The sequence below is a fragment of the Myotis lucifugus genome, unplaced genomic scaffold, assembly GCF_000147115.1.
Source record: "Myotis lucifugus unplaced genomic scaffold, Myoluc2.0 scaffold_78, whole genome shotgun sequence".
In the NCBI taxonomy this organism is placed as follows: Eukaryota; Metazoa; Chordata; class Mammalia; order Chiroptera; family Vespertilionidae; genus Myotis; species Myotis lucifugus.
In genome coordinates, this window is record NW_005871126.1 from 3742849 (window position 1) to 3814937 (window position 72089).

Consider the following 72089-nt stretch of genomic DNA (forward strand, 5'->3'; position numbering starts at 1 on the left):
TTCTGGAAAAAAAAGTGATTTGTATAGTGCACCAAATATCCTAGAGACTTAGGTAACAGAAAACCGTTTTGCATTATTGGTTGTGTTTTTTAGTTTCTAATGACTGAGAAAACCTTTAAAGCACTTAACCTATTTGAATTTCTAATTCCATTCCATTCCATTCTCTTATTGCCAAATTCTGAAGTGAATTCAATAAAAAATTTAGAAATTTCAGGAAGAATTACATCCAGTGTGCTTTTAAAAATCCTATTCTCAATTCCTAAATGAAGTGTATTTTTCCTATGTCACTAGTTCATTCATTTATTCAATACTGAGTTTGTCCAATGTGTAAGGTAACGTATAAGATAGTATAAACTGATAAGAGAGTCTTTATCATCAAGGTCTCCACTAGCACAGCAGATAGTACTATAGGGATGCTGTGAGGGTGAGATCCAGGGAGAGCTGGCTAGAGGTGGCTGAACTAGACTGTCAAGAAGGAGTAGTACTATGAAGCTGTACAAAAGAATGATCTCTTACCTTTGGGACAGCATAGATGAACCTGGAAAATATTATGCTAAGTGAAATAAGCCAATCTGAGAAAGTCAAATATCACATGATTTCACTTATTTGTGAAATCTAATGAACAGAATGAATTGACCAACAAAATAAGACTTGAATCATGGAGGCATGGAACAGACTGACATACCTTGATGTGGGGTTGGTGGGGATGAGAAGGGATAACCCAAAGAACTTCTATACTTACTAGAGGCCTGATGCACGAAATTCGTGCAAGAGTAGGCCTTCCTTCCCCCTGGCACCTGGGCTCAGGCTTCCCTCGCAGCCCTGGCTTCATCCAGAAGGTTGTCTGGAAGGACGTCCAGAAGGACATCTGGTCTAATTAGCATATTACACTTTTATTATTATAGATATGCATAGCCCATGGACACAGGCAATAGGATAGTGAAGACATGGTGGGGGGGGGGCGGGCTAAGGAGGGACTGGGAAAAGAGGGGTGGGTGGGAGATATCTGTAATACTATCAACAATAAAAAGTATATGTATAAAAAAGGAGTAGTAGTCATGCAGGTCCTTGCCAAGGATGTGATGCTACTGCTCCGAGGAGCTAATTAGAAATGCAGAATCTCAGGCCTCACCTGAGAACTACTGAATCACATCTGTATTTTAAACCAGATCCCCACGTGATTCATAGACACAATAAAGTTTAAGAAGCCCTGAGCTGGGTGAAAGGGTGAAAGGAGGAAGCAGGAAAAGTGTTGTGTAGATAGACATAGTAGCAGGTACAAACAGCAGCTTTAGGAAACTGCACATATTACAATGTGGCCAGAGGATCCAGGTGAATAATTTGAGTTAGGAGTGTTGTGGGAGATGGAGCAGAGGAGACTGTCAGAGACCAGCTCCTGAAAGGTCACACTTTGCCAAAGAATTTGGAGGTTTCCTGAAAATGTTGGGAGTTGCTGGGTGATTTGAATAGCAGAATGTCATTAGCAGATTTTTAAAAAATGTTTTTATTGATTTCAGAGAGAGGTAGGGAGAGGAAGAGAGGAATAGAAACATCAATGATAAGAGAGAATCATTGATTGGCTGCCTACTGCAAGCTCCCTACTGGGGGATCGAGCCAGCAACCCAGTCATATGCCCTGACCTGGAACTGAACCATGACCTTCTGGTTCATGGGTGGATGCTCAACCACTGAGTCACACTGGCAGGGCCATAAACAGAGTTTAACTATAGATACATGACATATACTACTGGGTTTTGTAACATACAAGAAAAAAATGACAGAAAACCTATCAACTTTGAAAACTGATCTATAATAATAAAAGCATAATATGCTAATTAGACTGGATGGCTGAATGACCTTCCAGACGACCTTCCAGACGACCTGGACAACCTTCCAGACGAAGCTGAAGCAGTCGCTGTGGCTGCGAGGGCCAGCATCAGGCCTCTAGTAGTCTTATAATATTGAGTCTTCTCATCAGGAATATGGTTTATGTTCCTCAGTAAAATGTTATCTTTTCTAAAATATATATATATATATATATATACCAATTATTTCTCATTCCAGTCCTCATAGTTGTGTTGTTATTATAATTTGGAATGTTTTATTCTATTTTATTTTATAAAAAGGTTATTTAGGATTTTTCATTCCATTTTATGTATAACAGATTTAGCTAAGTAGTTAGTTGCTTGATGTTTATGTTGTAACTAGCCTTCTTTACCAAAGTCTGGTTTAGTTTGTTCAGCTGGCTCTCTAGATGTTTCTCAGGAGGTGATGGGAGTACCTGTGAATGGTTATCATTTGACTCCTCCTTTTCAAAGTTGACACTTCTTTTTTTAAATTGAATTTATTGGTCATTCCATTTTATGTATAACAGATATAGGTTTCAAAAGTTGATACTTTTTTTTTTAAAATATATTTTATTGATTTTTCACAGAGAGGAAAGGAGAGGGATAGAGAGCTAGAAACATCAATCAGCTGCCTCCTGCACACCTCCCAGAATGGTTATCATTTGACTCCTCCTTTTCAAAGTTGACACTTCTTTTTTTAAATTGAATTTATTGGTATGACATTGGTTCACAAAACCATATAGGTTTCAAAAGTTGATACTTCTTATGTCATTTTTTTTGTCTGTTACAAAACTCAGTGATATTTATATGTACCATATATTTTATGGTTTCTGGTCTTAAATCCTCAATAAATTTCTAAAAGGATAAATTGAATAGGCTACACTCCCACATTATAAATGGGATTAATCTAAAAATTAAAAGATAAGCTTAAATTGAAATATCCACACATAGGAATATTTTAAATCATTCTTTTAGAGAAATAGGAATTTTGAAGCGAATAGGAAGTCAAGGATGCATTTGTAAACGATTAGAAAAACATCATTGGTACTGCAGCATGGCAAACTTTTTGGGTTATAAACAAAGCTGCATGCTAAGGTATATTGTTTTCATTACTAAGCTAGAACATACAGTTATAAGACAACAAGTCAAGAATTTAGGTAAAGATTGTTTTAAGCATGCCTCAAGGAAACAGAAGGAAGAAAATAATTAAAGCAAAAACCAAAAAATAATCAGTTAGCAAAGAAACAGAATCCAAAAGCCATTTCTTTGAAAATTCCAATGATACAAGTTTCTGATAAACATTCTACAGAAAAATGACAAATCCAAGTATACAATACCCTCTTTCTCTAAAATCAATAAAAAAATATTTTTAAAAAGCGACATAACTAATCAAAACTTTTCAAGGTATTTCTTAAAAAGGCTAAAAACATTCTTTCAATTGTTAAGGAACAGTTAATTCCTATGCTATAAAATCTTTTTCCAAAATATTAAAAAAGAAATAGTTTTCTAGTTAATTTTATAAAACTGCATCATCCTGATACCAGAAGCCAATAAAGATTGCAAAATAATTAAAAAGGAGGATAGAATTGTGTTTTCCAAATACTATCTTGCATTGAAAATTAATTAGATCCAAGACTTGCTGCCGGAAGCCAGTCCATCCTTGCTGCTTGACACAGTCACTGCAGCAAAGAAACATCTGCACAGCATATGTTTCAAGGGACCTGGCATATGTAGCATATTGTTCTTAATATGTTTGCTCTCCTTAGTGCCATGTGTTTTAACCAAGGTCACCTCTCTGAGAAAGGTTGTTTCCCCAGGTGGGGATTTTTCCCTGAAGTTAGGGAGGGGATACAACCCCTTAATTAAGTGCCAGGCGGGTAGTTAAGCTACATAATCTTTACTCCCTGGAATGGAGATAAGAAACGCCCTAACCTTTGTAATAGAAATTGACAGGATTAAAATCGGCTGGTATAAATACGGATGTAACAGGACAATAAACATCAGATCCTCATCAGTTCCTAACCAGAACTCCGACCAGAACTTTGGCTGGAGATCCTGGCTAGAGGTCCTGATTAGGCTGCTGATCAACTGAAGGCTGTCTTCGTCCACACCTTTGGGGATCCCTGGACCTGCTGGGGTTGGACCCAGCATCTGGTGCCTGAACAGGGACCCTTAGGTAAGCCCCCCATTCCCCTAGGTAAGCCCCACTCTCGGGACGGATAGGACTCCACCATAGAAAGAGGGTGGATAGTCTTCGCTGACTCCGTCCACACCTTTGGGAACCCCTGGAACAGGATTCCCCTAGGTAATCCCCCCCCCCCCCCCCCCAGACACTGACACCACCATCAAGCACAGCCCTGGTGGACCCATGATCCAGCCCTTCAACTCGCTGACGCTTCGGGAAGCCTGTTGCCAATGACGCTGCCCGCTAGCCAGATCAACAAGGACAACCAAACTACCGACTTGAGGACAGCTGAAATCCCTTAACTGAAGAGGCCAGCAACCTTCTACAGAAACAAGGCTCCTTGTGCGCTCCATCCACTATGTTTATAGCTATGCTCACTGTCATGGCTTGCCAGTCTTCTTCCGAGTCTTAAACAACCCAATCCGAGAGGTGGCCGCTGATTTACATGCGCTATCATTTAAAAAATAAAAAAGGGGGAATTTGCCAGAAGCCGGTCCATCCTTGCTGCTTGACACAGTCGCTGCAGGGAAGAAACATCTGCACAGCATATGTTTCAAGGGACCTGGCGTATATAGCATACTGTTCTTAATATGTTTGCTCCCCTTAGCGCTATGTGTTTTAACCAAGGTCACCTCTCCGAGAAAGGTTGTTTCCCCAGGTAGGGATTTTTTCCCTGAAGTTAGGGAGGAGATAAAACCCCTTAACTAAGTGCCAGGTGGGTAGTTAATCACTTTAACTACAAACAATCACGCTTAAGCCACATAATCTTTACTCCCTGAAATGGAGATAAGAAACACCCTAACCTTTGGAATAGAAATTGATAGGATTAAAATCAACTGGTATAAATACAGATGTAACAAGACAACAGAAAACAGATCCTAGACAGAACCTAGACACAGAACCTAGCAAGAGAACTTGGCTGAAGAACCTAGACAGAACATGGCAGGAGAACCTGGATAGAACCTGGAGAACCTAGGGACAGAACCTAGAAACAGAACCTAGACACAGAACCTAGTGAGAGAACCTGGCAAAAGATCCTGGACAGAACCTGGCTACAGAACTTGGCTGGAGATCCTGGAGGGAGAACCTCACTATGCTGATCAACTGAACGCTGCCTCTGTGTCATTCCTTCTTCGCCGACTCCGTCCACACCTTTGGGGACCCCTGGACCCGTTGGGGTTGGACCCCAGCAACTTGCTAATAAAAAAGTGGATTTAATGCCAAATAAGTTTGAGGCACACATCCTCTTTAGGAGAATGGCATTGTACATCATCATAGCAAAGAATCTGAGAGATTCTGAAGTCATATGAGAGTATCACTAACTCAACATGTTCCAAAATTGTTCAAACATAAAACATATTTTACATCACATCTATTAACATTTAAATACATTAATGTGCCTCTATTGCCTGGTTCAGAGTAGGTCCTCCTTATTAAGTTTTTCCCCCTCTCTTACTCATTCTTTTTTATGTCTTTTTAATTCATTTTTTCAATTGCATTTTACATTCACTACTCATTCTTTTTTCTAATGAAGTTTTATGGCTTCAACAGTAGATGAAGTCAATCTTAATCACAACCATTCAGGCCTTTCCTAGATCTAATGTTTACAGAACTGACTAAAAATGTTATCATTGTTGACAATGTAAAAGTAAAGGTACAACTAACAGAAAGAGGGAGATGAACACAAGTTTGGACACTCGGAGGTAAGAGAGGGAACTCTAAGAACTTTATTTTTTAAAGTGGAAAAACACATGATACTTTTCATGTTTATTAAACAGGAAATGAATGGAAGTATTGACGTGACATTTGAAGAACTCATACTAGTGACCTCACTGTGTGCAGATAACAGAGGAAGAACAACAAAGGATGAGTGACATTAGTTGTAATCTATCAGAATCAATAGATAGTGCCCCAAATTAATAAATCAAGAAAATGGTATGTGCATATTATTTAAAGATATGGAAGTAACCATCAGAAAAAGTTAACAAACCAAACTGGTTAGAAGTAATTGCTTTTGATGAATAGAGAAGTTGGGGTAAAGGACTGTTACTTTTAGTTTTAAATCTTTTTGTACCATTTGATTTCTTTCAAAACATGGGCATGTTTTAGTATGCTAAAACATTTCTAATGTAGATGTATAAGATTAACACTTAGCAAACTTAGAGGAAGACAGCAAATTTGGATATAGATTAACATAGACATAATGTGGCTATTTGGATGTGATAAAGCCTAGTTTAAATCTTTGCTCTACCAACTACTAAAACTTGCTGACTTAGGACAAGTCACTAAAACTCTCTAAGCCTCAGTTTCTTCCTCTGAAAACTCAGAAATTACTAGTATACCTAGCACATAAGGTTCTTTTGATCCTTGAAATTGAGATAATGTGTCTAACGCTCTCAGCACATCAGGAAAGTGCTTAATATTGTTTCATTGAATAGTTGCTATAAAAATTATAAAAGCAATTATTATTCCCAAGAATATGCTATAGTCAATTTATTCTTTCAGTCTCCCTTTATGGATGAGTGTATACATATGTAATATTTAAGTGGCGATTTCTAAATGCTAATGGTCACAAATGTTCCCCCAGCTGTTTTTAGAGGTTTCAGATGATTTGTTTTTATTACCTGCTTTAGAGGCATAATGATGTAATGGAAGAACCCAGCATTAATTTGACTGCCTCCACCCTGGGCAAATCACTTAACCCAATTTAAGTCACTCCATTTATAAAATGATATTGCTGGAGCGTTATTTGTCTGAAGATTGTAGTGAATCAGATGTTCATCTGAGGTGCTAGTCAACTCTAGGGGCCATGGCGGTAGAAAAAGGAAATAAAGTGGCCCATTGAACATGGAGCAATTGTGGGATCCCACATGTCAGTCAAGGCCTGACCTCTAATGTTTGGCTCTGGGGCTGAGGGAATATTTTTGACCTCTGAAATGGGGCTTGGTTTGTTAAAAAAAATCATGTGCTTTCTGAGGCATAATAAGCCTGCTTGCTTCTGTCAGATGAATTTACTCATCTAAAATATCAAGGTGCCGTTTAGTAAATTCAATTCCCCTCTTATGCCACATGACTGAGTTTAGAACATATATAATTCCGCTGTTGAATTAATGGTTATGCATAAAATATGCTTTCTTTTCATTGACATTCAGTGTTTTTATAAAAAAAATCATTTGATCATCCTTTATGCCAATTTTTATTTTTTTAACTTATTCAGGAGTAAATTGGATAGGATCCTATTTAGAAATTTACTTGCAAAGTAGTTATTTTTCAGGATATTGCTACAAAAAGCTTTGAAAAATAAAGAGGATGTGGGAGACAGGATGAGGAACCTGAATTTTAATTGCACCTCTACAAAGCAAACTCTTGACAAGTGTACTCACTCACCCATTCGGTAAATATTTGCTATGGGTAAGATTGATATTCAGATGACAAAAAGGATTCCTGCTTGCAAGTTATTAGGGCAGCAGCTGGTCTGAGGTAGGCCTGCTGGAAACAAAACATAAGTCTATTTTCATCTTAAAAATAGTAAAATATGAAAAAAAGCACCCTGGCATCACCAATTAAAATAAAATGACAAAATTAATAAATATTTAAAGGACATTTTTCTGCTCTTCATCCCCAAACTTTCCATCTCCAGCTTTTTCCGTTCATATTCACAGGACTGGTATATAAAGGAAAAATTAAAAGACCGCAAACCGTTTCGTTTGCATTTAATTCTCCCAGTGTGTGAGTAAGGCCACTGTTTTTTTGAGCTGGACCTTTTTGTTGGATTTAGGCTCCATGACATACCTCAAAAAAAGACTCCTTGTTTATTGTCCTGTTTGTTCTAAAGGCTGCCGAGACTTATACAATTTCAAGACCACTGGGGTGGCCTCCACATTAAGGTCTGCTTTCCTTGGGAGGGCCAGGCCCTCTTGTGCAGCAGTGATGGAGAAAGAAAAACGCAGCACAGAATTGAGCTGAAGGTTAAAGATGGTGGACTGCCATACCGACTATATCTAGCAAGAGAAGCACCAGGAAGCTGGCAAGGAGGAAATGCCTGGCTTGACTTTTTCATTTGCAGAGACACAGAGAGCTCTCTGGCAGGCAGTACCGGCAGCAGCCCTCGGCCCAGAAGCCCTTGGGCCCTGTGATAGGTGCCAGGGAGAGCACCAAAAGGAACCACACCGATCAACCCATCCCTCTGACTCCTGCTATAACACCCACATTTACTGTACATGTTCAGAAATTCAACTTGCAAATATGTGCTAGGATGACATCATGTGCATAAGTCTGGAGCTGCTTACATACATTACGATAGGGGCAGGATTGTATTTAACATTATTTTTTAATTCATTGAATTCATAGAAGAGCAATCAAGCATATGAATTCTAATTTGATTACTTTACAACCACGTCACTTGAAATGTTGCACACAAAACACAGGTGATGAATGGTAGAAGAGCTAATAATGCAAAATTTAAATCCCCAAGATCATTTGCTTCTATACATTTTTAAAAATATATATTTCTTATTGATTTCAGAGAGAGAAAAGGAGGAGAGATAGAAACATCAATGATGAGAGGATCATTGATCGGCTGCCTCCTGAACGTCCCCTACTGGGGATTGAGCCCACAACCTGCGCATGTGCCCTTGACTGGAATCGAACCCAGAACCTTTCAGTCCATAGGCTGATGCTCTATCCACAGAGTCAAACCAGCTAGGGCACCTCTATACACTTCTATATCAATTATTGCATTTCAAAAGAAAGGAGAAGCTTAAAATGAAATTTTCTTCTACATGTTTTGACTCCATCCAACATCATCATCATTAAGGTGATAGTTGAAGGATGCCAAGATATGGTTCAAATTTTAACAGTATTCTCGTATCCTAGACAAGTATCTCAGTATAAAAATTGCTTTGCACATAGCTATTACATTATGGGGACAATTGTTCTACTAGGAATAGAGCTAATATGTCAATGGGTATAAGGTAAAATTAAGCAGAATGACTAACAAATATAAACGATTCATATATACATTAAAAAGTTTCACTTCATCATCTATATTTTCTATAACATGATTAATTATATTCATTATCAGATGCATTACCTAATACCTAGGATAAAGAACAAAGTAGAAATGTTTAGAAAGGATAAAGACTGTTCACATTGATTAAACTTTGCTTGCAGAATCTTCAGAAAATAGAAAAGGTGGCTCGAGGCATCATTTTTCTAAAGCCGTGTTTCCTGGCCTGGCCAGCAGTTGGGTTGCAGTAAATGATCACTTGTAGTACAATTTTCCTTCCCGATTCTTATAGACACCATTGTTCTTTCTCTCTTGGTTCTGAAGCTTCTGTGTTTTGAAACATAGTTTTTCTTCAAAGTGAACAGTACTGCAATACTTAAGAAAATGGACATTATTCCCAGCAGCATAGTTAGTCCCAGATATATGTGCCTAGAAGAAGAGAGAATCTCAGTCTTAATTATTGTAACTCTCCAACTTCAAATAAAAGGTGAAAGAAAGGTCATACTAGCATTCAATAAATATTCATACCAGTGAAATCCATCAATATCAACAAAAATACCATGAGAATGGGTTCTTTAAGAATGCAGATTCAGTCGCTATAAAAGACCTTTCTTTGAACATATGAGACTATTTCAGGCAGTATGCTTGCATCAAGTAACTTTCTAGTAGTATTGTCATTTTCAGTTACTACTAATTTCATAATCATTTACATGCTCTCTGTAAATGAGTTCCTTAGACCATATCCCTGTTTGCCCCAAACAGTGCCAGTTTATTGCCGTGTTGTCCCAGGGCAATTTTTAATAGTGCCCCCTTTCACTCTCAAATGTGTCTGGGTTGGAATAATAAATCACGTGCTTACCCTTGAACCTTGCCCAAAATTCACTTCTACAGAAAAACTGCAAGAGGTAATGTTAAGGGGGAATCAGAGCTCTCAGTAGAAAATAATGGCTTAAGAATAAACCATTATTAAATCAGTTTCTTCCATGAGAAGCCTGGAGTTCTACATTCTGTCATAAGATGTGAGGGTGTGGAAAGACAGGCTGAATGATCCTTTCGATCACCTTGTACAGACACTCACAGTCTCTGATTGAGGTATAATGTCTTTACACGGAAATGAATAACAGCCTTAGCAAATGTGGGTGAAGCTGAACTCTACTCCCTTTCAAAGACCAAAGTACATTCTCACATGACATCAAAGTCTGTTAAATCAAACAAACTTATTTAAGAGGATTGGCTCCCACATCCAGCTTCCAACTTCCATGGCTCAGCACCAGGTTTCTTTCTCTAGAAAATGCTCAGATTTTAAACCTTAAAAAAAAATCACTCTTGCTTCTAAGCCATTGAAGCATTGCTTTAAGCAATAAGGGGACTAAATGTTTGATGAATTGGACTGAATGATGCCATAGTGAAAAAGCCATGCCCTCCAGCCCCATACACACTCACACTCACAGAGAAAACCTTTTACTTTTATGCATTTCAAGTACTGGAATAATTGAACATCAGTTTGGCAATAAAAGCCGGATAGATTTAGAGCCAAATCCAACTCTGGCCCAGGGGGATGATAGCTGACGTAAATGGGACAGTTTGGCTCCATTTGAAAAAGAATGGAAATAAACCCAAAATATGACCTAAATTTAAATGCCTCTGAGTTTCAGGGGATTACTCATTTGTGTGCATAAACTTTCAGAATTCTACTCTATTCTGGAATCTTATGTCATATTTTTTTTAGTGATTACTCATTAAAAATGCAAGTTAAGATTACAAATGGGGAAAATTAAAAGTATAGCCAAGTAATTAAATGGTAATAGAATTATTCTGTAAAACAGGCTCCTTGATTAGACCATCCTTTTTCTTACAAGCAGTGAGATGATGTGAGGAAGTTAGTGCTGATTGCTGGTGCAGACCTGGGAGGTGATTACCGTGAGATGTGGGAATGAGTTTGATACCATACCTAAATGCATGTGAATCATACAATCTGCAGGATCCTCTGCTTCCACATCTTTTAAATCCCCATTTGAGGCACGAAGTGTCAATCAAAACTCCAAAATATACGGGAGCTGGGATGCCTGCTGTGAGAAAAACAAATAATTGCTGCTAAAAATATATGCACATCTTTTTGATTACCCTATAATGAATGACTATCTGGAACCACTTCCTTTCAGTCCAAAAATTACTGCTTTGGAGATACCAGGGCATCTGTAGGCGACCAGAACATGCCACCCCCAATATGCCTCTGGTATAAAGATTATTTTGAGCTGGCTATTTTGAGACACAGAAACACAGGAGAAGCTCTGAAGACCAGGAACAAGTTTCTTTTTTCCTTTTTAAAGGGAAATTTACATTTATAAGGAAATCTCCATTTGTAAGGGTGCCTCCCTTCCTAGGAAGATAAGGAAGGACTCTAGGATCTAGAAAGAATCTAGTGATTCTATTATGCATAAAATCTCATAAACATGAAGAGCAATTCATTAAATATAGCTAACAGCCAATTGGGATTATTTGGTGTCTTAAATAAAATTTCACTCTTCATATGTATTGTCCAATTTAATAGGTTATTTACTACTTAAAAATATTTAGTTGATACCTAACTTCAATTGCTCTTAATAATGTGAAGAAAGGCCAAAAAAAAAATCCAAATGCTGGCAAACTTCTGTATATGTTTTAAAATTTTCATAATAGCAAATTTTCAAACATTCACAAAATTAGAGAGGATGATGTAATAAACCCTCATGTGATATAAATAACTTCAACAAAGCTTAACATTTTATCAGTATTATGTAGTCTACCTCCAGACCCAAACCTCCCCTAACCCCCCAAAACTTTTTTGGTAAATATTTTAAGAGAAGTCTCAGACATCATGTCAGTTGCCTTCTGTGTCTTTCAGTATGTATCTTTAACTGATGACATTTTTAATCATACCTCTTTACAATAACTCTTTAATCTTATCAGAGATTCATATTCATGCTAAGAGATATTAAGGCAGATCAGACAGAGAAAAACAAATATTGTATGATCTCACATGTGGAATCAAAAACAACAACAAAAAACAAACAAAAAAATCCCCAAACTCGCAGAAAAAGAGATTAGACTTGTGGTTATCAGAGGCAAAGATGGGGGAAGGAGTTGTTTCCCCAATTTTATCAGGATTATATTGTATCTTCATATATTATACCCACTTTATGTCAAGATCTATATAAACCAAAAAACAGACTTTTTTAAAGCTCTGAGTTTATTTTTCTCCCTGATAATTCTTTTCTGTTCAATTACAGAGAAACATTTAGGATTGTTTCACTTTTTTCTTACTAAGAACAGAAAACGTATCTGACTCATTCACATTATTTCCTATGAGTTTTAATTAATGCATATTGAAAAATCTAGTGGTCAGAAAAAAATTCCAATTACATTTAAAAAATCATCCATACTGCTTTGATTGAATGATCTGATCTTTCTACCAAAATGATATATCCTAGCATTGAGAGTAGCCCCAAATAATTCCTTCCATTTTATTTTATTTTTTTAAAAATATATTTTATTGATTTTCTACAGAGAGGAAGGGAGAGAGATAGAGAGTTAGAAACATCGATGAGAGAGAAACATTGATCAGCTGCCTCCTGCACATCTCCTACTGGGGATGTGCCCGCAACCCAGGTACATGGAATCGAACCTGGGACCTTTCAGTCCGCAAGCCGACGCTCTATCCACTGAGCCAAACCGGTTTCGGCAATTCCTTCCATTGTAATAACTGATAAAACTACATTTAGGCTTTAGCCTTTCTTATTGATTCACATTTTGGCTTTTCTCTCAGAGGGATCTTCTATAACAGCAGTGGGTTGTTTTTTTTTTTTGTTGTTGTTGTTTTTTACAATAGACCAATGCTGGAAGAGACAAGATTGCTAAACAAAAAATGGCATTATTCTCACAGATTCATTTTATTATAACATGGGCCCAAGCACTGACTCTCCATAGATCAGCAGTTCTCAACCTGTGGGTTGCAACCCCTTTGGGGGTCGAATGACCCTTTCACAGGGGTCACCTAAGACCATCGGAAAACACATATATAATTACATATTGTTTTTGTGATTAATCACTATGCTTTAATTATGTTCAATTTGTAACAATGAAATTGGGGGTCACCACAATGAGGAACTGTATTAAAGGGTCGCGGCATTAGGAAGGTTGAGAACCACTGCCATAGATACTTCTAAAACAAAGGAAGAGAGAAGTCAAGGAAAGGAAGGAGGGAAGGGAGGAAAAAAGGAAGGAAGAAAGTAAACAGAATAGGGACCTAACCACCTATATCAGTCAGTTATGTATGATAATTCTGTAAAAATATTTAGAAAAAAATTCCAAATATTTTTAGGTGATGGATACCATACTTAAAACATAGATTATACTTACCAAGAACTCTTATTGCTAAGGTGTAGATACCCAAGGCAAAAGATTTAAGTTGTGGCTTAATACACCTAAAAGCAAGAAAAACACTATTACAAATATATATGTGTATTTCACTAAAGAAAATAATAATGTTAGTGACAATCTACTTAGCACATATGAAGTGATACTAGATTCAAGTAGCCTTTATGGAGATCCCACTAGTGTCCTAGCATAGGGAAGGCAAATTAGGCAAAATTAAAGGCAATGCATCAAGGAGCTTATAGTTAACATTCCTAGAAGGTAAATCAGCCCTACATGACATATTCAAATGGTGTTGGGTAAAGTAAAATCATGTTTAATCAGCAAAATAACAAAGACACAAATAAAACCCCACAAACTTCTAAGATAGTGCAAGAATTTGAGGTAACAATAAAGAATTAATAACTATAATTAGTTTTTGTGGTTTTGATCTAAAAGCAAAGGATTATATTGATCTGGGTTGATACAATCACAATCACTGTGGCGTGTATTTGTGCTAAATAGTGGACACCTGAATTTTTCAGCCAAGTTCAAGAAAATCTAAAGTAACAAGAGCATCCTAATATGACTGAATAGCTTTAGCTGATTGGTCTGTGGCTTTTAATAGTAATAAAATTATATAATAACTATTGAGTGTTAACCATGGTACTAAGTACTTTATATGTATAATTTCATTTAGTCTCCTCTTTAAAAGAGTCAAAACCCACAACTTTTCTCCTTCAATCCAAGGACATTTATCTCCTTCTTACGTCAAAATACTGAGTGGTTCATTTGAGGAACTGGCCGTAAGGAAAACTCTTCCTCTAGTAGCCTGATTATTCATTTGGTCCATTAACTACTTGGCACCGTGTAAGAAGATGTGGAAAAAATAGCCACCCATGAAGAAAAATCCTGGCCTGAGAACTCTGGGTCAATGATTTCCCATCTTTTCGAACCCACGCTCCCATTTGAAAATGCAAATATCTCATGCTGTCCTTACACTTTTTTCCAAAAAAGCATTTGTAGATGTTAGGTCTTATTTATATTTTTAAATCAATTTCTATAATATAAACTGCAGGAAATTCAAGATGTATACAATCATTTTGATTAGTTTCATTTTATAAAAACTAAATATTCATTCTCCTATATGTTAATCATGTAAAATCTAAAATAATCTAATCTACCTCATTAAAGAATTGTTTTTAATAGAATTTGACTTTTTGTTTAATAATTGTATAACATTTTTAATATTTTTAGGTTAGTTTGATTAATTGTATATTAGTAATATTTGTGAGGCTAATTAAATTAGGAAGAAAATTTTCTTACAGAATACTGGTTATAAAACATTTTAAAATTTGAATTTATGTACATTATAATGGAGATCTATGACAGGAGAGTAAATAACAAGTGTTTAAGTATCTATAGATATAAAAGGCTAATATGCAAAGTGTCCCCTCGGGAGTTTGACTGGGAGACCGGGACTTCAATCGTTTGCTATGATGTGCGCTGACCAACAGGGGTTGCCCCAGAGAATTTCGTGCACCGGGCCTCTAGTAAATTTATTACAACAGAAAGAGAGTCTATAGGGAAGTTGAATGATGTTATAAATTCGAGAAGAAAGAAATATGCAACATTTTGACTATTAAAGATTTTTAAATGATTTTAAATTAGGTGATATTGGTTATCTAATCTGTTTTCTTTAGATTCCATTGGTTACATTTAAAAGAGTGACCTACATTTAGAATCATTATATTTTTAATAGCAATTATTTACAATATACTGGAAATCAATGCTTAGTTACTATTGAACTTAACAAGCTAGAGGCCCGGTGCATGAAATTCGTGCACTCAGGGGGGTCCCTTAGCCTGGCCTGCACCCTCTTGCAGTCCGGGAGCCCTTGGGGGATGTTTGAATGCCATGGAGGTGGGAGAGGCTTCTGCCACTGCTGCTGTGCTCGCCAGCCATGAGCCCGCCTTCTGGCTGAGCGGTGCTCCCCCCTGTGGGAGTGCACTAACCCCCAGGGAGAGCTCTTGCGTTGAGTGGGATCGACCCAAAACTGGCTCTCCAACATCCCCTGAGGGGTCCCAGATTGTGAGAGGGTGCAGGCCAGGCCGAGGGACCCCACTGGTGCACGATTGGGGCCGCAGAGGTATGTGGAAGGTTTGCCAGTCAAGGAAAGGCTCCAGGGAGTGTCTGGCCTGTCTTGCTCAGTCCCACTTGGCCAGACCCCAGTAGCAAGGTAACCTACCGGTAAGAGTGTCTGCCCCCTGGTGGTCAGTGCACATTACAGGGAGTAGTTGAATGGTTTAGCATATCATTAGCATATTATGCTTTGATTGGTTGAAGGGACAACCAGACGACTGGACACTCAGAATATTGGGCTTTTATTATATAGGATTTTTAGATGCCCACTTAAAATATGCAAAGGGGTGCAGAGTATTAAAAATTATTTCAGCCGTAACCAGTTTGGCTCAGTGGGTAGAGCGTCAGCCTGTGGACTCAAGGGTCCCAGGTTCGATTCCGGTCAAGGGGATGTACCTTGGTTGTGGGCACATCCCAGGTAGGGGGTGTGCAGGAGGCAGCTGATCGATGTTTCTCTCTCATCGATGTTTCTAACTCTCTATCCCTCTCCCTTCCTCTCTGTAAAAAATCAATAAAAAATTATTTCAGGGTTTTAAAAGCAAAAATGTTTGGAGTCATTAGCACCATATTTGTGGATTAGAATCCTCAATTGATCCAAACACACACACACACACACACACACACACGCCAGTTAGAGTAATGATATATAGAAAAATAACCTACATTTCAAAGTAATAAAAATAAAAAATTGTGATATTAGATGAGCTTTATAGAGTCATATAAACACTACCATTCGTAATTCAGTGAAACCACATTTAATCTAAAACAAATTTAGTCTATGCTGATTAATATCACCAGCATTAGAAATAGCAGACTATATTGATTTAGTGGCTACAGTGATGTAGGCACTAACATTTCTTTCTAGACCAATGGTTTGCAAACATTTCTCACTAGAAAAACTTCTATTCAACCACATTTTTGTATAAGAACCTAATGTGGGAAAAGTATGAAAGTGGAAAGAGGATGTGGGATATTTCCTAAGTGAGCTATAAGAAATCATGATGAATCCACTGCTCTAGATGGCTATAGCATGTCTTATATTAGAAATGGGAAAGGAGAGTCAATGTTCACCTCAGAAGCAATATGTATCCAGGTATGCCACCTAGAGATAAAGTATAGGACGTGATGACTGATATTACAAGGAAATACAGAAACATTTTGGGACATTCGTTATCTTTTTGGCATCTGCCCACCATGCCTGAGGAATTTCCTGATATAGAGGCTTCAATTCCCACACAGGTGCAGTTATGAAATATCTGTAACAAGACAGGGAAAAGTCCAATTACTGAAGTTAAACTTAAATAAAGTTAAAAATAAATATTTATTTTAAAAGTCTTTACAGTATAGTATACAGGTATTATGTAAACAATAGGGAAATATTCTTCTATTTTTCTATGTTAGAATGTATAGAACAAAGCAAAATTTATAGAGATAACATTTCATTATCCAGACAGCTGATGGTTGATTTACAAACTAATGGTCCTACAGAGTTATCTTCCAGCAAATACTACAAATCCAATTGTACCTTATCTCCTTCTCTGCCCCTTCCAAGTCTAAACCATCACTATTTCTTGCCTTGATTATCTCAATGGTCTCTTTATGTTCAACTTATGTCCACTCTTATCCAACTATTGTGTTTTCCACACAGTAACCGAATGAGCCTTTAAAAAAAGGCAGATTGCATCATTGTTCTTAGCCTTCCAAAGGCTTCTTATTAACCTACTAGAGGCCCGGTGCACAAAAATTCATGCACTTGGGGGGGAGATCCCTCAGCCCAGCCTGCACCCTTTCACAATCTGGGACCCCTCAGGTAGGGTCCCTAGGCCTGGCCTGAGATCAGGGCCTATCAGGGCTTTCCTTCCCCAGGCTGCAGGCAGCTGGCTCCACCCCCACTGCTGCCACTGCTTGCCATCTGTGCAGCGCTGCCCCCCACTCCCCTGCCACCAGTGGCGTCCCTCTGCAGGCGACAGGTTTGGGGTGCAATGACTTGGCTGGCCTGGGCCTCCCTCTGTGAGGCAATTGCTGCCCGGCTGCACACCTGCCACAGAGTTGCCACTGGTGGCCTGGGCCTCCCTCTTTCTTTGCTAAGGGGAGGGGCCAGCCCTACAAGGGGCCATCTGCCTACCTGATCCCCCCTAACCACTTGTCTGCCTACCTGATCACCTCTAACTGCTTGCTGAGGGGCAGGGCCAGCCCTGCAAGGGGCCATCTGCCTACCTGATCTCCCCTAACCACTTGTCTGCCTACCTGATCACCCCTAACTGCTGGTCTGCCTGCCTGATCACCCCTAACCACTTGCTTGGGGGTGGGGCCAGCCCGGCAAGGAGCCATCTGCCTACCTGATCGCCCCTAACCACTGGTCTGCCTACCTGATCACCCCTAATCACTTTGCCTGCCTGCCTGATTATCCCTGCTTGCTTGGGGATGGGGCCAGCCTGGCGAGGGGCCATGGTGGTTCTGGTCTCTGGCTGTTCCGGTTGTTACACTTATGGTGGCTGGCCTTTTATTATATAGGATATAATATAGGATATAGTAAAAGGATAATATGCAAATCAACCGAACTGCAGAATGACTGGTTGCTATGATATGCACTGACCACCAGGGGGCAGACACTCAATGCAGGAGCTGCCCCCTGGTGGTCAGTGTGCTCCCACAGAGGGAGCGCCACTCAGCCAGAAGCCAGCTCATGGCTGGCGAGCACAGCGGCAGTGGCGGAAGCGTCTAACTCAGGGGTGGACAAACTTTTTGACTCGAGGGCCACAATGGGTTCTTAAACTGAACCGGAGAGCCGGAACAAAAGCATGGATGGAGTGTTTGTGTGAACTAATATAAATTCAAAGTAAACATCATTACATAAAAGGGTACGGTCTTTTTTTTTTTTTTAGTTTTATTCATTTCAAACAGGCCGGATCCAGCCCGCGGGCCGTAGTTTGCCCACGGCTGGTCTAACTCCTCTGTGGCAGCACTAAGGATGTCTGACTATTGGTGGGGAGCAGGCCTAAGCGGTCAGTCAGACATCCCCTGAGGACTCCAGGACTATGAGAGGGTGCAGGCCGGGCTGAGGGACCCCCACCCCCAGTGCACGAATCTCATGCACTGGGCCTCTAGTACTTGTATAAAATCCAAAATCCTTAAAGTGGCTTATGCATGGTGTATGATGTAGCCCCTGGATTCCACTCAGAATTGACTGCTCAATGATTTTTCCCTTCTCCTCCTGCTTCAGCCACACACATGGGTTTCCATCATGCCCTTGTCAAGCCTCAACATGGCGAGTTTACCCATGCTTCATTGCTGTTTTCTTTTCTGGGCAGCTCTTCTAGGTGGCTCCATGGCTGGCATATACACCATAGGTCTCTGTTCAGATATTTCATTAAAGAGAGCTTCCATGATCACCCATTCAAAATAATACCCCCATCTCTCCACCCTTTTATCCTCACTCCTCTTTTCCTCACAGTGCTTATTGCTACCTGTTAGAATAATATATAATCATTTATTTTTAACTATGTATCTTCACTAGAATGTCACCTTTGACAGAAATTGTCAGCTTTGTCATCATTTCACATCTACAGCCCAAAATAGGTTCTTAAGCACTCAAGAAAAATTTGTTAAATAAAGAGGCAAAATTTGAGGATATGACATCATTTATAGTGGTTACTAGGAAAAAAATCTTCTGAGAAATAAAACTCAACTTAATTGTGGACAGAAAAGCAACTTTAATAACTTCTCATCAGTTTATTTCTGTAAATTTGATGTATGAATATATACATATAAGTTGTCATTTTTATTACAGAAAAGTTTGTGAATTTTTAGATAAACAGTGAAATAAAGGTGGCATTTCCTTTTCAAGAAAGAGAAGCGATAGAGATTTTTTTTAATGTCAGGTAAAAAGCTTTTTAATCTTGACTGTCTCTCACTAGATATGTGAGTTTTAGGCATCCCTTGTATTTCAGTGCCACAGTTCTCACATGAAGAAAACCAATAAAATAATACCCATCTACTTGAGGAAATAATGTTTAAATGTGAGTTTGTTTTTAAAACACCTCTCTTAGTCCCTGGCATGCAATGTCTTCAATAAATGAAGCTCTAATTAAACAACTGCTTTTGCTGAAGCAGTTGTTTGCAAAAAGTAGTGGCTGAAAGAAAAAAGAATTAAAAGGAAAGAAAGATGAAAAGGGATGGAAGGTGAAAACTGAGATTTCAGATGGGAGGGAAGTCTTACTATTGCTAGAGACTAATTCTTTATGTTCTGAATAAAATGTTAAAATAGCAATAAACAGAGAGAAAATCAAAGTATTACGCTGTGTCTGCAGAAGTGTTTGCCTAAGCATTCTCCTATTGTGGACAAGCATGTGTAAATATATGTGTGTCTATTTTCAGCCCTCTAGGACTATCAAATACAGGCAGATCTCATCAGCCACAGTACAAAGCCATCTGACCACTGTGCAGTATACACAGCGGATATGAGGAAGAGTCTGTGTTTGAGTAGGAATGTGAAGGTGTGATTAGGGGGATGAGTCTGTTAATAATGAAGTACATAAAACCCTTGGTTTTCTATCTATATTTCCAACCTCATCTTCCTTTTCCATCCTAGAGGAACCCTTCATTCCAGTCACCAACTCTTGATTACACAAACTGGCTTGATTTTTCAGGAGGAGCAGTCCCAGAGACATCAACCTTCTCAAAAACAGATTCCCGACCCTTGGGTCTAGAGACCTCTTAGGCTAGCCTTCCTAACACTGGCCTCTATTGGTCCTGTCCCGAAAACCATTGGTGGTGGGGTCAGCAAACATGGATCCCAATACAGATCTTATTATATGATCTTACGACTTAGACTTTCTCATTCAAGAATAATATTCCTTAAAAGCAAAATGAGAGAATTAGACTGCATAACTACCAAGCTCATCCTGCCCATTCCATGATTTTAATTCTTAGCTTAATTCTTTCAACAACTCTAGTTTCTTCATGATGATAATATTTCCTATCTCCACACAAGAAAACAAGGGCACAGAATAACAGATCTCAGTGAGGAGGTGGGCAGAAGAGATTAACCCAAGAATATATACTCATAACCCATGGACCCAGACAATAGTATGGGGAAGGCCTGGGGTGGGGGAAGGAGGTGGGGGGCAAAAGAGGGGAAAATGAAGGTCATCTGTAATACTGTCAACAATAAAGAAACAAATAAAATAAATAAATAAAAACAAGGGCAGAGTAAGAGCCAGGGTTCCTACCAGTGTGGTCTGATTCTGGGTTGGCCCCTGAGCCCTACCCCCATAGACTTGTATAGTTACATATTGTTTCAGGCCCATGGGTACACACTTTAGGGAAGATTTCTTACAATAGTTTTTCCACTCCTGGTGGAGGTTTGACAGCCAGCAAGACAAGCTGATGCATATGTGATTCCATTTTCACCACACATGGGTTCCCACTTTGTCTCTGAACATTTGCATCTTGAGTTGCAATCTGAAAAGAGAGCTCGTTCATGAGAAGAGACAGGTTTGGTTCTGAAAAGAAATGTAACAGTATACAATATTACCTCTTAGCAGGCAGTAACCTAATATTTTTAAAAATCAATGTTCTGGAGTGATACAAATGGCACTGCCAACAACGTTTCCCTTTTGGAAACATAATTCTCATTAGAAATATTAGCTTCTGATCATTAAATGTGAGACCAGCCACCAAGAACAGCATTCTTTTGAAAGTTATCTCTAGAGATTTTTAACTGCACATAATACGGTTTTTTATTAATGTCTATTGCCTCTAGAATCTTCTCATATATTTCTATGCAAAGACGTATGAAAATGGCTACAAGGCAGAAAAGTAAACTTTAGAGGATTTTTGACAGTACTTAAATGCATAGTAAATGGGGTGTGTGTAAATTTCCTTCAGAGTTGTTTAAACATCGGTAGAATTGGCATTGCTAATGGTATGGTGAAGAAAACAAGAGTCAGGCAGTCAACATTTCAACAGACTTTCAACATCTATAGCATATCTTATTAGTGTATATCTGACTGATAAGTGCATTGACAATTCATCTAACTTTTCTTTCTCCCACATATCCTCCCACCGTTTGGAGCTCTTCCAAGTCTTTTGACTTTATTTCACATGCTTTTTTAAATGACTTACCCATTTACTCATTCATAAAAAATTTATCGGAAGCCTTCCAAGTACTTGCTTTGGGAGAAGACGGCTAAAAATACGAATGAGACAATATCTGCCCTCAAAAAGCTGGCTTTTTAAAAACAGTTAACATGACCTAATTTTGGTTGTCTTTTCTTATTTTCCCCCTCTCTTTTGTTCTCTCTCATTCATTGTATTTCCCTTTTAATCTGTACAAGAATTCCTTCTCCCTCACTTCTATTTCTTCTCACCTGAATTACCAAATCCTTCTATTCTTATTCTCCTTACCCTATTCATATCTCTTTATTCTTCTATGGGTATACTATTTATACAGTGGTATGTCTCTACTATCTGCTCCTTAACTAGCATCCATTGGCCCTTCATAATTCATTTTTTCCTCTCCCATTTTGAATTTACTTATTTGCTTATTCTCTTCCCCCATTTTTTTTACAAAAAAATGAGAAACTTAAAAACACACACAAAAGCTGTCATGTACTCTCACTGATAACTATTTGTTTTATTCATTTCTGTATCACTAACACCAAAAACAATTCCTGATACATAGTAGGCTAAGAAACAAGATTTTGGTAAAGCAATCAATTAAAAAATGGTACTCTATTTTGGAGAAAGAATCAATCATTTTAACCCTTCCCTCTGAAAGCTATTTCCTATAATAATTGTAATAATAATTTCTTAATTGATGTAATATTCTATCTAGTAGGACTGCTATAGATTTGATCACTTCAAATGTAAAAAGAAAGACCTCTGAGATGTCTCCAAACAAAATGAAAGAGTATTTAACTAGGTCTCCTGACAAATCATACAGGAATATTTCATTCTATTCCCTTCCATAAGGCATCACTTGTTAATAGACTGTTCAGTAGTATCTAAAAGTATCAATATGTGCCTCTGAAAGTCTAGAATCGGCACTATCAATCCTGAGATCACAGAAGGATGGAGCTGAAAGGAATTTGGTTGTGATCAGGTCCACAGTGGGCAGATAATTTGCTCAAATCCCAAGGTTTATTAGTGACAAATTATAACCCTTACAAGTCTCTGGATTCTAAATTCTTGTCTCACAATAGATTTATTCTCATTATTGCAGAAGCAACTTTCTTCCTTCCACTACCTCATCTAAAGTTTCTTGACAATGTTCCTATTGAGTGTCCAGAATCACAGTGACTCAGGGGGATCCCTGGGGAGCAGGTTGTATTTTATAAAGCCAATTATTTTATGTTAATGAAGGTAGGTTAAATTTATCACCTAGGGCAATCTTGATGGAGAAACTAATTGCACACGTGGTTTTTAAGAAGGATGTGTTGCCAGTGGAGTTGTTGAAAATTGTAATTTTGAGTTTTATCAAATATGCCAGGATGTTTATATTAAAATGAAATTTGCTTTCAAAATAGTCAAGCTGGGAGGGGACAGACTTCCCTAGTGATGTTGCAATTTTTTTTGGTTGCTTCCAATAGCAAAGCTACTCTTATAGGCTAACTCAGTGCCATTGTTGAGAATATTTTTGAAAGCAAAAGAAGAGTTTTAGAATGTTTTAAAGAATTATGGCATTATTTCAATGCAATTATAGTCTTTTAAGATGAGTACTTCTAAGGGCTAGTATTCATGTAATAAATATATTATTTTCTATTAATTTAATAATATTTATGTTCTATTATAAATATTTTTATAATAAAACTAGAGGCCTGTTGCATGAAATTAGTGCACGGGGGTTGGGGTGGGGGTGGGAGAAGGGTGGTCCCTCAGCCTGGCCTGCACCCTCTCCAATCCAGGACCGCTTGGGGGATGTCTGACTATCGGACATCCCTCTCGCAATCCAGGACCACTGGCTCCTAACCACTCTCCTGCCTGCCTGCTTGATCGCTCCTAACTGCCCTCCCCTGCCAGCCTGCTAACTGCTCTCCCCTGCCAGCCTTATTGCCCCTAACCGCCTCTGTCTCAGCCCCTGCCACCGTGGCTTTGTTTCGTAGGACATATGGAAGATGTCTGGTCTAGTTAGCATATTACCCTTTTATAGTATAGATAATTATAAATATTTTATACTAAAATTTTATACTTTTAACATGAACTTCAAAAGTTTGCTATTCTTGTCTGTTTATGTGTTGCTTTTGTCTTACAGAGAGCATGGCGTTGCAGAAATTTATTATACTTTGAGGAAGCAAACTAACCTTTCTAACCTTAATTTCCTTTAAACAAGAATAATAAAATTTACCTCACAAGGTGTTCTGAGGATACAAGGAAGATACTGAAAGTCAAGATATTTTGTAAATTGCAAAATACAAAGTACCACTGTCCATTTACTATGAGGATTATATGGATAAAGATAGCACAAGACTTCTACTCTCTCCAGAACCTTCATGCAATTCTTGTTTATAATTATTGTTCTTAATCTACATTGCTGACTGTTACTAAGGTGATGCTACACTTAGGGAAGTCTAACATTAGTGTGATAACTTCCAGAATCAGGGTATAATAACTTTGCATTCATTAATTTTTCTGTACATGTTCGATAACAAAAGTATAACTGATGTTCCCTTGACAATAGGAGAAACTGAGTTAATGAAGGTGATGGAGATTGAAAAATGGAGACAAGACAGATCAGCTTGGAAGAAAGCATAGGAAGGGAGTTGAAAGCAAGCAGTAAGCAAGAAGCAGCTGAACCTGCAGGAAACAGAAAGTAATGTTAGAAGCATTGACCTTTGAGCCACAGGTACTTCTGGTCAGTAAGGCAGGTGCAACCAGGAAGGCTGGCATGGCATACAGGAGTGGCTCGATCATTTTTTTAAACCAACAATTTAGAGGTAGGTGGACAGATAAAAAGAGCTGCCTCTGGAAACTCATGTTCAAAGACAATGATTGTAAGGACTCTTGAAGAGAAGGCAAAATAGTTTCTTCAAGACCCAGCTTTAAGAGTGATAGATTCCACTTAGGGATATTTATCTGAGGAAAATGAGAACACATATTATAAAAGATATAAGCACCCTTAAGTGTATAGCAACATTATTTATAATAGCCAAGATTTGGAATCAATCTAGATATCCATTGATAGATGAATGAATAAAGAGAATGTGAGATATATGGGAATGTTACTCAGTAATGAAAAGAAATGAAATCTGTCATGTCTGACAATGTGGATGGACCTACAGGGAATTGTGCTAAGTAAAATGAATCAGACATAGAAAAATAAATATTATATGACTTTACTTGTATTTGGGATCTAAAAAAACACTCCATCAGAAAAAAAATGAACAAGCAAAACAAAACAGAAATAGACGCATAGAGGAGAGAACAAACTGATGGTTGACAGAGGGGAGGGAGGTGGGGAAATGGGTGAAAAAGGTGAAGGAGAATAAAAGGTAATAATTTCCAGTGTTAAAATAAATAAGTCACAGAGATGTAATGTACAGCACAGGGAATATAGTCAATTATATAATACTGACTTTGTAGGGTGACAGATGCTTGTAGATTTACCATGGCGATCAAATCATAAGGTATATAAATGTTGAATCACTATGTTGTACAACTGAGAAAATATACTATTAAAAAAAAGAGTGATAGACTCTGGAAACCAAGAAACTTAATCACCCACCCATAGGGATGTCATAGGCCTGAGAGTATCAGTACGTTCTCTTGGCCAACTGCAAAGAACTAAAGAGAGCTGCCATGTGGGTCACTGGGTTGAGGAATAGAATTGTCTCCTGAAACTTTACCTGATTTGAATACAACAGAGACCCCAAAGGGTGGCATGGAGACATTCCCAGTTATGGTAAAAAAAAATACAATTGTTTTTATGAATAGCATATATATATTTTGTGCCAGGCAATACTGGCCACTTTCACATATGCTATCTTGCTTAAGTCTTACAAAACCTTAAAAGGCAGTAATTATTTTTATTTTTAAATGGGAAAATTGAAGCTGGATTCTATTAAATAACCCATACAATGTCTTTTCACTAAGAATGGGAAGAGGCAAGATTCAAGGTTTGAATTGTCCACTATCAGGTTGCTGCCCTAAAGTAAGATGTAGGTTTAGCTTTTTTTATATTTCTTTAAGACATTCAAATTCAAAAGAGATGACAGATTTTGGTGACAATTATAACTTTCATGTCATAAATATCATCAGTTATGGAACAATAGAACAATTATCCCCTTTCCATGACGATGATGGTTAAAAATCAAATTATCTTATTATGAAACTCTATGAAAAATTAATTTGATTAAGCAAGCCAATCTCTTCAGATTATTTCATGAGTGAACGTACCCTTGGTAGGAGACAGTTAATCCTGCCACATCAGAGTTTTCACAGCCCAGTGCAAACAGGGAAAGGAATAGGAGGTACCCAAGGACTGATGAGCCCAGGTAGATTTTTGCAGCTCCATATACACCGATTCTGAATTTTTTCATTACTATCCCTCCAGAGAATATTCCAAGGGCTACTGCAGGTATGTTGATGAGCCCTGAGGAACAAGAAAAAAAATGTATCTATCATTTTGTGAATCTCTGAAAGAAATCTGAGTACACTCACACAAACTTTCTAAGGGATTATACAAAACTGTGCAATAGTTCATGACATACTATCAGATGACTTTGTCATTTTACGTTACAGAAATATTCATTTACTATCATCTGCTGGCACATATAAAGAGATTTTGATGAATGTCCAGATTATAGTTTCATGATAGCACAGTCTCAGAGTTCTGACTACACAGTGTCTAGCATAAGGTGTGAAATCAATTAATACTGAATGAATCAATGTGTTTCTGGCCCAATCTAGGTCTAACAGGTACAATCAAGTAGCAGCTAGGTGACTATTAATGTTCTTTAAGGTTGTGCATAAAAAATAATAGGCAGAGGGAATGCAGAGAGGTTTTTTTTTTAAGTATTTGTTTTATTTTCTGGCTCCCCTAAAATTTGTTTTCATTGAGGACCCAACTCTTAATTTGGTATCCTTCCTAAAAAAATGTATATTTGATTACTTTTATATTTATCATTTGCTTATGATGTACCAGCCACTCAGCTAAGCATTCAATATTTTATCTAATCACATTTACTCATCAGCATGCCCTTAAGAGGTAGGGATATTATCATTTTCACTTCAGAGAGCAATTTGTTTGTGGTCATGGTGACAACAGATTGGAATACAGGGCATCTGATGTCAAGTTCTGTGCTTTCAATCACTACGTTATACTGTCTCTCCTTCAAGGGGTTTAGGAGGCAGTTTTCTTGATCAATAGACGTTCAACCTCCTTAGTCATCAAACAGATGTGGCTTAAAAACTACACTAGGAAGAGGTCTAACAAAGTGGTTGAAAGCTTGGACTCTGGAGTCCTAACTTCCTGTGTTTAGATTTCAGTTCTACAGCTTAATGGCTGTGTAACTACAGGTGATTCTCTGAACTTAAACCTGTCTGCTCACCTACAATATGGAGCTAATAACAGTGGTTGAATGACAGGAAAGCTTTTAGCACAGTATCTGACACAAAATATTATTCAGCCAAGTTCTTCGTATTCTAGTCTATCAGATTCACAAAGATAAAATACTGTGATGGGGGGGGGGGGGTGGATCACCTCTACGTCAGAAAAGAGAGAGAAAGGGGCCCTTAGGTGCTGTGTTGGTTGGATTTTAAATCGGGAAATAATGCTAGAGAACAGAAATCTGGCACTCAACAATCAGCTATTTCTCTACTATTTTAGAATTTCTTTTTATATTGTGTACACACCAATCATTGATGTCCACATTACCTTGAGCTTTTGAGAGAAGGGCAGAAGCTTGTAGAAATCCCGGAACAGAAATCTGGCACTCAACAATCAGCTATTTCTCTACTATTTTAGAATTTCTTTTTATATTGTGTACACACCAATCATTGATGTCCACATTACCTTGAGCTTTTGAGAGAAGGGCAGAAGCTTGTAGAAATCCCGGACAACGAAGAAGGTTTGAGCACAGCAGCTGCTGTGGTGAACAATGATCATGAGTCTCCTGCCTCTGACTCACAACCCGATGAGACATCATTAAATCAAAATTACAATGAGAGGCAAACTAACTTGCTTTCCCCCCTTTCTTTCTTTTTAGATTTATATATCCAGTCTCCAAAATAATTTTCTTAGAAACTAAAATAGCAAATACATGACAATCTTTTGCTACATATTATAGCACTTTATTTTAAAATTCTTTTCATCCTGTACTAATAGACAATAAGGGCATTTTATTTCATCTCTTTTGCTTTGATTGTACATTAAGTTATCATTAAAATGATCACATTAGAAATCAACCCACCTTGAAGGGGCATGATCATGAAATTAGTGAAATTGCAAAAAGAGGAGATGTTAATTTTTGCTTCTCCAGCTGAACAGAGGTTTGTGAGTTTGGCAAGAGGCTGAGATGAGCATATGGGCCCCTCAAGAGCCAAACATGAGCTAAGAGGCACCTGCTTATTATTTTTTTTTAAAGAGAGCAGATAATAGAAAATAATACAATAAACCTTGTTACTCATGACCCAAGTTAATAAATGCTAATATTTTCTTCCAATTTTTCTGATTGTTTAAATAGCGAATATATAAAGCTGATTCTCTGTTTCAGGTTCTGTCTTCCTTCTCAAGAACTAAGCACTGTCTTGATTTGCTGTGTACCATTTAAGTCCCTATTTTTACCTATACATAGTACTTGGTTTTGCATCATTTCTCACAGGCCCAAGATTGACACAAAAAGAGGGTATATTTTTATTCTCTCTCTCAATTCTATCCCCTGAAAGAGGTTTATGAAAAAAAAGAAGAAAAAAAAACAACTCCTGAAAACCAGGCTCTGAACGAAAACATTCAGAGAATGTGCTTAGGATTTTGTTTTATTTTGCAAAGTAAAGCTCACACCTGGACATAAGGCCTCAGAGCGTTAAGAATACCCATTGTTCTGTAGCTCCATGATGGCACTGGATTCCATTGACCTTTCCCTTCCCTATCTGACCTAGAAGAGTCCGAGAATTGAAATGGGGTTATTCTCAGGGCACTGCTCTCTCAAAGTGGATTGTTAAAAGTTAGGACTTTCATCTTTTAACTGACCTTTTAGAGGCCTGTGCTCTTTTGAAACATCCAGGAAGTTCTCTTGCCTCCAAGTCCTTCTGCACAAAATATGTACTTTGTTGGATACAATGTCCTTCCAAAACCTCACCCCTCTTCTCATAATTTCATCTTTTAATACCTTGTTATACTTTTGCTCTTGACTTACCCTAGTAGTATCAACACCTTCTCCTAGAGATATTTTCCTGATTCCTAGATCAAGGTTTTTTTCTCCGGAGGACTCTGGACTTTGCCTAATTAGAGTATTTAAAACTGCCCCCACCAGCCCTGTGACTCATCTGGAATCAGGGTGCACAAGTTAGTCATCAAAAAACTTGTTTTTTACCTTAGCCTGAGGCCCTTTGCAGGGTCCCGTGGGCAGCAGCCTTGGTACTTATCACAATGACCTGTTAGTTTGTCTGGTTCACACTTCTCAACCTCTCATCTAACCTTCAAAGCAAGAACTGTGCTCATCACAGGATCCTGTGTTCCTTGGTCAGACAGTTTCCCACAAAATAACGTCCTACATAACTAAACTTAGTTGAGTAAACTAAGTTTATTCATTTATCACATTTCTCTGGATATGTTAAGTCTCATATTTCAAGATGATTAAATTATAACAGATTCCAAAAAAGATAAGTAGGACATTTTCAAATACACTATCTGCTTGAGTCTCCCTTTCCAATTCCCTAGGCGTCTATAAGCTGTCCATGCTGGACCAAGTTGATGGCAAATTTCCTGAATATCAGATAAGATGTACTTCTTGCCTCACAAAGCTTCTTTTCTTTCATCTTTGGTATTTTAAGTCATTTATTAAAATAGAACTTTTACTCTGGTTTCATCATTACTCACTTTTTTTTACACTTACATCATACAATGTGTTGACCTTAAAATAGTTATCATCTAAATATTCTAAATGAAAATGCTAGTTTCAATTTACACTAACATCGTCAATTTATTTCAAGTATTTTCTTTTGCATTAATATATTTACCCATTCGGTAAAGCTAAAAGAAATTTCAGCTACTTTGTTGTTATTTCATCTCACCCATTCAGATTTAATACCTATTCTTTGTTACTGGCCTAAATAAGAGTTATGAGAGATGTATTAAATGTTTTGAGATGGTCAGTATAATTAACACACAAACTAGAGATTTTGATTCCCCTAGAGATGTATGATAGCCTTAGCCATTAAAGTGAAATAGTAATGAGTTATAATCACAGTACTTTGGGATGTTTTCAGAGCTTCTCTCCTAGTGAAGTAAAATTCCATATTATATAATGGACCTTCACATGATTATTCTAATATTAGAATACATAAATATTAAGATTTGAGTTTTACAGAGAGAAAAATGCAAGAAAAAGATTATGGGACTTTTCACACTCTTACAGCCATTTGGGTGCAAGGAAGTAAAGTTAGCTGTTATTCTTGGGCACAATATCATTCTTGGGTATTTTTTCTCACAGATTAAGATTATTTTCCATCATCTCACAGATTTTTAATATAACTTTACCTAATTCTGGAACACATCATAATATAATTATTAAATTTGCTAAGTTAGGCTAGTCACCAAAAATTAATGTTTTCTATTGTAAGCACCTTTCTCCAAGTAATTATATTATTTTTTCCTTTTCTGTGTGATGCCTCTTAGGTTATCATCATCATTGATTATGTATTGTATTTACTGGAAACTGTCTTATTTAATTAAAAATTTCTAAGAAATTCAGCAAAAATGATTACTATCTGTGTATTAAGAAGGAGATAAAAGATAAAATTATTTGCATGGATGTAGCTTAATAGTAATAGAGAGGCTTAAATGGAAAATTCAACTGTCTATTCAAACTTCTTTCAGCTGAAATTGCAATGGAAAATTTTTAAAAACCACAGAATTAAAAAAAGCAAAATCATTTTATGACATTTTCTTTACTCCTTGAATTTGAAACATTTTTTGTTGTTTATTTTCCTTGCAAAATTAAAGTAGTTAACATAAAAAATGCTATTTCTAAACTTTAGAGAGAATATGGTGAACACACAAAAATATGTAGAACAAAAATAAATTATCATTGTAACAGCTAGCCTTTGAACACATAGGGAAATTTCAGTTTATTTTTTCCTCTGTGTCATGTCAAATGCCTTCTCCAAGAATAGAGAGAAAATGTGCTTTCTTATTGCCTCTCCCATATTTCATCACAGAAAGGATCATTATCCATAGCCCAAAGGAAAAAATGAAGGAGAAAAGAGAAAGGAGTAAGTCAGGAGAGAAAAAATACTTATTATATGACAGCTATGTACATTTATGGTGCATTTTATATTTTTAAATCTTTATTTCAACCAAATGATGTATTTATTTTCACCATTCTATAGATTATAAAAAAAAGGTTAGGGATGTTGAATAATAAAATTAAATTAATTTGAACTGATTAATGTTGAAACTAAAAGTTCTGTGATATAGTTTGAACACTTACACTTTAGAGGAAGAATAGTCTAAACAGAGTTTATTAGATTAGCATCTGCTAAGTGCCCATTATCCTAGATTGTTACAGAAAAATTATATAACCTAAAATAAGCTCAGGATGCACCCCCCCCCCAAGTTTTCTTTCAGAGACAGATACATAGAGCAATTCTTTAAATATTTTAAAAAGAGTCAGTTATGTTAAACTATTGCAGTCTCCTACCATAAAGGGGTATGTTAAAAAAAAAACCAGAATATACTTTATGCTTTGAAACAGTAGTTTTAAATTAAAACTAAAGTAACTAATCCAGGTTTTCAAAGTATCCAGTTATTTGCAGGGTGGTATTCATGTATTTGTAGATTCTTGTTCTTCATTCTATTTTATGCCCTTGAATATCTTTCTCATTATTTGACTGTATTGCCATGCTAGAAACATGGCCCCTTTAAATAACTCAAATGCCAGGAACCAGAAGTCCTTTGATTGAACAAATACAAACTTTGTTTTGTAATGCTCACCTTTAACTGTATAAATACCCCCTTTTTATGATTGTAGAGAGTGTTCAGGTAAAATGTCCACTGTTATGAGATTTTGGGTGCACTTGAAAGACATATACCCATTATTAAGAATCCTATATAATAAAGAGGTAATATGCAAATTAACCCTCATGTCCTCACACGATGGCTGCCTACGACCAGGCTGGCAGGGGGGTTAGTGAGGGATGACCAAATGACTGAATAAGAGGCTGTGTGGGGTAACCAGGCTGGCAGGGGGACCATGACGGGCGACCAGGCTGGCATGGGGGACAGTTAGGGGTGACCAGGCCAGCAGGGGGAGGAGTTAGTGGTGACCAGGCCAGCAGTGGGGGACAGTTGGGAGTGACCAGGCTGGCATGGGGGGCAGTAAGAGGCAACCAGGCTGGTGGGGGGGGGCAGTTAGGGGTAATCAGGCCAGCAGGGGGGTGCAGTTGGGGGCGACCAAGCTGGTGGGGGGCAGTTAGGGGTGACCAGGCCAGCAGCGGGGGGCAGTTAGAGGTGATCAGGCCGGCACACAGAGGCAGTGAGGGGCGATCAGGCTGGCAGGCAGGTGAGCAATTAGGAGCCAGCAGTCCAGGATTTTGAGAGGGATGTCCGACTGCCGGTTTAGGCCTGATCTCTGGGATCGGGCCTAAACCGGCAGTCGGACATCCCCTGAGGGGTCCTGGATTGGAGAGGGTGCAGGCTGGGCTGAGGGGACCCTCCCCCCCAACCCCCGTGCATGAATTTTGTGCACCGGGCCTCTAGTCTCCTCATAAAATGCATGTGATCTATGTGATATTTTCATGGTCATTCACCCGTAGTTGTGAACATTTTTTTGCTAGAAAGTTGTACCACAGACTATCTAAATATTTTATCCTGTTAGATTATTTTTACTCACTTTTTTTTCTTCATATCTAAAATACCATAAATTACCTTCAGTCTAAATATTGGAACATTTTTTTCTAAAGGTACTAAGAGTTAACAGGTTGCAGCTGGTAGTACCTATTGGAAAGCATGAAGGAAGATGAGCATACCGATAACAAAGTTGGCCTTGGAAGATGACTGTCCATACTGTTGCTCAATGTACTTTGGTTTATATGTCACCATGCCAAATAAAGAATTGAACTGAACGGTGCTTGCACACAAATATAAGAAGTACACTGGATTTCCTAAAAGAGTCTTCAGCGATGGAAGAAAATCTATAAGACAAAAACAACATGGAGTGATTAAAGACAGTCACACTTGGCAGAAGATATAGCCATGGCAGCAGGGCTTAGATGGCTGAGTCCCATTGTCATATTATCAGCTGCAGTTACAGTGTGGTACACATTCACACTATACATATCAAGTCATTGGCACAAGTCAAGGATGAGAGCTAGACATAGAGCATGCTTCTATGGGCAAAACATCTATATCATAGTTCGAGGTATAAGTCAGACAAAAACAGACTCCTCTAACTGATGTGGGTAAAGAGCAAGAAGAACTACCACTCCCTCACTAAGAGCAGGGAGTCACAGGCAGGATATCAAGAACTTCAGTTTCCTGGTCTATTCTTCAAACTTGGGTCATGGTCACAAGGAAAGGCATATGAACGTTGTCTCCATTTAATGCATGGACTTTAGTTTAAGAAACGAACTTTGGCATGCTCCCTTTTTCCTATTATGTAGCCAAACAGTTAGAAAGGCGAAGACTTTCTATAAATGTAAATATTGCTTACAAGGCCCCTTCCAGGCCCATTGAGGGAAACTAATCTTTCTCATGGATACCCATTACCACGTGTGGAGAATTCACTAGAACATGTGTGGTTTTGCCGCACAACAAACTCGCTCCTTCCATCACTGGTAGGAGACAAGCATTGATATACATTTCTCAAATGGGTGAATGTCATCTGTTTTAAAGGCCGTAAGCCCTGAAAATTCAATCTTTTTTTCTGCCCACCCAGACTGGTATGAAACAGCAATCCTATAGGGGCAGTTGCAAGGTCACTGAGAAAGTGTGTGGATGGATATGTCAGCAAGGAAGGTTACCAAGATTTTGGGTCATGTTCTTCGATTGTTTTTTAGTAATAATGCTGATTTTTAAATCTTCATTTCTGCTTCCTACATAGTTTCTCACTTTTTTTTATGAACACATGAAGGAGAAAGAGGGTATGACTTATAGAACCCCTATAAAGTCCGAACAGAAAAACTGAAAATGTTTCAATCAAGGAGAATCTGGCTCACCTCTTGCCATTTCCATTATTTTTGCTTTTTCTCTATGGGGTGTTTGGTACTCTGTGTGATCCCCCATAATAAATTTGGATTTTTCAGAGGAGGAACTGGTATCCTCTTTACTTTGGGGTCTCAGGAGACTCTTTGGTAAACACCAGAAAGGCACAGCTGCAAGAAGACTTATGACTCCTGCGACTAGGTAACCAAGCCACCAGGCACCTACCCATTGGGGATCCTTTGGGGTAATGGTGATGTGATCTGAAAAAGAGACAGGATGGCTCAGTGGTGTATACAGCAAAGCTCACATGTTGAAATAAGCTTTTTTTTAAAAAAAGAAAACCCTAGCATCATCTCAATCACAGTATCAAAATACCTAATAATTCAAGCATTACTTTTTCTAATCTGAACATTATTATCATGCTTTTTGAAGGAAAGAGGGTGGAGCCATGATGATTTATTTTGTTGTTCCTTAGATTATAAATATAGAGTCTAAATACTGGAAGGGAACCCAGGGTTTCTAAACTCTGCTCTGGAGTTCTGCAGAGGGACCCCTGGGCTGTGGCAGGGGGAAAGTGACATGTGAGGGAGAGTTAGGAGGGTCCAAAACCTTCTGCCAGCTATGTCACATCAGCACCATTTCCTGATTTACAAATTGAAGGTCTAAGATTTTTCTCAAAGAAAAAGTTATATCCTGCACCCTATGGCCCAAATCTAGTCTAAAGCACTATAAATACTATTTATTAAATTACTAGAGGCTCGGCGCATGATATTCATACGCAAGTATGGTCCCTAGGCCTGGACTGCGAGCAGGACCATCTTCCTGGGCTGCCCACAGCCAGCCCTGCTGCCCGCTGCCACCCACCTCCAGTTCCCCATTCACCATCAGGCGATTGGAGCCTGCCGGCCATCAGGCAATCGGGACTGAGAGGTGGTCAGTGTGCCTCATAGTGACTGGTTGAGTGGTCGTTCTGGTTGTTCCACTGTTAGGGTCAATTTGCATATTACCCTTTTATTATATAGGATAGAGGCCTGGTGCACAGGTGAGGGCCGGCTGGCCAGCCCTGATGGGGGCCCTGGATCAGGGGTGGGGGTCCCGGCTGGGGGCGGGGCCAGCCGGGGAGAGGGGCCCCAGTCATTCTGGTCTCTGGTCATTCTGGTAGTTCCACCATTTTGGTCACTCAGCTTTTGTTATATAGGATGTTTACTAGTAATAATACTTAGAGCTATTATAGGCCTGAAGCAAGATTTGCACGTGTAAATAAAACAATATCATATCGTATTGGACTAAAAGGTGGGAATTGCACATGTCTTTTGACATCTAGGCTTCTTAAATATAAAAACCTATAAAACATATGACTATACTCTACCTGCACCACCCTCTTTAAGAGCAACAAAAAAAGCACATGTCTTTTGACATCTAGGCTCAATAGCCACTACATTCTACTCGGTAAAATGTTTATACAAGTTTATTGCTACTTCTTCATTGCTTCCCCTTAACCATTTTCCTCTGTACCACTCATCACACCTCTAATCCCTTGTCTATTTCAGTCTCTGTGACTGGACTGTAAAATTCAAGGAGTCAATAAACTCAGCTATTTTGTTCACTGTGATACAATCACACCTGGGATAAAGTAACTGTAAAGTAAAACTTGGAGGCGAATGAACTAACAAAGGAATAACTAGGTAAATATGTTGGAATATGCCTGCATTTTATGTGATTAAAGAAGAACAACTAGTACAAGACTTTTGCATTCTATTTTAACACAATAATTTCAAAGTGCAATTCCAGAATTAAAAAAAAGCATACTTTTTCAAACTGCTTTCTTAGAATTCTTTTACACAAAAATACTATATGTTTCCAGGGGGTCCACCTCACAAGGAAAGAAATAAACTAATAGCTATGGAAAAATGAGGCCCACATTTATTCCCTACACAAGCACTCCCCCAGAAGGAAAGCTAGTCTCGTGACATACAGTAAAGAAGGGAATTTTGGTTGCCAGGAGACTTTCAATCCTTGGTTTTTCTGGCAAGTCAATAAACACATTATCAATTGATGTGACTATAATAAATGTTGATACACATGTATCCAACAAGAGCCAACAAGTAGCCACAATATGTAGTCATAGCTCTGGTGAAGTGCGTTTGAACTGGCTAACCGAAGTGAAAAAGGGTACACCTGAATAGCATGGGTCATCCAGTTCTAATTACCACCTATTTTTCATATTCCATTTATTAATGTGCATGAGGATTCTCTCAACAATACATTTTTTCATGGCGTATTTTTATTTTATGAAAGATTACTATCCTATCATTTTATAAAAAGTCAAATTGCTATTTTCTACCCCATCCCATTATAAAACTGCAGTAAAACAAATGAACAAATAACAATACATTCATTTCCTTACCTAGGTTTACAAAGCCAATGTCAACATACAGTTTGGCACATAATGAGCCTAACAGGAAGCCAAAGATCGGCCCTATAATTGCAACCGTCTGCACACAGCCTGCACCAAAAAAAAATAAAATAAATAAAAAAATAAAAAAATTAAAAACTTAAATAATAAGGTACCTTTGCTTTTGTAAATTAATAAAATTCTTAAGACGTGGAATGAGAACTGGTTAGTAACTGAAAATATTTCATAAAGTCTTTAAGTGTACTCAATTTGTCAATTTTTCAACTTCATTGAATTAGGAAATAAGTTCTTCTTAGCTTTGGAAAAAGAATGAACACTTATAAGCCATTAATTACCTCTTAGTAAGAAAATAACATGAGGACTGACTCTCTGATTTAGAAATATGTCACCTACATGCTTCTGCAGTCCATGAAGTCTGTGAAGATACTTACACAAGGTCATATATCATTGCCTTGGAGCTCAATTACTTTCCTTTAATTTGATGTTCTTTCCCTAATGCAATAGAGTCCTCTATTTGAAGTTTCTTTACTATTCAAATCCTGACTGTGGACTTCAGAAATGTGTGAACTGAATAAAGGATTTGGGTATGAAGTAAAAAGCCTTCCACATCCAATTTAGTTTAGAATGGAGTTGAGAAAACCAGGTACCCTGCTTTCTGAGAAGATAAATGAGATGGGCATTACCAATATAGAAAGCCGCATTATCTTCACTGGCAAAATCATCAAGGTAGGTGATGCCTAAGGGCTGAATAGGAGTTTCTCCAATTCCACGAAGAAGGTTCCCCAGGAAAACATAAACCCACATGGAGGAGCTGGTGTCGATTTCACATTCTTGAAAGGAAAGGGGGAAAAAAAAAGGAAAGCAAATAAGACGAATGAAATAATGTTACAATTAAAGTTAAATATTTATTCTGCTTTCCTACAAGTTGTCCTAAAATTAGATTAGAATGTAAAAGTAAAATATGACAGACATAGTTTGAGAGGCTTGAGCAAGATTGGGAAATGTGTGTTTCGTAACTTCAGTAGTTTAGGTAGTGTAAGTCCCCCAGAGACTGATCAAGGAACTCTATTGCCTCTTGTTCCTGTTACCTTCCTTCTTATTTTCTCTCTTCTTTTTATTTCATACATAAGCTAAGTTCTTGGAATTCCTACACTCCAATAACTTTCAATATCCTCCTAAGACCAAACACAAAAATTTGAACAAAGACTTTTCTTGCCTTAATCTTTAAACTTTTCTATTTTTTTCAGCAGAAATCACTTGTAATTTTATTGCTGATGAAGTTTTATCAGAAATTCAAAATTTTAGATGGCTGAGACTTCAACTTTGGGTAGCATTGCCTATAATTATAATTGTTTGATAATGAATAACAATCTTTAGGGCTCATGTTTAGAAAAAATCATCTAAAAATTAAAAACCTTATAAGCTTTAGAAGTATAACTATTCCAACAAAAAGAACCTTTGATGTTTTTTTAGAGTGAAATTCAAAGCTAACAATTTTAAAATTGCTTTCATAAAAGCCATGCCTTAATATGAATTTGTGAAGTTGGACAATTACTCTCATATCATAAATAAAATATTTGTTCAAGAGTTTATTCCAGGGGTGGGCAACCTTTTTGTGAGTGTGTACCAAAACCAGCAAAATCTCTGACTCAAAATTCTTCTGCGTGCCAACCCTAATTTTTTGAGAACATGTTACGCCTATTTGATATCTCTTAAGGTGTATGTATGTGAAATAATAAAATTCATTCGAATGACAAAAACACAGTATATGATGATGAAAAATACATTTCTTTTTTAATGTATACATGTTATGTAAAATTATTTATCTAAGATGCACCTACACTGAATTTATCTGAAAAATAAAAAATTCGATATTAAGAAAAAAATTGTAAATAGAAGATTATAAGAGAGGGTTTTGCGTGCCAGCAAAGTTACTGGCGTGCCATGTTTGGCACGTGTGCCAGCGGTTGCCCACCCCTGGTTTAGTCACTTTAATACAAAGGATATTCACCACCTCCAACAATTGCCACTTCTGAATGCTCCTTTTCTGTGAGGCACTGGGTTAAGTGTTCTGTGGGCATTTTTAAATTGAATTCCCCTAAGAATCCTATGAGGTAGGAGTTATTTTCACCTATTAGTAATTCTTTAAGCTATTTCTGAAGGTAAAGCATGGGTTACAAAGAACTGGTGGGTGCCCAGCCATTGTGGCTCAGTGGTTGAGCATCAATCCAGGAATGAAGAGGTCAGGGTTCGAGTCCCAGTCAGGGCACATGCCCAGATTGTGGGCTTGATCCCCAGTAGGGTGCAAGCAGGAGGCAGCCGATCAATAATGTTCTTCTCTTATTGACGTGTCTATCTCTCTTCCCCTCTCTCTTCCTCTCTCTCTAAAGTCAATAAAAAAAAATTTAAAAAAAGAACTGAGGTGACTCAGTCGGACTCAACTTTCATGTAGTTGAGTCCGACTGCAAAACACAAAAGAACTCTGTGCAGTCACGTAGCTTCCTGTCTTGATTCTGCCACTTCTAGAAATGTAGCAAGGGACCCTGGGTTTTTCACTTATCTTCTCTAGATTTCTCTTCCATTCCCCAAAGTATGATGGGAATTCCTTTACCAAAAATTGATTCTACTGTCAATTCTAGCCCTAACATTTATTATTGTTCTGCTAAGAAGCTTGTTGGTAAGTTTTATAGATAAATGTAGACACCTTAGATCTGTGCTTTCCAATATAGTAGCCATAAGCCACCGGAAGCTATGGAAATTTAAATTAATTAAAATGACATAAAGGTAAAAATTCAGATGCTCAGTCACATTAGTTATATTTCTAGTACCTAATAGTCACATGTGGCTAATGGCTACTGTATTGGACAGCATAGATATAGAGAATTTTCATCACCACAGAGGGTTCCATGGGACACATTTCCTCTAGACTATTATGGGGAAGGGAGGAACAGGGTCATATGTGGAGCATTTTGAGAAGAGTCTTACATTTGCCCCACTAGCATCTTCAGGATGAGCCTTGTGTTCATTATGTCTAATGCCCACATAGGTCTATGACTTTAAAGAAAATAAAAGGATTCAGTTGTGAGTCTTATACTCTGTGTCTGACTTAATAACTCGTCTCTTTACATTAAAAACATTTTCATTCCCCATCTCTATATCTTATGTTTCTTTTTTAACATCAAAGGTTTAAATATTTGCTAATTGGCTGTATTGTCATTTATATCCTGTCTCTTCTCTGATTATCTAAAATAAAAACAAAATATCTTCAATGACTGACCATGGTATACAGATGAAAACTCAAACTCTTTAGCTCAGTTTCTTGCCTCTTTATGTCAATTACATTTATTATCCATGATATTCTTTATGTCCAGCATGTCCTCCCCCACATTCTCTTCTCATATTTCCATATTTCTTTTAATCCTCTGCCCTTCCCCTTCATTCAAACAGCCAGACTGCTAGTGTTCACTGCCCAGAAAAGAGACATCTCAAAAGAAAGCATTAATAAGGATATTAGAGGAGTGAAGGGTTTTAAGACATAGATAAAAGATTTGGATGGGTAGAAGGTATATAAAAGGAATTCTTCCATACTTTGTAGAAATCAATTCCAATCTAGGAATAGGGAGTGAGATGGAGGTGTTGGGGAATAAGAGTTGATCTATTGATGCTGAAGGGATAGGGAGGGAGGGGATGTCTTTGCAGTATCCCAGAGACAAACACCCATGGGTAGGTTTTTGGATTCCATGAGTGAGAAGAACCTGTGCCACCATGAGCAGGCAAAGTCCAGGGAGGTGGTAAGACCCCAAACATGAACTGGTTGCACAATGGAGTTAAGCATCCCCATCTTCAGCTCCTCACAGGCTTTCACCATCTACATTAACACAAGAGATGATTCCCATGTCCCCAGGGGTGACTCATACATATCATTGCTGTATAATGTGCATCAGCCACATGGAACTCTATCTTTCTAACAAAATTCCCCAACTCTTATCTTGTGTGGAAAGTAGAATTATATCCATGTTTCTAAGACAATCACTCCTGCATCAGAGAGAGCTGTTGTGCTAAAAGCACACAGACATGGACACAAGATGACCCCAAGGTGACATGTATGACCAAACATTTGGCCAGAAGGATTAGATGTCTAAGAATACAGGGCACCAATAACACCAGACATCCTCTTCCCATAACTCCCCCTTTTACTATTATGTAACCTCAGAATGTAAGCAGACCCTGGAAAAAGGGTGAAGGTTAGGGAAAATTTGACTGAGATTAAGTATTTGCCATTCTGATGAAGAGAGGCTGAACATATAAATTGAGTTCTCAGGAAAAATATATTGCTTTCATATCTGAGCAATGGACTGAGATTTGTAAATGCTAAACTAGCTTTACACGGATTTCATGGCCCGCCTTATTTGAAACTATCAGAAGGCTTTCTGCAGTCATCAGCAAGTAATGTTCCTTGTCCATAAGATTTCGTCTACTAGAGGCCCGGTGCACAAATTCGTGCACAGGTTTGGGGTCCCTCGATTTAGCCAAAGATCGGGCCAGCCAAAGGGAGGGACCATGGGACGTTGGCCAGCTGTAGGAGGTTGGCTGTGGGAGTGCACTGAGCGTATGGCCCCTGGTGATTAGTGCACATCATAGCTACCGGCCAGTTGTCTGGTTGTCTGGTCATAACGGTCGCTTAGGCTCTTATATATACACTGAGTGGCCAGATTATTATGACCACCCCATCAGTACTTCGTTGGGCCACCTTTTGCCTTCAATATTGCAGCGATTCTTCTTGGCATTGACTCCATGAGATGTTGAAAGGTGATGTGAGGAATCTGACACCATGCCTGATGAATAGCACTGTCCAGTTCTGTGAGATTTGATGGTTGTGTAATCAGCTGCCTGATGGCTCTTTTAACTTAGTCCCACAAATGCTCAATTGGTTTGAGATCTGGTGATTGTGGGGGCCACCTAAGCAAGGTAAAGTCTCCCTCATGTTCTTGAAACCACTCCTGCACAATACGAGCACCGTGGCATGGCGCATTGTCTTGTTGGAAGAAGCCATCTCTATTAGGACACGCCATCAACATGATAGGATGAACTTGATCGGCAATGATACTTAGGTATGTTGTGCTATTCAGACGTTGTTCCACACGAATTAAAGGGCCCAAATCATGCCAGGAAAACATGCCCCAAACCATAACACTGCCCCCACCAGCTTGAAGGGTTGTACTCATGCATGTGGGATGCATGCTTTCATGCTGTTTCCGCCAAATTCTCACTCTGCCATCTGCATGATGCAACTGGAAACGTGATTCATCGGACCACATGGCTTTTTTCCAATGCTCGACTGTCCAATCCTTATGTTCCTGTGCGAATTGGAGACGTTTTATCTTGGTAACTGCATACAGCAAAGGTCCTGGAACAGGCCTCCGGCTTCCATATCCCATACAATGCAGTGTATGGCTAATTTGCCTACAAACGTCAGGTGGTCATAATAATCTGGCCACTCACGTTCAAATATACCCCATGTTCAAAGGCTGTTAAATCGCATTGTTCACCCATATCTTTAGAAAAAAATCACTTCTACTGTCATGGTAAACAACCTGCTTCCCTATTTATAATGGTCTGGTCCTCTAGCAACATCAGTGCGAAATTATAGCTAATTTGACTACAAACGTCAGGTAGCCAGAATAATCTAGCCACTCAGTGTATATAGATGCATTTTCTTAGGATCTCATCATATACTGCTTCATATTCTAGGATTTTTTATGGCACTATAACATCTCAGTCTAAGTAGTAAAGCTTTTTGTTGTTGTTGCTGTTAATTCTCTCCCGAGGATATATTTCCATTGATTTTTAGAGAGAGTGGAAGGAAGGGGGAGAGACAGAGAGTGAGAAATATTGATTGGTTGCCTCCTGCACGCACCCCAACCAGGACCCGGATGGAGCCTGCAACCAAGGTACATGCCCTTGACCAGAATTAACACAGGACCCTTCAGTCTGTGGACTGAAACTCTATCCACTGAGCAAAACTGGCTAGAATGTAAGTAGTAAAGCTTTAGACAGCAAAAATTATATAGATATTTTGTCCATAATAAAGAATATATAAAGTTTTTTTTTTTTTTTAAAAAAAGCTTGGCTGGTCATTGAAGTAAAAACAAAATAATCTTACCATTATTTATTTTGGATTGTGATTTTTCCATAACTGAGGTTGTTAATTGACTGTTTGATTCCAGGAGACATGGAGAGGTGCTAAGAGTGGAATTGGAGAAAGAATACCTTTCATATCTGTACCTGTATAAAAAGAACATTTTCTTTACTACAGGCTCATTTAGTATCATGCAAAAAATATTACATGTATACTACATGACTCATTAGGGTACTTGTTTGAGTTCTCAGCTATCCCTAGATCACCAAACCAAACCAGTGTTTAATAGCAGAGATTTCTGAATATACTGCCAGAAAATCCGGTTCATAGGTGTTGTACCCTATTTGAACCCGTCAATTATCCATTGTAATGAAAGAAAATAAAAGTAAGAACTATTCATAGAGGTTCATTTTAATATAAAATGACTGTAAATTACATACTATCTTGGTGGAAAAAATATGCCTATTGAAGTTGGTTAGATAAGAAGGCAAAGAAGTAATGGAAAGGGGACCCAGGGTATAAATGCTTTCAAAGTAGGGATTTTAGTTCTAACATGGATTCAAACCATGGCTGACACAATCTTGATTCTGATGCATGAAATTCTATAGTACCTACGGAGAGCTATATCTCTACAGAGACTATCATAAATAGTTTCCCTGCTTTCAAGTTTGTTCCACCAGAGTTATTTTTCCAAGCAGTAGTCAATGTGACCCTTTAAAATATGTCAGATCATGCCCCTCTGCTCAAAACTCCCCACTGGTTTCTCATCTCATTCCAGATGAAGCTAAAGTCCCTGCAATTGTTTGCCACGCTACTACTCAAGGTGTGGTGTGCAGACCAGCAGCACCAGCTGAGTCTCAAGTCTATATTTTACCAAGAGCCTCCAGTGAAATGTCCGTCAAAGTTGGAGAAACAACCTTGACACCTTCACCCATTTTTTTTGTACACTTTCCCCTGGCTCATCCCACTGGGTCACAAGGCTCCCTACAGTTCACCCAAGATCCCTCCTGCTGCAGAAACTTAGCATTCACTGCTCATTTTGCCTAGAATCTTCCTCCCCAGACATCTGTGTAGCTCTCCCTTCCATCTCTTTCAGTTGTTCTTAAATGTCACCATCTCAGTGAGCCATTCCCTGAAGATCCTATGTTAAATAGCAACCTGCTACACACATACTCCTTCTGTGTCTTATTGGGTTTTCTCTAACATTATTTGTCTTACTATATCGTTATTTGTTGGTTAATTGTCTATTCCTCATAAGATTTATGGAAGCAGAGATTTTTCACTACTTTATCCTTATTTCCTAGAACAATAATCAATATATATTTCTTAAATTCATGAGTTAGATGACCTACCACACATAAAGCTAAACACAGCCTCTTGGGGGCAGGCCCTTAGTAATTGATATCCATGATTAATATTATTTGTTGGCCATTAAGGGTATTGCTGCTAGGCAGACAGAGCATATGTAGTAGGTAGTCTTTTAGAGAACAAAAATTATATTTGGACAAGTACCCAATTAGTGACTCATCCTGTAGAAGATTGAAAACAAGTTATTGTAATAATCCTCAGTAGATAGCAAACTTCATGAAGTGTGTGTATGTTGTGTTTCTGTATTTTTTCTTCAGTGCAGTCCCATTACCTGACACAGCAGCAGGCAAATGGCAGAACTAAATAATGAATAAACAAATATATCTTTCAACATGTAAAAGATGAATATGAAAATGAATCTCTTTCTGCCCCTTTGGCATCCTTTGTCAGCACTAGCCCGGCTGTCTGGCTGGCCTTCTCTTAGATACGCTCCTTTCAGGTGGATTGGAGACCCATTTCCTCGGTCTCTTCCTTTGCCTCTTCCTTCGGCATTGGCCCACATAAAACCTTTGTAGAACCTCAGTGATCCAAGGAAACTCTGCCCCTGTGGAAAGGAGGCCAGAGATATGTCCAAGAGCAGGCAGAAGCCCTGAAGCTATGAATCTCTCTCCAAGTAAAAGTGAAGGTAGAGGGAAACCATACAAACAGGTAGGATAGATCCCGCACAGAGGCTTCTGTGCACCACCTTTACAGACTGGCCACAGAGGCCAAAATCGGACTCGAGGCATTTAAGTGACCTGGGAATCTGAGGACAAGTTTGGACCAGATCATTTCTAAGTCTCTCCAGCTCTAAAATGTCACAATGCATTGATCTACACTGGGCAATAATTAAAGTATTAATTGATATATAATTTTAAAGTTATTCTCTTGTTTCTATACCTCTTGGAACTCACTTCTCTCAGTCAGCAATAGGTAAGCACAGAGGACTGAGGCAACATGGATATGCATAAAGAAGTCAGAATACCTGCTTTAGGAGTTCAGTGCTATAATATAAGACACCTAAACGTGATAAAGTCACCAGACTCTTTAAGTCATGGTCCTTAGCTCCAAAGTAACAAAGTATAAACTATGTTCTTCTACCCCATAGGTTATTGTAAGGATGGAATCTATACTAATAAAAGGCCTGTGGCCATGACGCCATAACGCTGTCATGACCAAACGAGCAGAGGGAGCAGAGGCAGGCGGGACGGGGGCGAGCTACTAGCAGTGGGTAGCTATGAGTGGCTGAGGTCAGGGCACGAGCTACAAGTGGCAATGGGTGGGGCGGCCAGCTGAGGCAAGTGGAAGTGAGCTACTTGATCAAGATTTCATGCGCACTAGGCCTCTAATCCTATATAATAAAAGGGTAATATGCAAATTGACCATAACAGCAGAATGACTGGGAATGACTGGTCACTGACACACACTGACCACCAGGGGGCAGACGCTCAATGCAGGAGCTGCCCCTGGTGGTCAGTGCGCTCCCACAGGGGGAGCTCTGTTCAGCCACAAGCCAGGCTGATGGCTGCCAGCACAGCGGTGGTGACGGGAGCCTCTCCCGCCTCCTCAGCAGCGCTAAGATGTCCGACTGCAGCTTAGGCCTGCTCCCCGCTGGCAAGTGGACATCCCCCGAGGACTCCCGGGCTGCCAGAGGGATGTCTGACTGCCAGATTAGGCCCAATCCCCCAGAGAGTGGGCCTAAACCAGCAGGTGGACATCCCCTGAGGGGTCCCAGACTGTGAGAGGGCACAGGCCGGGCTGAGGGAACCCCTCCTCCCCAGTGCACAAATTTTTGTGCACCAGGCCTCTAGTGATATAATAAAGGTAAAAAACCTTTGGAACTACTAAAGTTATATGCAAGTACTAACAAATGTACTAACAAAGCCCCAAAAGTAGATTTCAGAGTTCAAGGATACAGACACCCCACTTTAATTGAAGAAGTGCTATGAGATAATATTTGTAAATGGAATACTCATTTTGAGTTGATAACATATCCTTATGTCAATGTCCTGCCAGTCAAGTGTACCATGACCCAGCATATTACCAGTAATACTCATTACCCATTTGACACCCATTTGACATTTATCACATAATATATTCATTTCGTTTTGCTTATATATTTTGCCTCCACAGCTAAATTAAAGCACTTGAATGAAGACATATAAGTGAAAATTTCCCTTTAATTTTGTTGACATCAATACATAGAAGTGTCCCAAACTTTTTTTCTTAGATTAAATTATAAGTAAAATTTCAAGTGCTCTGAAATTTTGCCCAAAGAAGATATAATAAAAATAAGATAGAATTTATCAGGGGCCATTTTATAACATTTAAATAATTAATTTTAACCATAAAAAGAGAAATGCAGCTGTTGGTTACAGCAAGAACAGGATGATTGCATTTGACTCACTGTTCCATGAAGAACTGAGGCAGTGGGATGAGCAACGTTCCGACTCCCATGATCAGGCAGCCCACTCCAATAATTTTTGGCCTGTGAAGTCTGGCTCCAAAGTAGCTAACAAATGTTATAACTAAGAGATTCCCTTGAAAGAAAAGAATAAATGTTCATAAGTTAGAGAACTTAGAAAAAGTCAGCAGAATAACTACATGAGGTTAAGTCAATGAATGAATGTCTATAGCAAGCCTAGCAATATTTTGTTGTGACTCAACTGTTTCCAACCATCATTCCTATCATTTGACTTTCTTTCCTTTAAACTGAGAAGACTGTTGAAATTGTCTTTTTACTCATTACTTCAATCAGGTTACCCCTTTGTCAGAATATTTTAATGACCAAGCCTTCTACTTCATTTTCACACACCCTAATGATTTGTCCTTTTAAAGTGTTTTTATCATTAATCAAATTGTAGAAGGCATCCTTCAGCTGTTCTCTTAAATTTTCTTTGCTGATTTGGAAGTAAACTTTATTATTGTTTATTCATATATTAAAGTTTTCTAATAAAACTTCTTCTAGCTTCCCATTTGCTCTTGAAACACATATTCTTGCTTTAGCTGAATATAAACTAGTAAGAAAAAGTAAAACAACTGTACCTCACTTTAAGTGAAATCAAATTATAAAATTCATATTTTTACAAATGATATTTATAATTTGCTTATATCCTTTTTACAAAAAGATAAGATTCAAAGTAGAAGTACAAATTACATAAATACCCATATCAATTTAGAAACATCAATTATATAGCTTCCACGTATATTTATAATACAAATTTTATGAAATATAAAATCTCACAAATTATACACATCTATCTCTTTATAAAAAAATAACTAAGAAATACTTTTTGAAGGTGGAATTAGGTCTTTCTAAAATGTCTCTGGAGATGCGTGTGATGATGAAGACACTGACTAACCATGCTTTAGGGATGATGTCCTCGTGCTTTCCTCTGCACAAAATTCCTGGAACAAGGTGGTAAGAGATATAGAAATATTAAAAATGCAGAATCTCGGCAGCTCCCGAAAGTGTCTGAGTCCACGGATCCGAGGGCAGGCCAAGAAATCTGCATTTTTAATCCTAGTTCAAATGTGTTGGTGAAGATGGTTCCTGGAACATATTTTGATAAACACTGTTAGGGTGTTGGATATCAAGGGGCTTTATTTTGAACATTTAGTTTTCTAAGCACTAGAGTGCTAGATAGAGCAAGAACTTAGCAATAATGCAGCACTTGATTGTGATGGCTGATGGGTAGCCTTGCGTTAAAGTCCTTCTTGATGTTTCCAATTTTTTTTTAAGCAAGAGTGTTCCCTTACATCTGCAAGCAATCATCTAATTTACTACTGTTCATTCACATTGCCAGCGTTAGTCAAGTGCAAAAAGCACAGCAATTTTTCTAGCCTGGAGGACAATAATGATAGTGAGAAAAGTAGATTACATCGTGGCTCCAGGCTTTATGGCTCTCGGAAGATTTAACCTCCTTTTAATTTTCATATTAAAAAATATTGAGTATGAGATTTCTCATTTGACATCTAAGTATTTAGTAGAGGAAATTTTGTGTTGAATATATTGCCAATTATGTCTATATTTTTGCTAGAGTGTCACAGTAAAAACAAAACAAAACAAAAACCAGAAAGTTTGTTTTCAGTTTATAAATAATGTCTCCCTACACCACCTCCCCTCCCCACTTCCCTCACAATAGAGGACTCAATGTTTACAGTCTGTTTTTGTGTTACATTTGTGGGTATGCCAAATACTGCATGATATCATTTCAGCATCTGTGATATGTAGATGAGTCATGTTCTTTTACTTAGTATCCTTTCTGAATTCTTGGAAGATACACTTGAAGAATAAATGGTGATAAATGATCTTTAAAAGATTGAATTGGATATCAAAATTCTTTCACATCTACCATCACTAGCTTCTCAAAAAGCAACAGTTCCATAGGGTTTTAAAAATATGTTTTACCAAACTTTCAAGTAACAGATTCCACATACACACAGCATTTCAGATAATAGAAAACTCCTCAACTCACCTTATTAGACTAATATTTTTAATATATTTATTGATTTTTTACAGAGAGGAAAGGAAAGGGATAGAGAGTTAGAAACATCAGTGAGAGAGAAACATCAATCAGTTGCCTCCTGCACACCTCCTACTGGGGATGTGCCCGCAACCAAGGTACATGCCCTTGACGGGAATCGAACCTGGGACCTTTCAGTCTGCAGGCCAACCTCTATCCACTGAGCCAAACTGGTTAGGGAAAGACTAATATATTTTGAAATCAAAGCTACACAAGAACAATAAAAGAAAAGACCAAATATAGTTTATTCCAGGAGTACAGAGGTATTATAAAAAAAAGAAAATTAATAAAATAACTATGGTTATCTTAACATATGTAAAAAAAAATTCAATATAATTAGCCACTCATTTGTAATAAGAAAAAATATTTGAGCAAATTAATTTTTAAGGCATATATATTAAAACCACAATCAAACACATTGCTTAATTGTAAAATTTTAAAAGCATTTTTATTAAGGTCAGATATGAGAGAAGGATGCCCATTTTCACTGCTTTTATTCACCCTAATACTGAGGCCAAAGAGATAAGGCAAAACCAATAAATAACAGATCTATGAATTTAGAAAGAATAATATAAAATCATCTTATATTTCAAACAATATAACTGTCTGTTCAGAAAACTCTACACCATCTATAGACAATCAATTAAAATGAACAAAAATTAAACAAGGTTGCTGCATACAGATAACATTTAGAAATCAATATTGTATCGAGATGGTCTAACCTACTGCACACCCAGGCTGTTTGGTGTGGCCTATTGCTCCTAGGCTACTAACCTGTACAGCATGGTTACTGTACTGAATACTGTAGGCAATTGTAACACAATGGTAAGTACTTGTATATCTAAACATAGGAAAGGCACAGTAAAAATACACTATACAAGAGACAAAAATGGTATAGGGCACTTACCATAAAAGGGAGCTTGAAGGACTAGAAGTTGTTTTGGGAAAGTTAGTGAGTTCGTTGCGAGTGAATGTGAAGGCTCAGGACATTAGTGTGCACTACTGAAGACTTCACAAACACTGTCCCATAAGCCCTCCCCAGCATCAGCATCACCTGGGGTTTCTTAGAAATGCAGAATCTTATTTCCCTCCCTAGAGAATCAGTACCTGCATATTAACAAGATTGCCTAGAACAGTGGTCGGCAAACTGCGGCTCACAAGCCACATGCGGCTCTTTGGCCCCTTGAGTGTGGCTCTTCCACAAAATACCGACTTCTGCGCATGGGCCAGGAAGTTTCAATCGCACTGTACATGCGCGCCTGCACGTGGTATTTTGTGGAAGAGCCACACCCAAGGGGCCAAAGAGCCGCATGTGGCTTGTGAGCCGCAGTTTGCCGACCACTGGCTAGAACATTAACATATGATTAGCACTAAACCTAGACATTTCATTCTGGTAGAATGATGAAAGATTTAAGTAGCAAATGCCCCAAAGCAAGAGGTTAACTATTCATTCTTTTAATTCTTTCTGTGATATTCAGTGTTAAAAACTGAAATATGTAGTATGAATTCAAAAAAGCAATTGTTGAAGAGTTAAAATATTCCTTCACTGTCCTGAAAGTTATCAAGTGAAGCTGAAAATGTAGCCATTGAAGATTTTACTATAGCATATATCTGAGTCCCAATTAGCAGTAGTAACCACAAAACTACTATTCTACATTAACAAAGAATTAATGCCTCTTAGTTTATCAATTCAAGAAGCTGACTAACTGGGATTATACCTCTTAAATTACTTTTAAAACTTTGACTAAACTCAATTGGTCTTTTAAAATTCTAAGAGGTTGACTACAGTCAATTGCTAACTAAAGACACCTGAGTGTAGAATTTTATTATCTGCTTTGTTCTACTAGTCTTGTCAACAGAATTCCTCTCTCTTCTTTCTAGGCTACTGGGCAGAAACCCCCTTTCATGGTTTAACTTCTTCTTCAATAATTACAATGATTTTTCATACCACCCATTTGGATTCTTCTGAATTTTGAACCACAGAGCTTCCAGGATAAATGACTTCTGTACAGACACTCACCACATACTTTTAAACTCAAAAATACTGAGAGCATCTCACCTCTCCTCCCTCCTCTGGGAAAGTCTCTCACTCTGATTGAGAACTCTGAAATGGATGATTGGTATAACGTTGAACACCTGGAATGTATTGTTGGTTGCTCAGAGAGAACAAATTACAGTGAAGATGTCCTTTACTCAGGCCTAGAAGACCTTGTGCTTAAAAGCCAGGCATCTGCAATACCTACCAATTTCAAAACTTCCATCAATAACTCCCACCAGGGAGGTAGGGATTTCAAACCTTCTCTCTATTTGAGTGATGGTGCTCTTCAGATAGCCTTCTGCCAGTGCTTTGGCAAAGTAAACGAAAGATAAGGCGCCCAAGAACACCTGGAAAATATGACAGGTCACACTTAGTCGGACTCCAGCTTGACACACAACTGGAAACTTACTAAACAATTAAATGAACAAACAAACAAAACCCCAAACCAAGAACAATGTAGCAAGCTTGTTATCATTAAACATTTTATTCAAGCATTTCAACCTCAAACTCACGTAAAATTAAAAAAAAAATTCAATTTCTTTTGGAAATAACAGATATTTACTCAGAATGTAAGTTGAATTCCTTTTTTCCTCTCCTTTCTTCCTCCTTCCTCCAAAGGATATTGAAAAGAATTGTGGCTTTGAAAAGAAAACTTATTCTATGGTGAAGCAAAGAGAGGTAGGAGCCATTCATAGGTAAGAAAATAAGAAACCATAAACCAAACACTTCACATCTTTTTTTTTATATATATATATTTTATTGATTTTTTACAGAGAGGAAGGGAGAGAGATAGAGAGCCAGAAACATCGATGAGAGAGAAACATCGATCAGCTGCCTCCTGCACATCTCCCACTGGGGATGTGCCCGCAACCCAGGTACATGCCCTTGACTGGAATCGAACCTGGGACCCTTCAGTCCGCAGGCCGACGCTCTATCCACCGAGCCAAACCGGTTTCGGCAGCACTTCACATCTTAACCACAAATCTAGCACCCATGATTGTGTGATTCATAGTGATGATGCATGAATTTTTTTGCTATCTGGCATATGTATTTTGCTAGACCCAGGGGTAAAATAGGGTATCCATAGGGTAGGTTATCATTTATATCAAAAAGACATATTTGTTGGTGGATGTTTGGTACAAAGAAAGAATAGGAAGTTGGAGTAAAAAAAAAGCACCATTTAACCCTATCCTCTCCACTGACCATACTGTGCAGCAAGAAAGGTAAAATTTTTTATTTTTAAAATGGGAATAATGTAGATGTTTCATAGATTAAATGTTATAACTGTGCATAGTATAATATCTGGTATCTGGCACATGGTAGATATTTAGTAACTATTCATTTCTTCTTCCTCTCTCTTTTTTTTTGTTAAGAATGGGCATGCAAATGAGCCAGGAAAGTAGTACTTAGCAATTTAATCTACATCAGTGGTTCTCAACCTTCCTAATGCTGCGACCCTTTAATACAGTTCCTCATGTTGTGGTGACCCCCAACCATAAAATTATTTTCGTTGCTACTTCATAACTGTAATTTTGCTACTGTTATGAATCATAATGTAAATATCTGATATGCAGGATGTATTTTCATTGTTACAAATTGAACATAATTAAAGCATAGTGATTAATCGCAAAAACAATATATAATTATATATGTGTTTTCTGATGGTCTTAGGCGACTCCTGTGAAAGGGTCGTTCGACCCCCAAAGGGGTCGCGACCCACAGGTTGAGAACCGCTGATCTACATGGTCAGGCAGAGATTGCTTTCACTACCTGGCACACGGTGGCTTCAATAAATTGCATCTAAGGTCATTTTTAAAAAAGAAAACAAATTTTTGCTTCTAGTTATATTGTATAGAAAATATAACTAGACAGAGAGCCAAGAGTATCAACTCCACTTAATTTGCTGTTATTCTTCTGTTCACTACTTACAGTTTTTTAGCATTTAATTGTTTGTTACCTTTAGTTCACCACAGCAGGGCCGTTTTTCCTCTGAGGAGGAATATTCTGTTTTGAAGGAAGGCCTCTCAACAGGTTGCACTGAATTCTTGCAGAATAACTGGATATTTTCTTTGGATGAAGTGTCCATTATGAAAATGTTCCTTGACTCTGATCTGTCAAAGTTGATTTTAAAAGTAAAAAACAAAAACATTTCATTCAAACCCACGTGGTTTATTAAATAATATTTTTATTTCACAATAGATCACAATTCTGTAGACATAATTTGACCTGAAAGTACCTTATTGTACCACAGTCAGTTGGCAAAGTTTTTCAATTAAAATTGACCAGGATGTTTGATTAAATAATCCTGCTATCAGGAGTTGGGTGCCAGCATTTCTCTCCAGTTTAAGCCTCATTATGGCAAAGAATAAATTTAAATGTTGCCTTTGGAATAAATAATGAGGCAGAATTTTGCTAACTTTGTGGTCTTGCCAGCTTAAACTAGAAGCAGTCAGGAAAGGAAGAAGAGGAATTCGGTCATTTGAATATTGCTTCATTAGAATTAAGTCTTTAAAGCCTTTAAATCTATCCTCTTAGCAGAAGAGTCCTAGAATACCACATTGTGACTCCTATAAGTCCCCAACATCCAAACCCTTAAAATATGGAGAGAAAAAATAAGAAAGGACCAATTTGTGTTATCATTTTAGTTTGACAAATAAGGAAACCACTGTAAAATTTGTATTGCAGACTTAGATTTAACTCAGGCGAAAGTAATCTCTGGCCTCCCTTTCTGTGTTTAATTTCCCACCCTCCCTTACTGAGTCTTGGACATGTTCACATACTCTGAACCTATATTATCCCTGTTCATATCAATATTTACATATCTTATGTCCCATTTTCTTTAGGATTCCTCATGGCTCGCTCAGTGACGGCCTGAGAAAGAAATCTAAGTGAAAGAATTCAAAAATAAAATAACTTCCGAGTCACCTTAATGTTTACGAGAGGATGCATTGCATATTAATAGAGGTCTTCCATATTTTCATCATTCTTACTAAAGAAATAAAGTTAGGGGCAAAGTTCCAAGTGCTGTGGTAGAAATTTAGGTTTATTCTGCCAATATGTATGTTACTGAGTTAAATATCAAAAGAAAAACCTAAACAATTTAAAAGTGGAGGGAATTCCTCCAGGGAGTGTGAAATGAGTCGAAAAGTGTACAGCAAAGACCTAGTTTTAAAACAATAATTATTAAACTTTTAGATTATTTGATTTCATGAATGTGCCTAACAAAGTTCAAAATATAGACAAAGGAAAGTGAGTAAAACAGAAAAAGATTTAAAAATCCTAAAAACTAAAGTAAATGACGAGGTGATAATGCTAAACAAAGTCAAAAGACAAAACCACAAGGATACAATATTAATAAGATGTAAATATTAGGAGTATAAAGCATACAAATTATGCACAATGTATATAACTAAAATCTTGACAAAATGGATAACTTTCTAGCAAATATTAATTATCTGTATTGATATAAACCAGAAGAAGAAAATAGCCAAGGAAGCCTCAACAAAAATACTCTAAAACTAGCTCTTAAACAAAAATACTAAGGCAGATGATGTAATAGGAGTGTTTTGCCAAGAGATGTCTTTCAAGGAAAGACAGCAAATAATGGAAACAGATGATAATAGTCTCCATTCACTTGACAAAGTTAAAATTACTTTGATAATAAAATGTCATTAAGATAGCACAAAAAGGAAAACTTCAGACCAAATCTAGACATGCTAAAATACAAAAAAATACTAGTAAATTCAAATTAATTAGTATTTTATAATTAATATATATTTAAAAATGTGATAATATTAGGAACTATATCACCTGAATCACTACATTAAAAATTAAAAGATACATTGTACACCTTAAATATATACTTTTTATTTGGCAATCATACTTCAAGTTGTAAAAGGAGAGTTAAAATAGAAAAATAATGAAATCTCAGTTGATGCAAAACAGGAAGTATCAAAATTCAACATCATTTCTGACTTTAAAAAGACACATTCTAAGAAACTAAAAAATTAAAATTCTTCATACCAACTATCGGATACCAACGACCAACTTTATATATCCATTGGATCACTGAAACTTCTTTTCCAGAACAATATTTTTCAAAACAATGAAAACAGGGTCTGGGGAAAAATGAGGTTATACAATGTTAAATAGGTTTCTTTAGTACAAAACTACTGAGTACCTTTAATTAAAATTTTAGAGAAACCCATTGCTTATGATGATTAAAAAAAACTAGCTAAATGTCCAGTAAATTATGGTATACTCAGGCAATGACATCTTTTGAAGCCCTTAGAAATTAGTGTAAAGAAGTAAATATACATATATATATTTATATATTTACATATATTTATAACTATTTTCATTATAGAGTTGGTTTTAAAAATCCATGCTCCTAAGCAGTATTAAAATTCTATTTTATATAAGAAACACCTACACATTCACATATATAGGCATAAAAACAAAACTTAAGAAATGCCATTAAGAAAATGTTAACACTCATTATTTCTGGTTGATGATATTGTAGATGATCTTTATAAATGTTTTGTGTGTCTATATTGTCTAAGTTTTCTATAACAAACACCAATTTCTTATATAAAAGACTTTAAAATAATAAAAATATCACCAAGCAAAAAAATATATGAACCTGAAAGTTTTTAAAATACAAAAGAAATACTATTAAATGTACAGTTTAAAATGCAGTCTTCTTCCAAGAACTAAACTATACAAGTCAAACTGACCTACTGTTTTAGGAGTCTAGAAATATTATTTCCCATCAGCCAGTGACTGGAAAATGAAAATAAATTGTTTAATAAGAAAATTACTATCACTTACAAATTGAATTCCCTGTTCACATGGGTTTGAAAACATGAAAAGGGTTACATTTAGAATGTAAATGCTGATGAGAAAAAAAAATCCTTTTGAAAAGTTTATTAAAAACTTAAGACACCAAAATACATTGTCTTCTTACATTTGGAGATGTTGACACAAAAATCTCTCTAACTAGTCTCCAGGAGTGATATCAAAACAAGAGAACTATAGTCATCCTCGTCGATGCTGTGTTAGGGCAAAATGATATCCCACTTAAAATACTGACACTGAATAGCTTTAGTAAAAATATAATTTTATTTTGATGGCTAATTTGCATATCCTCTCAAGTATAGCATGTTTCAAGGAGCATGCGCTTTTCCTCCCTCTGTGAAAAGAGGGGGAAGAAGCTCAATGACACGAACAGAAAGATCCTTGGGGCCTGCAGGTGCTCGTTCTCTTTTGCTCTTGATTTGCTATTGCAGACGAAGAGCAACAGCACAGATATTTAGAAAGATTTGCGCTTGGAAAATTCTTAATTGTTCTCCTACCACTTGGAGAGATTATTCCAGGAAAGAGGCATGGCAAAGTTCTCATCCAACACCATGGGTTGAAGTATAACTTATGCTAGAGAGGGAAAATTAAGCAAGCAGAATTTCTTCATTTTAGTCTGAAAAAAAATAAATGGAATTCCCTGTTCCCATAGGTTTGAAAATCAATGCTCTGGTCTTTAAAGAGCTCAAGTGGCCTCAGAAGGTTGTAGTTAGAGCACACAAATGCCCTGATCCTGTGACCAACCACCCAGCAATCAGCTTCCAAAGACTGCCCCAAGTCAGAAGGGCAGCCACTTCCCAACACTCTTCTCTCAGTCATCTCACATGAAGATGTGAGACCCCGGACACCAGGATCCCTCCCTTCAGGAATGTGTGTTCTCTAGAAAGCTGATCTCCCAATAAAAGTAATTGTGTCAGATTCAGATTTACTAGGTACTATTTATGTGCCAGGTGATTTATATATTTTTGGCTATTTTTCAAAGCAACTGACCAAGTTTGACATTATCATTCCCATTTCATAGAAAATGATACTGCTCAGAACAGTGAAACATCTTGTCAAAAACTTCCCAACTAATAAACATCAGAGTCAAAATGGGAACCTAGATCTGAGTGTGTCTGACTTCTTTAACCAGTCTTCTCTGTTTCCACCAGCTTAACAAAGGGGCCCAACATCTTTCATGGAAACGTGTTATGGATAAGACACTATGCAGAACTCAAGGGTTTATTCACCTCTCCCCTGCGAGGATCCGACGTGATAGTCACAAAATAGGAATGCAGAAACCAAATCTTACCTGGAGGTGGAGATCAAAGACAGCCACTTCCTCTCAATGTGCTCAGCAAGCGGCTGGACCACACTCCACAGACAGAGAGCAGACTGGGGTGGATGATCCAGCAGCTCTGAGGGGTTTTGCCAGGTGGGGAGAGCCTGGATGGATACAGACAGTGCAGATTAGGAGGAAGAAAAGATGAAGGGCATGGCCTCACCCCTGGGCAATCTCTTTTCTTTCCTCTTTCCTCCTGGCCTCTTTTCCCTGGCAGTCGGCAGAGAACAGGCCAGGCTGGCAACGCCACTGACGTGCATCTCACTCAGCTCCCAGGGCACAGAAAGAGCTGAAGCCTTTGAGCCATTTCTTTGCAATTTGCTGCAAGTTTAAGGCCACACGTGATAAAGCTTTCTTTATGGGAGAGAGTGAAAAAAAGAAAAGACCACTTGTGATCCTACTTGCCGATTCCCAGAAAACACAACTCTGCAGGGGGCAGAGGGTAAGGGAACAGAAGCAGGAGGAGGGAAGGAAGTTTGTAACAAAGATCCCTCCTTTTCCTTCCAAGAAGTTTTTAAGCCAGCTGCTCCTTGAGGACATCATCGGGATCCTGTTTAAAAAAAAAGGGAGGGGGGAGGTGGTGGGGAGCTCCTGGGCTAAATCTCTTCATGGTTCCTTTTCCCATTGGGAATCTAGAATCTACAGGGACTATATATCAGGTCAGGATCCAGACTCTGCAGAGTTTTCTCCAGAAATAGTTAATTCTCAGAGACATGATCCGTTGCTGACATCCACAATCTTTGAGTCTTAAAAATAGAGAAAAAACAACCATTGAATTTTTGGCATTTAATTGTTTATCCTATCTAAATTCCAAGGAAAGATAACTCCTTGCACTTAGAAATTCTACAATTCTAATAGATTCTTTTCCCAAGAGTACTATTATAGGGGATTTTGAGTAGCATTAGCTTGCATTTGGCTTATTACTAATGAATTTGCTATTAGAATTATCCAAGATGTACCATATTCTTAAATGACTGTGACTGTGACTGTGACTGTGGCCCGGTCACTTAATTTTTCTAAGTTTCAACTTCCTCCTTTGTAAAGCAGAATTTTTTTTTAAGAGAGAGATTCACAGGATTATTTCAAGGATTAAATTATATCATGTATACAAATGTACTGTTGGGGGAAAGCCTAAATCTAGGATTGGTCCGAAGAACTGACATGTAGCCTTATTCAAGTTCATAAGAGCTTTAGTAGGAGAAACTTACATAGACAGGCAAAGCAGCTGCTTGCTCCCAGTGGTAACCAGTGGGAAGAATCCACCCCCCTCCCTCTCAGGATGGGGTCTCTTTTTTTTTATAGAGATTAATAGTTATCCCAGGGATGCAGGGATGGTAAAATATCCGCAAATCAATAAATGTGATACATCACATAAACAAATGAGAGAAAAAACCACATAATCATATCAATTGATGCAGAAAAAGCATTTGACAAAATCCAACACCCATTTTTGATAAAAACTCTCAGCAAGGTGGGAATAGAAGAATCATACCTCAACATAATAAAAGCCATATATGACAAACCCACAGCCAACATCATACTCAATGGGCAAAAACTAAAACCATTTCCCTTAAGAACAGGAACAAGACAGGGATGCCCACTCTCACTACTCCTGTTTGACATAATACTGGAAGTATTAGCCATTGCTATTAGACAAGAAGAAGAAATAAAAGGCATCCAAATTGGAAAAGAAGTAAAACTGTCCTTATTCGCAGATGACATGATATTATACATAAAAAACCCTAAAGACTCCATCAAAAAACTATTAGACTTAATAAATGAATTTGGCAATGTAGCAGGATACAAAATTAACGCCAAGAAATCTATGGCATTTCTATACACCAATAGTGAACTTACAGAAAGAGAGACTAAAAAAGCAATCCCATTTACCATCACACCAAAAAAATTAAGATACCTGGGAATAAACTTAACTAAAGAGGTAAAAGACCTCTACTCAGAAAACTACAGGACACTGAAAAAAGAGATAGAGGAAGACATAAACAGATGGAAGAGCATACCATGTTCATGGATTGGTAGAATCAACATCATTAAAATGTCCTTACTACCCAAAGCAATCTATAAACTCAACGCACTCCCCATTAAAATACCAAAGGCGTATTTCAAAGACCTAGAACAAACTCTCCAAAAATTCATCTGGCATTAAAAAAAGACCCCGAATAGCTGCAGTGATCCTGAGAAAGAAGAACAAAGTAGGTGCGATCTCAATACCAGATATCAAGCTGTATTACAAAGCCACTGTTCTCAAAACTGCCTGGTACTGGCACAAGAACAGACATATAGATCAATGGAATAGAATAGAGAACCCAGAAATCGACCCAAACCAATATGCTCAATTAATATTTGACAAAGGAGGCAAGAACATACAATGGAGTCAAGACAGTCTGTTCAATAAATGGTATTGGGAAAATTGGACAGATACATGCAAAAAAATGAAACTAGACCACCAACTTACACCATACACAAAAATAAACTCAAAATGGATAAAGGACTTAAATGTAAGATGGGAAACCATAAAAATACTAAAGGAATCCAAAGGCAACAAAATCTCAGACATATGCTGAAGCAATTTCTTCACGGATACAGGTCCTAGGGCATTGGAAACTAAAGAGAAAATAAACAAATGGGACTACATCAAAATAAAAAGCTTCTGCACAGCAAAAGAAACCATCAACAAAACAAGAAAGCCCACTGACTGGGAGAACATATTTGCCAATGTTATCACCAATAAGGGTTTAATCTCCAACATTTATAGGGAACTCATACAATTTAACAAAAGGAAGATAAACAATCCAATCAAAAAATGGGCAAAGGACCTAAATAGACACTTTCCAAAAGAGGACATTCAGAAAGCCAAGAGACATATGAAAACATGCTCAAAGTCACTAATCATCGGAGAGATGCAAATCAAAACAACAATGAGGTACCATCTCACACCTGTCAGAATGGCTATCATCAACAAATCAACAAATGACAAGTGCTGGAGAGGATGCGGAGAAAAGGGAACACACGTGCACTGCTGGTGGGAATGCAGACTGGTGCAGCCACTGTGGAAGACAGTATGGAGTTTCCTCAAAAAGTTACAAATGGAACTCCCATTTGACCCAGTGATCCCACTTCTAGGAATATATCCCAAGAAACCAGAAACACCAATCAGAAAGTATATATGCATCCCTATGTTCATAGCAGCACCATTTACCATAGCTAAGATTTGGAAACAGCGTAAATGCCCATCAGTGGATGAATGGATTAGAAAACGGTGTTACATCTACATGATGGAATACTATGCTGCTGTAAAGAAGAAGGAATTCTTACCATTTGCAACAGCATGGATGGAACTTATGCTAAGTGAAATAAGCCAGTCAATGAAAGAAAAATACCACATGATCTCACTCATTTATGGATAATAAAGACCATTATAAACTGATGAACAAAAATAGATACAGAGTCAGAGCAGCATTGAACAGACTGACAAACTACAGCGGGAAGGCCGAGGAGGGTTGGGGGGGTGGGTAAGAGATCAACCGAAGGACTTGTATGCATGCATATAAGCATAACCAATGGACACAAGACACTGGGGGGTAGGGGAGGTCGGGGGAAGGTCAAGCGGGGGAGGGGAAAGGAGACATATGTAATACTCTTTGAAATACTTTAAGCAATAAAACAAAATAAAAAAAAATAGTAAAAGCATATGGTGGATAGTCACATAGACCACCAGAAAGAACAATGCATTTCTTCTTTATTTATTTTTACTTTTGTACGACCCAGTGACCAGACATTGCATAACTTAAACAATGCATCTCTAAGTTAACAGGCAACATCGCGCAGTTATTCACACTCTACACATTCATTAGCCTCCTTGCTGGGGCCTGATGATTATATTTGGGCAGCATTCCGCTTTCTGGGTAGTCAGCCAAACCTGAGGCTACAGTGAGTTAAACAGTCACAGAAAGTTAAACAGAGAGTCCAACATTTCCTAGACACCTTTACTTCTGGAGCCATATTACATCTCTAAAGTGAGTTCCCCACACTCCAACCCAGATTAATATGGATCCTTCCATTTTAAACATCAAACTTCCACAAATTCCCTCGGAACCTTAGCACCATAATGGCTTGGTGTCGGAAGGCACAGCAACAATATAATCCATAGATGCCCAGTATCATTAACAAACAATAATAATGCTGAACAGAGCCCCCTTCCAAGGTAGGGACACAGACTGAACAGAGGATCAAGTGGACAGAGGATCAATTCCTAATTGCTGAATAGTTGAGATTTGGTTGGTCATTTGGGTCAGAGCAAGGGATATGTCATGATGATTATCAGGAATATATACTCAACAATCAGTACGTATAAGAGCGCACGTTCCTCCCTGGGCAGCAGTAAGTATATCTAAGCCATGTGGTCATGCAACACTATTTTTCTCATTTGTGTTGTTCTAAAAAATCTATAGCATAGTTGGAACTATTAAGGGCTTGGGCAGTATCATTAGCTAATGGGTAATCTGCCATTCTAAACTAACAGCAGTTACAGCTGGGAAGAAAAATGATAAAATGATCTATGTACCATGCCACACACTATGACCAGAAAGACAAAGAAGTTACAGGCATAAGCAAAGATTAGTCATAAGCTTCAGGCAAAATACAGGGTACCTTGTCATTTGCCTGGGAGTGGTTTCTGCCCTGGTTTACAATACGACACTGAGTTCCCAGCAGGGGATGGGGCAGTTGGAGGCACTGACTTAAGGAGGCATGGAATGATAATACTTCAAATCATCATGCCCTTAGTGTTTGGTCTGATGGGTTCTGCACCACCATCTGACAAGGGGTTACTGGAAGCAAACAAGGAGTTACCTGCATGTTAAGATTTTTTCCCTCCCCATAGGCTCCAATGAGCCCTAACCATCTGGGGGGAATCTGCCACACCCAAGGTACTCGTAGGTGACTGGTCCCTGGCCCTGGGTCATATGGATCCATCAACAATATGGCATAATGTGGCCCCAGTCTCAGAGCCCATTCAGCAGTCGAGCTCTCCAGCTGAATCCTCATCGCGGTCAGTGGTCCACTGGTTAAGAGATGATACAGAGTAGGACGTGCTTGTCTGGTGTAGCTATTGAGTTCCATGAGAGCTTCTGACAACCTATGCATCCAACCCTTTAAAGAATGGATTTCTCTTCACAGAGCCTGTTTCAACAGTCTGTCTATCCCCTCCATCGATCCAGCAGCTTTAGGAGTATAGGGCAGATGGAAGGGCCACATTATATTGATCTCTTGGCCCATTCCTGCACCTGGTGGCCAGTGAAATTAGTGCCTTGGTTGATGTTTGTGGGCCGTCCATAGGTAGCATACAGGTGCCTAAGTCTCTGTATGGTAGCCTTTGGGTTGCTTTCTTACTAAGATATGCTTGCAACAGGCCATGGCAGTATCAATGCACATCAATGTATATCTGCAGTTCTGAGACAGTGGCATGGCTGGTGCTCCTGCCCTTGCTATCTGTCCAAGATGCCATGGCAATTGTCTCTTACGTTCGAGAGGACAAGAAGAACCCTCCTGGCATGCCTCCTTAATATGGGCATGGGTGAGCTCATACCCATCCGTTTGGCAATTTCCCAGAGTATGTACCCCCTTGTGGCTAGTCTTTAGATGTGGCCAGCAGGCCACTTCTTGAGGGTCACTGCTTTCCTCTGTGTATCAGACCTGGGTCAACTGATCCGCCTCCTGATTTCCTGGAAGGGATGTAACTGTGGTCCAGTACATGGTACTGAGACCTCCAAGCCTCTTGTCCTTTTCCAGATCTCATTCCACATTTCAGCTCCCATAAAGGGAGGTGCAGAACTTCCCAGTTGTCCTCTTCCCATTGTCCTATTCACAAAGTGAGGCCTTTGTATACAGTCCAGCTATCAGTCACCAGAGTGATAGGGCTTGATTCATGTATTAGTATCATCCAAGCCGCTTGCAGCTCTGCCAATGACTGCTTTGCTGGCTTCCTCCATCCAGCCATATCATGTCTGTACTCAGCTGTATGGCCACTGCAGTCCAGCGGGGAAGACTGCCCTTAGCAGATCCATCTGTGTACCAGGCAGTGGCAGGGATTGGATAAACTATTCTATTAAACTCCCAGTAGTCCAGTCATCACCAGGACCCGCCTGGTTTACAGACTAACCAGACAGGGCTGTTAAAGAGATTCTGGGTGGGACGAATTATGCCCACTCTATATAGTTCTTTTACCATATAGGTGATCTCTGCATGTCCCCAGGTAAGAAATACTGTCACCGATATAACCTGCCTCAGTGCAGGGAGCTTCACAGGTGTCCATTTCACCTCCCCCCTAAGCATGGGCTTCATTGCTCACATCCCCAAACAGAACTCTCATTGTTGTGGATATTTTACCTAATTGAGCTAAGATGTTGATGCCCAATATATATTCAGGTAAGGGCAAATAAACATCTGATAGGACCTCAGGGGCAACCGGCAATCTACCTGCAGAGCAAGACTTGCTCCAGCTTTATGGAACTACTCCATAACCATCTATAGCAGTAACATAGCCTGTAAACTTATGGATATTACCATAGATCAGTGTGCATTCTGCTCCTGTATCTACCAGGGCCAAGACCTGCTGTTTATTTGTGGTGTCCAATGGATGGTTAGCTCTATCTGGGGCCTCTGATCCCCATGCACCATCCTTATCCCTAGTCCAGATTCTCAGGCCCCTCCCATCAAGGGGGCGCTGACAACCCCACCTGGTTCCCATGGCGCATAGTCCCTTCTTAGTTGGCAGTTATTGAAATTGCTGTTTAGGCTTGAGTTTCTGCCACAATTGTACCAAAACAGCTTTAGGCTGTTTATCAGTTTGTAACTGGACAACCAATGGGTCTGGGCTGCCTATCACAACTTAAGCCAACTAAGCAGAGACAGGATTGAATCATATATGAGTGTTTATTCCAATACTGCCAGCAGTATGGGAGAGCAGCAGGTCATCCAGAAAAATCTGCTCTGCCCCTCTCCACAAACCAGCTGCTTATATTGGGTAGAGGGACAAGGATTATATGGGAAAGTAGGAATTACAGGCATGAGAAAGTAGGCAAGGCATAATGGTTATAGGCAATGCGGGTTGGGGTGTGGCAGAGGGCAGGTGCCTCCAGGGACCAGATTACAGGCCACAGGGGCTTGGAGTTGCAAAGGGCAGATGCCTCTGGGACCAGATTGTCTCAGCAACAAGGTTGTTATTCTACTCAGTTCTCAGAAAAGGAGGATGGACTGCATTCCTTTGTTAGCTCCCATGTCCCAGGGCATACAATTCTCAACCAGATTAGAATGTGCTTTCCTAGTCAGAACAGAACAATTAGGTGAGCAGAGCATGATTAATATGTCTTATAATTATAGTTAGTCCCCAATATTCTGTTTTTGCCCCTAATATTCCCCACTGCTATTTCTATCATCTCATATCTATGAGATTAGTTTTAGGTGAAAAGTCTCCTCTTGCTGGACTGCCTTTGCTTCTGTCTTGAAAGCAGTTCATGAAGATGGAATACAGGATATACAGAATCTAAAAAGAGGAAGACATTGAATGCAGCAGCAAGCAATTAGACTAAAAATAAACAGGAAATAAATCAGGTCAGATTCTATAGAACTGCCCCCCTGACCTGGCTCAGCTTTTGATTTGTCCCATGTATAGTCTGGAAGTGGCCTTCAGGGCTTTTACCATGCTACAAGTCAGCTGGGTCACTTCTACATTAAGGGAGCCTACTATTACCAGCATAACAAAAATGGTTGAAGCAATATATTCAGCAGAGCTCCAAGGTAGAGATCGTCATTGCAGTCTGGTGCCACAGCTGTGAGAAGGTCTCTTTTGGTCTGGATCCTGTGATATTTCTGGGGCATAAAGCCAGTCAGTCGTCCTAAGGAACAAGGCCTCCCTGTGCTACTGGCAGGGATATATGAATAATCAGTTACCCCACATATCAGAAACTAAACAATCAGCAGCTTAGCATGTCCATTACTGTAAGGGAAGGTGAAATTATCAGAACGTTTCATATTGTGATTATTAGATACTGAAAGACAATAGCTAGAACAGCCAGTAAAGCTCCTGCAGCAACCTTTAGAAATAATATCTCTGCACCCTTTTCCCAGACAGTGGGTCCCAATACATAAAGGTCCTTTTATGTGACTTTCTTCCCCAAATGAATAGAATGAGTATAATTCTGTATATCAGCAATAGGTGTCCCAACTCTTACTAGGTAGGATATAAACGTCTGTTCTACATAGGTTCCTCCTAAAAGGCAAAAGTCAGAGATATTAAAAATATTTCTTTTGCTAAATACACCCAAATATTTTCATCTCTTCTGAATGCAACCAGATCTCCTTTAGCCAGATCAGCAGTGGTCGAGTGCAATTATAACAAATGTTGCCTTTGAAAGATGCTCTTGAGGTATTCCTTGGGCCTGGTCACCCATTCTTCCCCTTCTGGCACCCTCTTCACTCTGGAATGATGGCCCTTGCTAGGCACCTGGGGCTTTCCACCCTGGTGATCTTCTGTACCTGACCCATTGTCCTTGCTCTGCTCATGTCTGTCTAACTGCCTACCACATCCCCCCTCAAGGATCTTGGCTCTGAATCCTTTCAGAGAGAAAAGGTTCACGTCTCTTTTGTAGCTGCTTCATACTGAGGAGGGACAAAGTTAACCTCAGAGCCAAGAGATCCTTGCTCTCTGTCAGGAATGATGAAGCCTGGGCATGGAAGGAGATGAAAATGGTGTCTAGAGGTGGATTCCCTGAGTATGAATAGGGCTTATAACCTAGTAGAGACAAACTGTGTTATAAATTTTAGTATTATTGGGGCAAGAGCTAGAGATAAATCAGGAAATCCAGTTCAATTCATAGGTGAAAAATAAAGCTTAGAGTCTAATATTCACAACTCTGTGTTATAGAGTCTACTGAATTCACTAGTCTACTGAAACACAATTCTTCCCCCCACTCCAGAAAAAAAAATCACCCTCATTTTCATTAAGGAGCGAAATTAAGACCAATTTATTTACTGTAGTAAGTCTAGTTTCAATTTGGCCTGATTGCTTTTCATGAACATAATAAGAATAGCAATTGATCATAGGCTTTTTTAAACATCTGCTTTGCTGGAATTTCATGATTGAACTTTAATTAACCCTCAGGGCAAAGAAGCTGAGCCACCTAGTTGCCATCAGGTTTTCCTGCAATACTTATAGACTTGGGTAAATTCCTCACATTCCGAGGTTCTTACTTTGCCATCTCCCAGGAAAACAACCAATTTTGTTCTTTACCTGGAAAGACTGGCATGAACTACATTACCAAGCAAGGTACCAGGCTATTTCTCCAAGGTGCTCTTATTGGCTTCAAAGTCAGTTTTCTGGTGACATCCAGAGTCTGGGCATGTCCCTCTAAGACATGATATCCCAGTCAAAGTCTTAGATAATAAAACCACAGTTGGAAACTGGTCTTGTTGAATTCATGGAAAGAAACATATTGCCATGACTCACTCATTAAGAACTGCAAAATTCTGGAGGGATAAGGTAGGGAGAAAAATATATAATTTACCAAATTGATTTAAGAAAAGAAACAAGTTTCCTTATGTTTGAAAAAAAAGATTAAAAATCAGCAATACTTTCAACAAAAATTACAAAAAACATATAATTATTTTCGGTTGATGCAGTCCCATAATCAATTTGTGGTTTTCCTGATTTTTCCTGCCAGTACTTCTATAAATCCAGGTACTCTATAAGTGCTAATAATTTTTATCCAGTTCAAAGGGGATAACCTGATTTTTTTAATTCTCAGAGATATGTAATTTAAAATAAGTCAGAATTCTTTCCATGGATCCCTCAGAAGATGTAACATTTTTGTAAAAGCATTATACTTCAGATCCATTTATCTAATTAAATTTGTTATTCAGATAACCTATAATTTCCTTTTAAGATTTCCTTCACAATCCTTCTATAACTTCCACAAACTTTCCTTCAACTTTCACAAACCTTCTTATCCACCCAGAAAAAGACAGCTTTATAACTTTTTCCTTCAAAATGCATCCCTATGCCTCATGTCTTCTAATATCAAAACTACACAATTTCTTTCCAATTAGTTAGTATTCTTAACTTTCAGAAACCTTAATTTTCAGGTAAAAAGGAAATAATGAACATTCCTCAGATTAGCAATACATTCAGATTTTTGCGAAGTATATTTCAAATAAAGTATGATACACATTAATTAGCAGATTCAAACCCATCCTCTAGATTCTCTGTGATAAGAAGTCAAAAGTAGGCAAACTCAGATTAATATTTCAGCATCCTGTTATTTTAAAATACCTAGATATTCAATAATTTTTACTATTTAACCCAGCAGAACTCTAGAAGTTTAAGTTACCAAAGACTTTACTATTTTTTTCCCCTCTTACAAAGTGGGAGTGGCCCCCGTCTGAGGGCATTTCTGTAGCTCCAGCCCTTCTAGGAGAAAAACTTACACCATCCACAAAAACAAACTCAAAATGGATAAAGGACTTAAACATAAGACATGAAACCATAAAAATACTAGAGGAATCCACAGGCAGCAAAATCTCAGACATATACTGAAGCAATTTCTTCACTGATACTGTTCCTAGGGCAAAGGAAACTAAAGAGAAAATAAACAAATGGGACTACATCAAAATAAAAAGCTTCTGCACAGCAAAAGAAACTGTCAACAAAACAACAGGAAAGCCCACTGCATGGGAGAACATATTTGCCAATGTTATCACCGATAAGGGTTTGATCTCCAACATTTATAGGGAACTCATACAATTAAACAAAAGGGAGATAAACAACCCAATCAAAAAATGGAATAGATCTAAATAGATACTTTTCTTTTTTTTATATATATTTTTTATTGATTTTTTACAGAGAGGAAGGGAGAGAGATAGAGAGTTAGAAACATCGATGAGAGAGAAACATCGACCAGCTGCCTCCTGCACACTCCCCACTGGGGATGTGCCCGCAACCAAGATACATGCCCTTGACCGGAATCGAACCTGGGACCTTTCAGTCCGCAGGCCGACGCTCTATCCACTGAGCCAAACCGGTTTGGCAAGATCTAAATAGATACTTTTCAAAAGATGACATGCAGAAGGCTGAGAGACATATGAAAACATGCTCAAAGTCACTAATCATCCGAGAAATGCAAATCAAAACAACAATTAGGTATCATCTCACACCTGTCAGAATGGCTATCATTAACAAATCAACTAACAACAAGTGCTGGAGAGGATGCAGAGAAAAAGGAACCCTTGTGCACTGTTGGTGGGAATGCAGGCTGGTGCAGCCACTGTGGAAGACAATATGGAGTTTCCTCAAAAAACTAAAAATGGAACTCCCATTTGACTCAGTGATCCCACTTCTAGGAATATATCCCAAGAAACTAGAAACACCGATCAGAAAGGACATATGCACCCCTATGTTCATAGCAGCACAATTCACCACAACTAAGATTTGGAAACAGCCTAAGTGCCCATCAGCAGATGAGTGGATTAAAACATTGTGGTACATCTACACAATGGAATACTACGCTGCTGTAAAAAAGAAGGAAATCTTACCATTTGCAATAGCATGGATGAAACTGGAGAGCATTATGCTAAGTGAAATAAGCCAGTCAGAGAAAGATAAATATCACATGATCTCATTCATTTATGAAATATAATGAACAACATAAACTGATGAACAAAAATAGATCCAGAGACAGAGAAGCATCGATCAGACCGTCAAACCTCAGAGGGAAGGTAGAGGAGGTTGGGGGTAAGGGGGAGAGATCAACCAAAGGACTTATATGCATGCATATAAGCCTAACCAATGGACATGGACAACAGGGGGGTGAGGACATGAGTGAGGGGTAGGGTGGCAATGGGGGGCATAAGGACACATATGTAATACCTTAATCAATAAAGAAATTAATAAAAAAACAAGAAAAAAACTTGAGGGGTTTAGAAGGTTTATTTCCCATATTTTTCTTTCTGAATAGACTGTATTAACATGAAATCTTGCATATAAGAAGAGATCTTATCCTATTGCAAAACAGAAACAGAAACAAACCCTAAAGTAAATAGATGAATACTCTTCAAAAGGAAGGACTGGTACATTAGTTTTAGACTCTTATCACACTAACCCAGCACAGCAAATGACCTTCGGTCTGAATAGCGCAAAGACAAACAACAGAGACAGAGGATTCCCTATGTGCATAAAACTTCTGCGAGAAGCAAATGAAGTCCCCAAAAGATAAAAAAAGCAAGCAAAGAACATCTGTAACCAAAGTTACATTACAGACAGATAAGAACTCTCACTAGCTAAGCATTACGGGTGGCTGATGCCTTGAGAGGGAGAGCAGGGAGGGTCCCCAAGATTAAGGTTTCTGGGACGGTCCTGCAATCCCTGCCACAAGCAGCTGGGGCCCCCAGCAAAGTGGGATATGCCTGCATCTTTAAACAAATTAAACCAAACAACAAAGAGACCCAACATAATCATCAACAGAGACACTCTCATGTACAATATTTATAAGTGTGCACAACCACTTGTGGCGTACCTGCACAGCCAGACAGAATACCAGACAGAAGTCCTGCACCACACAGGGCCGTGTCTCGACCCTCAGTTGATCAGGCTTGGGTGTGGACAGGCAAGAACTGTGAGAGGCTGCTTGCAACCAAGAGCTGATCAGGCTCACACCAGATGGGTGTGCAACAGACAAGAGACAACAGACGCCCCTCGTTACAGAGTTAGAGAACATTCAATTCAACTTAGGTGTTAGGTAAGATGACAGGGATTGCGGAGGCTGCGGCTGGGACTCCAAATAGGAAAGTTCTTGGCAGCATTGCAAATAAAAGATTCCAGGCCTCAGCCCCAGGAACCCCCAGTCCAGGCAGCAAGTGGGATCCCTGGTACTCACCCCAGAAGATTCTCCGCTAGTGGTCCCACCAGAGTAGCCAGAATATGTAACCAGACAACCAATGGGTCTGGGCTGCCTGTCACAACTTGAGCCAATTGAGCAGAGTCAGGGTTGAATTCTCTATGAGTGTTTATTCCAATACTGCCAGCAGTACGGGAGAGCAGCAGGCCATCCACAAAAATCTTCTCTGCCCCTCCCCACAAGCCAGCTGCTTATATTGGGTAGAGGGACAAAGATTACATAGGAAGGTAGGAATTACAAGCATGGGAAAGTAGGCAGGGCATAATGGTTGCAGGCAATGTGGGCTGGGGGTTGTAGAGGGCAGGTGCCTCCGGGTACCTCCAGGACCAGATTACAGGCCATAGGGCTTGTGGTTGCAAAGGGCAGATGCCTCTGGGACCAGAATGTCTCAGCAACAAGGTTGTTATTCTACGCAGTTCTCAGAAAAGGAGGATGGACTGCATTCCTATGTTAGCGCCCATGTCCCAGGGCATACAACTCAGCCAGTTAGAATGTGCTTTCTCCAATCAGAACAGAACACTCAGGTTAACAGAGCATGATTAATATGCCTTATAATTATAGCTAGTCCCCAATATTCTATTTCTGCCTCTACCAAATTCTCTCTTATGGCATGCCACTTTCACTGAATCAACTGATCAGGCCTTTCTCTCTGCACTTGCCACCCTTCTGGCCTATTGCCCAAATATTAGCTGAACTTCTGGCTCTCTTAGTTTCTCCTACATCTGCAATAGCCTGGGCCACTTGGTTTACCGGCAGTCTAACCAGGGGGTTCAGGACCAACACCAGAGGTCCATACCACTGATTGGGGGGAAGACTGTAGTATAGTAAGGTAAATAGCTCGTTATCAGACCCCCCAGAAATGCTCAGAAATGCTGCACCTAAATAGCATTCCTTATTTCTAGCCCTCTAATCAATTCCTGAAGTGCTTCTATGGTCTACCATCGGGGTGGGGAGGAGGGCAGGTCGCCCCATTTAGCCAAGCTCCCCAGCATGCACCCAGAGATTTCTGCCCCTGTCAGGAGGATGCCTTTGGCACACGAGTCCCACAAGCACAGCATCCAGACTCCTTTCTGCCTATATCTGTTTCCTAACCCTCCTAACTCAGCCGAGGTGTATTCCCTCACAGAAGTAAACTGATACCTCTCCCAGGGAGACCCCCCAAGTTCACTCCCTGTGGCCACGGCTGCTCTGTCTTAAACTTGGTAATCAGTCCTGGTAGTGCTTGTAAGTCTGGTATCTCTGTCATGTCCCCCTCTTCTTCCTCCTCTGAGAGAAAGAGAGGGTTGAATCCTCCATGGGGTCCCACGTCTTGGGGTCCCAATTTGCCCTGACCAGGACCATTCGGACCTGGCTGCACAGCACCCAGTTCCCTTTCGCACCCCTACAGGCTAAGGTTTCTACCTTCTTGTCACTATCACGAAGGCGTGTCGAGAGCCCTTCAGCAGTAGCCAGGCGGGCTTCCCTTTCTAACTAGAAGTCCCCTTCTAAATGGCGATTCCTAGCAGCCAGTGCACCCCCAGGCACAAACATGGGGCCCCAGCTACCAAAGCCACTGTGGCCTTAACATCTTTCTTTTCCTTATCTATCTTCAGCCTCCCCCATCACTCTGCTACTCTGGCAGGTGTCTTCAGGCCGTTCCTATATTCACGCAGTGGCCCCCAAGCCTTCAATGCTTGTGCCAACTTGCCCAAAGCATGAGAACTTGGCCATCCTGGGATTTCCCCCAGCAGAGCCTGTTCTCCCCCCACACCCGCTGGCTTTTGTGGGTTCTTTGGAACCCTGCTCACAGCAGCAATTGTTGGGGGAAAGCCCCCAAAGTCTAAATTCAGGATCAGTTCTAAGGAACTGACATGCAGCCTTATTCAAAGTCATAAGAGTTTTAATTGGAGAAACATATATACACAGGCAAACAGCTGCCTGCTCCCAGTAGTGTCCAGTGGGAAGAATCTACCCCCTCCCAGGACAGGGTCTCTTTTTTACAGGGGATTACAGTAAACACATATGGTAGGTAGTCACGTAGATCACTACAAAGAAAAATGCATTTCTAAGTAAATGCATTTCTAAGTAAACAGATAACATCAGGCAGTTTTCCACATTCTACACATTCATTAGCCTCCTTCCTAGGGCTTTCTGGGTAGTTAGTCAGACCTGAAGCTGCAGAGAGTTAAACAGAGAGTCCAACATTTCCCAGCCTTTACTGCTGGGGCCATATTAAATCTCTGAAGTGAGTTCCCCTACAAGTGCATTGGAAATAACAAAGCATTAATGACTCGACAGTATCATCATTACATATATAATTTCACTTCACATAATGGTCTGGGTCATGAATCAATATTCAGATATTATTATAAGCATATTTACTATGACAGAAAAAAAGATGCAAGGAAAATAAAGAGAATAATAGGCCTTACAATAAAGCAATGGTGTGCACCGGACTCTGAAAGACCAATTAATTTAAGCAATCAAACCAGCCTTTGTCATCAGGAATAGTGAGCAAACATCTGAATAGATCTTATACTTTCAATGTGTACAACAGGCGGCCACTG

At 38.7% G+C, this 72089-nt stretch overlaps 1 protein-coding gene across 3 annotated transcripts; it reads right to left on the reverse strand.

Annotated features, from left to right (window-relative positions):
* Positions 1 to 9245: 9245 nt before the first annotated feature.
* Positions 9246 to 52486, reverse strand: SLCO1C1 (solute carrier organic anion transporter family member 1C1). 3 transcript variants are annotated; one of them, XM_023755547.1, is made up of 14 exons: positions 52358 to 52486; positions 50606 to 50747; positions 46244 to 46376; positions 42514 to 42635; positions 37034 to 37180; positions 36342 to 36440; positions 33949 to 34194; positions 32761 to 32925; positions 25969 to 26164; positions 20912 to 21077; positions 16645 to 16829; positions 13438 to 13502; positions 10991 to 11108; positions 9246 to 9468 (listed from the first exon to the last, which is right to left on the reverse strand). In XM_023755547.1, the coding sequence occupies exons 1-14, from the start codon at positions 52484 to 52486 to the stop codon at positions 9246 to 9248; spliced, it is 2136 nt and encodes a 711-aa protein (XP_023611315.1). The 3 variants fall into 3 exon arrangements, with proteins under 3 accessions (XP_023611315.1, XP_023611316.1, XP_023611314.1); XM_023755546.1 differs by having other exon boundaries at positions 9295 to 9467; positions 10890 to 11108; XM_023755548.1 differs by lacking the exon at positions 37034 to 37180.
* Positions 52487 to 72089: the final 19603 nt, after the last annotated feature.

What these genes read in the sequence shown, in the direction of transcription:
- SLCO1C1 (XM_023755546.1), bottom strand. Translation starts at nt 52,486, where the DNA reads ATGGACACTTCATCCAAAGAAAATATCCAGTTATTCTGCAAGAATTCA. An exon ending in TGATGGAAGTTTTGAAATTG is followed by an intron (nt 46,377 to 50,605) that starts GTAGGTATTGCA and finishes TTTTCTTTCAAG; the next exon opens with GGAATCTCTTAGTTATAACA. An exon ending in CTTAGCAATAAGAGTTCTTG is followed by an intron (nt 11,109 to 13,437) that starts GTAAGTATAATC and finishes TTTTTCTCACAG; the next exon opens with CAGGCATCCCAGCTCCCGTA.